Source organism: Trichosurus vulpecula, chromosome 6, assembly GCF_011100635.1.
Source record: "Trichosurus vulpecula isolate mTriVul1 chromosome 6, mTriVul1.pri, whole genome shotgun sequence".
Classification (NCBI taxonomy): domain Eukaryota; kingdom Metazoa; phylum Chordata; class Mammalia; order Diprotodontia; family Phalangeridae; genus Trichosurus; species Trichosurus vulpecula.
This window is the reverse complement of record NC_050578.1, coordinates 268,897,325-268,969,413: the sequence shown is the minus strand read 5'-3', so window position 1 is coordinate 268,969,413 and position 72,089 is coordinate 268,897,325. Positions and strand designations below refer to the sequence as shown.

General features: G+C 38.4%; 3 protein-coding genes and 1 pseudogene across 3 annotated transcripts; 1 reads left to right on the top strand and 3 right to left on the bottom strand.

The window, feature by feature from the left end:
- Window positions 1-17,206: 17,206 nt before the first annotated feature.
- On the top strand, window positions 17,207-18,048 carry LOC118852629 (mitochondrial pyruvate carrier 1-like protein). Its single transcript, XM_036762290.1, has one exon. The coding sequence runs from the start codon at window positions 17,409-17,411 to the stop codon at window positions 17,823-17,825; it is 417 nt and encodes a 138-aa protein (XP_036618185.1). The 5' UTR covers window positions 17,207-17,408; the 3' UTR covers window positions 17,826-18,048.
- Window positions 18,049-23,949: 5,901 nt separating this feature from the next.
- On the bottom strand, window positions 23,950-24,895 carry LOC118854427 (annotated as a pseudogene).
- A 21,933-nt stretch (window positions 24,896-46,828) lies between these two features.
- LOC118855173 (olfactory receptor 5G3-like) lies at window positions 46,829-47,791 on the bottom strand. Its single transcript, XM_036765264.1, has one exon. The coding sequence runs from the start codon at window positions 47,789-47,791 to the stop codon at window positions 46,829-46,831; it is 963 nt and encodes a 320-aa protein (XP_036621159.1).
- Window positions 47,792-70,716: 22,925 nt separating this feature from the next.
- LOC118854561 (olfactory receptor 998-like) lies at window positions 70,717-71,661 on the bottom strand. Its single transcript, XM_036764926.1, has one exon. It carries the CDS (start codon window positions 71,659-71,661, stop codon window positions 70,717-70,719), a length of 945 nt encoding a protein of 314 aa, XP_036620821.1.
- Window positions 71,662-72,089: the final 428 nt, after the last annotated feature.

The following is a 72,089-nucleotide window of genomic DNA, read 5'->3' as shown; positions in this document are numbered from 1 at the left end:
TAAATGTGATGGCTAGTATAATAGCATTCTCAGGGTCTTTTACTGTCACTCTCCTTTATAGACAGTGTTTTCTTGTACACAGGAGAATGGATCAAGAGGAGGAAAGGATCTTGAAGGCCACCTAGTCCAATTCTCTCACTCACAAATGTGGGAATGGAAGCCAAGGAAGGTTGTGATTTCCCTAATGTTCCAAAGTATCAAGAATCAGAGGTAGGATTTGAATCTAAGGCCTCTGGCTCCAGAGCCATTGGCCTTTCCACTCTGCTAACTTCTCTATGTGCATTCCAACATGATGTTAAATCCACCAAGAAACTCCATTAATTCTACCACAAAATTACAGTCTTGCATGGGATGAGCATGAAAGTTCTTTCCAGCTCTGTGCAACAGAAACACATAATTTAATTGGAGGCAGCTTACCCTAGCAGATAGAGTGCTGGACACAGGCCCAGGAAGATCAAGGTTCCAATCCTCTCTCAGACAATTACCAGCTGGATGCCCCTACGTAAGTCCCTCAGTTCTCTAAACTTTGGTTTCCTCGTGTCTACATTGCAGGTAAGAGAATCTATTCACTTACCTCATTGGGTTGTTGGGAGTGCCAAATGAAATAGTATATTTCAAATACTTTGCTAGTCTTAAAGTACTCTACAAATGTCAATTACTATCATTCCAGTCCATTGTTTGGTGTCTTGAAAACACAGACTATTTGGACAGAATTGATCTCTTTAAAAAAAATTTTAGTTTTGTTTTTCCTCAGATTTTAACATCCTTTTTAATGAGCTTTAAGGCAATTTATAAAACACAGTGTCTCACCTAGCAGCACCTCTTTGTATCTCTCCATCATGGCTCAGGAACCTCTTCATCCTGCAAATCCTTATCAGCCCTGGAATTCTTACCTTCTGAGTACCTTCTGCTCCTTGGTGCCCCTCTGATATAGGGCAGAAGGATCGAGCCAGTCCTTTCATATAAGGAGGGCACTTAAGACAGTCATATCCTTATTTCACCCATGGCTACACTCCTCTGGCGTTCATCATTGCTTCACACACTGTTTTATACCCACGTACGTACACACACACACACACACACACACACACACACGCCTTTCAGCTTCCTTTTGTGTGCTGTCCTATTAGATTGAAAGCTAGTTGAAATCTGGGACTATCCTTTCAAATTTGTATCCCCAGCCCTTAGGACAGTGCCTACTAGTAGTAGTAGGCTTAATAAATGTTTACTGATTGATGGGGAAACCACCTCTTAGAGGGAATTCATCACTGACCTATTCCAAGTGAATCACAGAACTTCCAGAGGACTCCAAAAACTGATGAGGGATAGCAGAAGGAGTTAATATGTAAATACATGAGAGGCCCTATTCCTAAAATAACCAGGATCCAATAAAGTCCTCCTTTCCTTGGGGACATAAGATTATCACTCTCAAATACACAATCAGTAGCTGTCCCATCTTGCTGAAGGGAATGAAAAGCAATCAGTCAGGCTGCCTAAAAAAATCAGCATTTTTGCTATAAACAGAAAATTGTTTAGATGATACATGTTGAAAACTCCTAATTTTCTTTTGAAACTCTTTTCAAAGCAGTTTGTCTTTATGGGTTGGAGACTGTGGCGGGTTTTGGAATATGTGGTGGGACACAAATTGTTTCTAGGTTATTCACAAGGTCAGCTTTTCCTCATCACTGACATTTAACCCTATCAAATTAAGAAGATATTTGTAATTAAGGAACAGGGAAATAAATGGGAAATAGCAATAGAAAGAAACAGGGAATATGTTGGAGTCACTCAGAAATAACAGAACAAAGTGAAAGCTCTATAAAGAAGACCCTGAAACACGAGGTAAGACCAGAACATGCCTGAGTAGGGTCCACTGATAGACAAATAAAAGACTTGCCTCTGGAAACTTAGTTCAAAGAGCATTGGATCTGCCAGCAGAGGGCCTAGATTCCAGTCTTGGCTAGATTGTGATTATGTGATGTTGAGAAAGTCACATCATTTCCCTAGACTTGGCCTTTTGAGTTATAGAGGCTAAAAGGAATTAATTGATTGGTTTCTTAAGGTCTTTTCCAATCTTATGTCGGCAATGAAGACTATCAGCTACAATAGCAGTATTTTTGCTTGAAAATCACTGAGGCCATTCCCTAGACCAGGGGTTCTTAAACTTTTTCTTTTAATGTCATGGATCCTTTCAGGTGTCTGCTAAAGCCTATTGACCCCTTCAATGGATTGATATTTTCTAAAAGCATAAAATAAAAAAAAACATAATTAAGGAAATCAGTTAAATAGAACTAGTTATAAGATGTTATTTTTTTATTTAAAAAAAGTTATTGGTCCCCAGGTTAACAATCCCTTTGGTGCTTTTATCTCAATGAAAACATTTATTAAGCTCTAGGCACAAATACAACAAAACAAAAAATGCCTTGCTAAGAGCTGGGGATACAGTAGAAAAATAAGATAGTCCCTACTCTCGAAAGGTTGATACTTTAATGGGGATGGGATGGGCAGAGAAAATACTAGATGCAGAAGGTTATATTTGTGAGTGAGAAGGAAAGGTCCCATGAGCCTTAGAATGCAGGTGCAAAGTTGATGGTGACACATTTTATTTAATATCATTTCCATTAAAAGATCATACCAATTTCTGGTATTGGACCATTTGACATTTCGAAGGACTTGGGGTGCACTAACTTTCTTTGGTAGCTGTGGCTGGAGAAGCCAACAGAAGCAGTTGTCAGGCTATATGGGGTTGCTTCCCTGATGGCAGCTATAAGAACTGACCTGGAAACAGGACTAATGATTTGTGGTCAACTGTCTTCAGGCTAATGTACTCAACAGAGGCATCTGGTGATTGGTTATTTTGGGGGGGCAGGGCTGTGAGAAAGGTGGGCTCCTTTTCCACAATGATTTCCCTACTTAATAATAGCTGTGGGGACTAGGCTAGAAGCTAGACCAGCAGTCTTAGACACCCTGAAACAGAGTTCGGAAGACCTGAGTTCAAATATGACCGCAGACACTCAATAACTATGTGATCCTACGCAATCCAATTAACCTTTTTTGCTTCAGTTTCTTCATTTGGGAATGGGTATAATAATAAGACTCCTATCAAAGATAAAAGAAAATATTTATAAAATCCTTTGCAATTTTTAGAAAAAACCCTCTAAATGCTGGATCTTCTTATTTTCAAGAATTCTCTCCATATTCCCTCACAACATAAAACTGAAATCAGTTCTCTCACAAAATCAGCTCATTACTTTCTTCCTTATGTTTTCTTAGTCTTTCTACAAGCATCTCAGCTCACAGACTCTTCAGAATCTCAGTTAAATTCTCAGTCTCTTCACAGACTCATCAAAGCAAAACAGTTAAGTCAGAATCGCTCCATCCTAAAGCTTCATAAAAGGGCTTTTAGTCTTCCCTAGTTCAGGCACAGCCCTCTATCCACTGTGCCACCTAGCTGCCCACCAGGATGAAGAAGAACATCAGCCCCCAACTCTCCAAACCACCTCCCCTTCCAGATGCCTAAGAATACACATTTTAGAAGGGAAATGTTTCCTTAGGAGGTTCTAGTTTTTTCCTACTCAAGTAAACTGTTAACCTCACCACAACATAAATCTTCCTAATGCACAGCTCTGATCAGGTCACTCCAGTGCTCAAAAAGTATCTCTACAGAATAAAATCAGGACACCTGAGCTTGGCATTCAAGGCCCTTCACAATACAGTCCTGACCTACGTTTTCAGACTGATCTCACATTATTCGGCCACTCTCCATGACATCACTGTCCCAGTACTAATCATAGGATTTCCTTCCTCCACACCTTCATTCATTCATTCACTTCTTCACTCTGCAATACCTTCTCTACCCATTTCCATATACTAGCTGTGGGACCATGGGAAAATCACTGAACACCACAACTGTTTGGAGAGTAGCTGGACAAACCGTGCTGTTTGACTGAAAAAGAATGCAACTGTGGCATAAGAAAAAAAACCATTCTGCGATGCCTTGTATAAACTGAGGTAAGGTAAAGAAAGCAGAATCAGGAAAACAATCATTGCTACAACAAGATACACAAAAACACCAGGAAAATTCCAGAGAACTCAGTGCCCTAATGAGTCTGGGCTCCAGAGAACAGAGCAGTCTGTCGATCAATCAACAAGCCTTTATTAATCACTTATTGTGTGTCAGACACTGTGCTTGACTCTGAGGCTACAAAGACATTAAAAAATAAAACTTCCAGTCCGGCAAGGAATATACATTCCAAAATGGAGTTAATTTGTTAAAAATAATAATAACATTAACATATTTTACATTGTTTATATTTGTTATTTATTTTTATGTATTTTATATATTTATTCTTATTTATTTTATAGGTATGTAATAATAAAATAAAAATACACAAATATAAAATAATTAGGTCAAAGCAATATACATATGTATATGTGTATGTATATGTATATGTATATGTGTATGTATACGTATATACTCTGCTATAGGGATCAGGGAAGCCCTCCTCCTGAGGAGCTGTTGTTGGTGCTAAGCTCAACCCAGATGACAAAACTCCTGGGGGGGGGGGGGCGGCGGGGCTGGGGAGGCACTATACGTAAGACTGTAGGACAGAGTTTTCTGGCAGGATGGGTTGGGGCCGTGTGGAGGAGAGACAGAATAAATGGTTATGGCTTAAAATCAAAAGGCATCAATAAGTTAATTTTTTCAAACCTCATTCAGCCTCAGTTCCCTCATCTATAAAAAGGGGAGGATTTTCTGTCCTGCAGGGTTGTCACAGGAAGGGGTTTTGTAGATGCCATAGCCCTTACAAAGAGGAGGTGTAGCCAACAGAGGGCACCTCAGTGTAAATTGCTTTATTGGCATCTTGTTTTCTGTACTATGGATAGAGTGGAGGTGGGGAGACAAACAAAACAGAAACTGGATCCCTAAAAGCTTCCGTGGCCTTCTTTTCTTTTTTACACATTTTGGCCATGATGGTCACAAATAGATTCTTCATTCAGGAAGGAAATTTAGATAATTGCAATCCTACCTCTTATATACTGATAGCTTATCTCTGAAGAGTGCATTCATCACCTCATGCATGTCTGGCCCCATGACACCTTCCATCCAAGAAAAGAGAACCTCCCCCTGGCCTATCTTTATGGGGAAAATCCATGCTCTTCTTCAAAGCAGGACAAACCCCAGGACAGAGAACTTCAGAGAAGGAAGGGATCTCAGCAGGTCTCTTCTCCAATTCATTCCTGAACAATAATTCCCTCCATCATATGCATGGCATGTGGTCATCTAGCTTTCAACTGAAGTCATCTAATGAAGGGAGACTTGCCACTGCTAGAAACAGTCCATTTTCTTTTGGGATAATTTTGATTCATTAGAAAAACAACTACAATAAAAAGTAGCATTTATACAGCCCTTTAAATTTGGCAAAGCACTTTCTACATACCTCATTTAATTCCCACAACAACCATAGAAGCTATCGTTATTTTCATTATACAGATGAGGAAACTGAGTCATAGAATTTTAGCAACTCGTACAGGGTCACACAGCTAGTGTCTGAGACCACATATGAATTCAGAACTTCCTGATTCTAAAACTCTATCCACTGCACCATTTAGCTGATGATAAGGTTTTTTCTTCCAACAAGAAGGAAGTCTGGCCCTCTGCACTTTCCACCCATTTTTGCTAATTCTCCCCTCTGAGGCCAAACAGAACAAATTTAATTCTTCTCAATATGAGATTCCATGCAGGGGGGAGGAGGGGGGAGGGAGGGGAGAAAATCTGGAACTCAAACTATGTAGAACCGTGTGTGGTAAACTAAAAATAAATAAATTTTAAAAAATAGACTTTACCATAAAAAAAAGAAAATCTCTCTACTCTCAGGTATCAAGACAGTTTCAGAGTGTTTTGTAAGGCACTGAAAATTTAAATGATTTACCTTGGGTTGTACAGCTGGTAGATGTCAGAGGAGGGACTTGAACCTTGTTTTTCTGGCTCAGAGGCCAGGGTTCCCTACTCTGTGCAATGTTACTTCTCTCTTAAGGGTCAGGGTATCATAACTTATTTGTTTATTTTACTCCAGGAATTATCACTCCCGTTCAATGTATCTGAAAATGAAGCTCATGCAAGTTGCCCAATGTCACAAACTAAGTATGGGACAAAACTGGTAAACAAACATAGATCTTATGTCCCTCAGCCTATCATCCTTATATCATTGACACTCACCTGTTTATTGTATTAATTGTTTCTATTTATTGTATTATTACCTTAGGCAAATACATGAAGGATGTGTGATTTCCCCAGCATGGATTACCTTCCAGTATGAGAAGTCTCTGTACCAACAGAGTACAAATTTACAATTATTTAAAGACAGAAAGGGGCGGAGCCAAGATGGTGGCTAGAAAACAGGGACTTGCTTAAGCTCTCCCCCAAATCCCTCCAAAAACCTGTAAAAATGGCTCTGAACAAATTCTAGAGCTGAAGAACCCACGAAATAGGAAAGAGAAGCAGAGCTCCAGCCCAGGAAAGCCTGGATGGTCACAGGGGAGGTGCTATTGCACATAGCTGGGAGTGGAGCACAGTACAGTCCAGTGTGGGCCACGCCAGGACCAAACAGACCAGGAGCTGGGCGGAACAGGTGGTAGGGCCCTGAATCATTGAGCTGTGGCAGTTATCAGACTTCTCAACCCACAAACACCAAAGACAAAAGAGGTTAGTGGGAAAACTGCTAAATTGGAACAAAAGGAGTGGGCTGTTGGCCTTAGCCCCAGGGGCACGGAAGTGGTGCAGCTCTGGGGCTGCTCCCAGAGCTCCAGCTGCAGTTGCTTAAGGGCTCAAGGCCACCCTGTGGGAGGAATTAAGTGGCAGATCAGATCTAGAGTGCAAAACCTGCTTGGATCTGGGTCTTGGTTTGGGTTGGTGGTTCTTGGGGGAGGAGGAGAACTGGAGTGGCAGAGTATGCTGTATAGAAGCAGCTCTGAAAACAACAGCACAGTCCCTAAAGCTTGGGACAAAGTACTCTCTACTCTACAGGCAGTCAGACACTCACAAAAAAGCTCAAGGGACAAGTAGTTGCTTGGGAACATGAACAGGCAGTGAAAATGGACTCAAATTCAGACTCAGACTTTGGAATTTTTTTTGGTGACAAAGCAGATCAAAACATACAGCCAGAAGAAGTCAACAAAGTCAAAGAGCCTACATCAAAAGCCTCCAAGAAAAATATGAATTGGTCTCAGGCCATGGAAAAGCTCAAAAAGGGTTTGGAAAAGCAAGTAAGAGAAGTACAGGAAAAATTGGGAAGAGAAATGAGAGAGATGCAAGAAAATCATGAAAACCAAGTCAATGACTTCCTAAAGGAGACCCAAAAAATACTGAAGAAAATGACACCTTAAAAAACAGACCAACTCAAATGGCAAAAGAGCTCCAAAAAGCCAATGAGGAGAAGAATACCTTGAAAGACAGAATTAGCCAAATGGAAAAGGAGGTCCAAAAGACAACTTAAGAAAATACCACTTTAAAAATTATATTGTAGCAAGTGGAAGCTAGTGACTTGATGAGAAATCAAGATATTCTAAAACAGAACCAAAGGAATGAAAAAGTGGAAGACAATGTGAAATATCTCATTGGAAAAACCACTGTCCTGGAAAAAAGATCCAGGAGAGATAATTTAAAAAGTATTGGACTACCTGAAAACCATAATCAAAAAAAGATCCTAGACATCATCTTACAAGAAATTATCAAGGAAAATTGCCCTGATATTCTAGAGCCTGAGGGTAAAATAGGCATTGAAAGAATCCACAGATTACCCTCTTGAAAAAGACCCCAAAACAGAAAACTCCTAGGAATATTGTTGGCAAATTCCAGCGTTCCCAGACCAAGGAGAAAATACTGCAAGCAGCCAGAAAGAAACAATTTGAGTATTGTGGAAACACAATCAGGATAACACAGTATCTAGCAGCTTCCAAATTAAGGGATAGAAGGGTTTGGAATATGATATTCCAGAGGTCAAAGGAGTTAGGATTAAAACCAAGAATCACCTACCCAGCAAAACCGAGTACCACGCTCTGAGGCAAAATATGAATTTTCAATAAAATAGAAGACTTTCAATGTTTCTCAGTGAAAAGAGCAGAGCTGAATAGAAAATTTGACTTTCAAACACAAGAATCAAGAGAAGGATGAAAAGGTAAACAGGAAAGAGAAATCATAAGGGACTTACTAAAGTGGAACTCTTTTGCTTACATTCCTACATGGAAAGATGATGTGTGTAATTCATGAGATCCTTCTCAGTATTAGGGTGGTTGAAGTGAATATATTTGTATACAGACAGAGGGCATAGGTTGAGTTGAATATGAAGGGATGATATCTAAAAAAAAAATCAAATTAAGGGATGAGAGAGGAATATATTGAGAGAGGGAGAAAGGGAGAGATAGAATGGGGTAAATCATCTCACATAAAAGTAGCAAGAAAAAGCATTTCTGTTGGAAGGGAAGGGGGGCAGCTGAGGGGGGATTAGTGAATCTTTCATTGGATTTGACTTGAGGAGGGAATAACATACACACTCAATTGGGTGTCTTACCCCACATGAAAGAAGGGGGTATGGGGATAAGAAAGGGGGGACGATAGAAGGGAGGGCAGATGGGGGAAGAAGTAATCAAAAGCAAACACTTTTGAAAAGGCACAGGGTCAAGGGAGAAAATTGAATAAAGGGGGACAGGATAGGATGGAGCCAAATATAGTTAGTCTTTCACAACATGACTATTTATGGGAGTGTTTTGCATAACGACACATGTGTGGCCTATGTTGAATTGCTTGCCTTCTTAAGGAGAGTTAGTGGGGAGGGAAGAGGAGACAGAACTTGGAACTCAAAGTTTTAAAAGCAGATGCTCAAAAAAGGGTGGTTTTTTTGCATGCAACTGGGAAATAAGATATACAGGCAACAGGGCATAGAAATCTGTCTTGCCCTACAAGAAAGTAAGGGCAAAAGGGATGGGGGGAAGAGGAGGGGTGTGACAGAATGGAGGGCTGACTGGGGAATGGAGCAATCAGAATATATACCATCTTGGAGTGGGGGAGGGTAGAAATGGGGAGAAAATTTGTAACTCAAAATCTTGTGGAAATCAATGTTGAAAACTAAAAAAAATTAAATAGTAAATTATGGAATTCAAAAAAAATAATCAATTATAAAAAAATTTAAAAAGACAGAAGATATCTTAGAGGCCACCTGGCCAACCCCTTCATTCTGCATTTAAGGAATCTGAAGCTCAGGAATGTGACTTGAAGCAACCAAAGTGACAGAGGCACAATTTTAACCAGGATCCCCTGACTCCAAAGCCAACATCATTTCCGTACTTTATATGTAGCTTTTCTATCTCCCTATCTAGATTTAAAGCTAGAAATGACCTTAGAGACAATCAAATTAAACATCTTAATATTATTCTTTACTATAGGTAAGCTAAATGAGGCCCAGATATGGTTTGCCTAAAATCACACAGATACAAAGTGACAGAACTTTTATTTGAACCCAGCTCATTTTTAATATACCACACTGAATCCTAAGGAGTTGTCTGGGACACATAGAGATGAAATCACTTGTCAAAGGTCTCAGAGCTAGCAAACATTAGAGGAATTTGAAGAAAGGGCTTCCTGAATCCAAACCAGCAACTTGGCCAAACTCGCTTCTCTATGTACCATAGCAAAAAAGTAAAAATTTATATATACATATATATATATTTATATTTATATATATATATATATATATACACATACACATATATATGGGGTTTTCAACAGTCATGTGGCTCAATGTCATTTAGAATAAATATGGTGGCATTATTTTAAAATTTTCTTGGCATCAGTCTACAATACATACAGAGTGTTCCTCCCTACAAGCTAAGACTGAAATTAATGCATTTTCTCTGTAGGGATGCTGACATCTCCATGATACTAAAACCACTCAGCAATTCTGTTTCATCATCTAGAAACAGCAGGCTTGTATCCGATGAGAACTAAGATTCCTTCCAACTCTAAGTATTTGTAAGGAAAGATATAATGACAGGCAGCCTGACATAGTGCATAGAGCCCTAGATGGAGGTCAAGAAAATTATGGTGTTATTTAAGCAAGACACTTAATCTCTCACATTCCTTATCTGTAAAATGGGGATAAATATGCCACTTACCTCAGGAGGTTGCCATCAGGGGAAAAATGTAAGACACTGCACGAAGCCTAAAGCACCATATAATATCAATTATCAGTCATAAAAGGTACAGACTGAATCCCGTTAGTTGGATAGAAACAATTACTTGTAAGAATATTGGACTTTTTCCTCTAGATGTTAGCATCCCATTTAAAAAGCTCCAGAATAATTTGTAAAATGCAGTTTATCAAAAATGTGTGGAACCCGCTTCTTCGAAAGGATTCTTCATTAGTCACCTTTGACTCTTACAAAAGGAATAAAAGAATTTAAGGGTCCCTGCTCAAAATCTAGCAGACAAGAAGGAAGATCATCTTGCTTCCTGGTGGGGACCCTTTCCAAGCATCAGAGCTTCCTACTTATTATATGCAGAAATTGCATTCTGTCTTTTCCTAAGAAAACCTGGGTTGTACAACCCTCTGAAAAAAATCCCTGCATTGACTATAAAGATAAGCACCATAAGAGATATAAACTTCTTAAAGCACTAGAGTTTCCTTGACTGGAAGCCACCTTCCTGGTGAAGGCCTAACTTTAAGAGTTTTATCCAATGGAGAAGTAATTTAAATAATTTTGGCAGAGTTAGAGTCCAAAGTCAACCAACAAAAGGAGAGCTCCCTACAGTGGAAAATCTTGGCTTAGTAACATGAGATTTAGAGCTACAAGGGAACTTAGCCCTCCAGAAAAGGAAAATGAGGTTTACAAAGAGGGAATCATACTCAACAATATTAATGACATTGGAGAAAACAGATTTCAAAAATTAGAATACACAATGATTATAACATGATGTGTAGAGTCAGTCTGAACAACAACAAAATATTTACTAATAAAACTATCTCCTGCCTTTGGATCTTTTCATGGGTGATCCCCCATGGCTACAATGCACCCCTTCCTCTCCAGTGCCTCTTAGAAGCCCTAGCTTCCTTTAAGACAATACTCAGGGGCTGCCTTATATTAGCAAACTTTTTTTGATTTCTTCCATTTACTGATGCTCTATTTATTTTTAAATGATTTTGCAGAACTTTGTTGATACTTCACATTTATTGTCTATGTCATCATCTCCCTTGCCCACACTCCTATTAGAATATAAATTTTTTGAGGGCAGGAATTGTTTCTTTTTTGCCTTTTTGTCTCTTGGCAAAACACTGTGATGTCCACATGGTACACACTTAATAATGCTTGATGACCAATATATGGTACATGAATGTGATGGGATACGATTGTTCTGTAAGAAGTGACGATGGGAATGGTTTCAGACAAACATGGGGAGACTTGTATGAACTGATGCGCAGTGAAGGGAGCAGATCTGAGAGAACAATTGTTATAATAGCAACAATATAGTAAAAACAATTTTGAAAGTAGACCAACTACAATTGCAGAGAGCTTATGGTAAAACTCATGTTAGCCAACTCCAGACAGGGACTCACAGTGTCGAATGAACTTTTTTTCATAAAAGGTTTGAACAAATTTCAGAATCTGTTTTTCTTGAATACATACATATAATATATATATATGTATTATATACATATACATATGTATGTATGTATGTATTTCTAATGGATTTTGTTTTTCTTGTTTTCTCAGCGGTTGGGGAAGTGGAGATATGGGAAGAAAAGAACGCAGACCTGAAAATAAAATAAAATTGAATTAAAAAGGAAAAAAATGAGGGAGCTCTACTAAGGGAGTTTTTAATGTCCCTTTCACAAAGGCAAAGGTGAAACAGCCAGGACAAGTGCCTCAGGGTACTAACATTTTACAAGGTGCCAAAACTTAAAAAGTATACGTGTTCACTAAAGTAGAAGATAGACAGAGTCTACATTTAAGGAGAAGATGCTATCCTGCAGAGGATTTCCCTCTTTCAGGAATTCCTTGCCCTTACCTCACATGCAGGCAGAGAACTGAAAAAGGCAGGTTAAGACTTGGGGAGAGATTTTGGGGGCAAGTGCTTACTTGCCAGTTCAAGACTTCATTCTTTCTCTGTCTCTGTCTCTTAATCTAAATCACCAAGCCTCCTGTGGGGCTACCTCTTTGCCTTTGTCCTTTCCAGATGGGTCAATCTTTCACCCAATTGCCATCAGAAGATAAGGACACTTCCATGAGGGAGGGCAAGGAATCCCAGTGCTTCCTTCACCCTCACCTTCTGGATGGGATGTCTCAGCACTAGTGGAATAAAAATGGCCTAGGATTCCAGATCCAGTGGATTGGTCCACTGAAGCTACTTCATGGCTGATTTTCACACCATGAGTTACAAAGTTGACTTAAGAGAGGGTTTTATTCTGCTTGCTGTGGACATCAAAGACATTCTCCATGGTCCTGCCCTAGAGTGCATAATTCTACTGCCATCTAGGAAGAAGCCGAGATAACGGGCATCACAGGACCTGAAAAACAGAGAGATAAATGTTCCACTGCCCTACTCACCTGTTTATTCCACCACTCTCTGAGTCAGTAATCTTCCTAAAGTCCTCTCTCTGATTGCTCAGATCCCTCTTTTCTGTGTCAAGGGGACTGAACTGTCATATTAAAAGTGGAAAGACTTATAAAGAGGTTAGACTGTGAAGGGTTTTGAATGTCAGAGATTTTTAAATTTAATTCTAAAGGCAATAGGGAACCACTGGAGTTTATTAAACAGGGCTTTTATATTATTGGACCTGTGCTTTAGGAAAATCACTTTGATGGCTGAAGGGAAGATGGATTAGAGTGGATAGAATTTTGAAGCACGCAGACCCACCAGCATGCCATTGCAATAGTCCAGGCATGAAGTGATATCAGGTTGGCAGCAATATCAGAGAAGAGAAGGAGGTACATTCAAGACATATTGCAAGCATGAAATTGACAGACCTTGGCATCAGATAGATTTAGTGGGGGCATTGTACAGAGAGATAGCAAGGAGCGGAGGATGACCTCTAGGTTACAGCCCAAGGGACTGGAAGGATGGTAGTGCCTACAATAGTAATTGGGACATTTCGAAGAAGGGAGAGTTTGAAATGAAAGATAATGAGTTCACTTTGGAATATGTTGACTTTAAAATAGCTACAGGACATCCAGCTCAGGATATCTAAAAGGTAGTTAGAGATAAAAGCCCAAAAGTCAGAAGGGAGGTTAGTTTTGGATAAGTAGAGCTGAGAATCATAGGCATAGAGAGATGATAAATGAGAACTGATAAGTTCGCCAAGTGGAACCGTATATAAGGAGAAGAGGAGAAGGCCCAGGACAGAGCCCTGCTGGACAAATCTGTGCACGTGGATCAAGCAGGATATTACTGAGTCATATAAAATGAACATGAGGAATTCAGACAAGCATGAAGACATTTGTAATGAATGGACACTGAACAAAGGAACTTTAATAATAACTGCAGTAAAATAATGAAAAGAACCCCAAAAGGAGCTTGAATGAAGCTGAAATGCAATGGTGAGTCATGATTCTAGAGAACAATTGATAGTTCCTTGCCCTCAGTAGAGATGGGGGGTGCAGAATATTACCCACACTGTGTCTGTGGGTTCTACTGACCAGTTTTTCTTGGGGCAATGAAGGTTTCAGTGGCAGTGGAGATGGGGGGGCAGATATCTGTAGTATATAAAACCAAGGGCATCAATAAAACTATTTTTAAAACTTAACATCTTTTAAGGTCAGTCTCCTTATCTACAAAAGAAGGATAATAATACATAAGGATATTATTTAGAAAGGGATTTGTAAATATGATGTCCTTATAAAATGAGAGCTGCTTTTGTCAATTCCTAACAAATTGCTTTATTGGCTTCTCTTTTCAGATGCCAGTGGCTGGCGGGGCAGGGAGGCTGGGGATCGTAGGAACACAGAGGGAACAGGGATCAATGAAGACAAAGTTGGTTTATTTCTCAGTTTGGCCCAGGGTCATCTGTGATGGCCACAGGCAGTTTTCCTTTCAGGAAGGAAGTTATAAGAATTCCAAAGCCCCAGTCCATCCCTGCCATAATCTCATGGTGTCTCCCTAAAGTCTCTCTTCTTCATACAACATATCAGTCAATGGATCTATCTGCTATTTTTTTCTCTGGTCCCAAGGACACTACTCACCCATGCAGACAAAACCTCTTACTAAAGTATCTTTACAAGGAAAGTCTAGCTCCGCTTGCAAGAGGCTCACATTTCTACAACAAAAGCTCTTTCTTCACAACAGGGCAATTCTCAGGACAGAATTTTAGAGCCAGAAGGGACTTCAATGATCATTTAATATAATAGTGTCAAACTCAAATAGAAACAGGGTCACTATACCATACGTAAGGATTCCCATGGACCACACATTGACTTAGATAACCATATATTAAAACGTCACCTATGATTTATTGAATTTTTATTTTGTTAAATATTTCCCAATTACATTTTAATCTGCTTTGCATTTAGGGTTGTTGAGATCATCATGCTAGCTATGGGATGTGTTTTTGACACCATGTATCCCTGAACAAAATCTTATCAATCACAAAACAGATAACTTGGCATCTGGTGTTCACCTAAGACATCCAGTGAGGCAGACCTTGCCACCCCTGGAAGCAACTCATTCCTCTTTGGGACAGTTTTGAATTTTGCATTTAATAAATGCTAGTAAATATTTTAACTTTTAAAACCCTAGTGTTTAATGCTTTTTAAAATTCATTCATTCAAATTAAAAATTGTTATCGATATATTCAAAGAACTACGTACGAACAAGCCACATAAAAATTAAATTGGAGAAAATTAATATATGGCAGGCATTGGTATAATGAGGGATTGGGAAAGGATTATTGCAGAAGGTGGAACTTCAGCTGTGACTTGAAGGAAACTATGGAAGGCAGGATTTCAAGATGAGGAGGGAGAGAATTCCAGAAAGGGGTTCTGCAAATGAAATTCCACCAAGTTAGGAAATGGTATGGGAAACTAGATGACACAGTGAATAGGGTGGTAGGCATGGAGTCAAGAAGAATCATCTTCCTGAGTTCAAATGTGGCCTCAGACAATAGATGTGTAACCCTGGGCAAGTCACTTAACCCCATTTGCCCCAGTTTCCTCATCTGGAAAATGAGCTGGAGAAGGAAATGGCAAACCACTGCAGTATCTTTGCCAAGAAAACCTCAAATGGAGTCACCAAAAGTCAGACATGACTAAAATGACTGTACAACAACAACTAGGAGATGGAGTATCTAGAGTAAGGAAACGTGAGTAGACCAGTGTCACAGAATCCAAGAGTGTAGGTGAGGTGAAAAGTGTAAGAAGACTAGAAAGTTAGAAAATGGTTAGGTTCTGGATGGCTTTAAAAGCTAAACAGAGGATTTTATATTTGATCTCAGAGGGTACAAGGATTTATGCATCTTTCTATATCCTCAAGCATTAAACAAAGGGATCTGCAAGAACTTTAAAGTAGATTGTTGAACCCATGTAATAATTCACTAGAGACCAACTATTCAAAAAAGAGCTGTTGATTTTTTCTCCTTATAAGAAATCACCTAGACACCAATAGTCACTAGGGTACAACTATATGCAAAGACAGTCTGTTAGGCATTAAGGGCATAATACACTGAGATATTCCCTGTTCTCCAAGAACTTCTCTTATCCTAGAGGAATACAACATGTAAACACAGAAGTGTTATACACAATGATTGCAAGAGAGCACTCAAAACTAGGAGGATCAGGAAAGCTTTCCTATAGCAGGCAGCATCTCAACAAAGTCTTGAAAGAAATGGGAGGTTCTAAGAGGCAGAAACCTGGAGACAGCTTGTACACAAGTAGGAAGTAGCCAGATGGAATTCTAAGTTCAGCAAGAATCAAGTGTTCACTATGAGTGAGGTCTAGATTGTGGGAAGGAGCATAATGAGATTTAAATTGGTAAATGTAAGATGGAAGCAGATTGTAGAAGACTTTGAATGTCAAGCTAAGGATTTTGCATTTAATATTACAATCAGAAGAAGCCCTTGACAACTCTTGAACTGGGGTGGTATGACCAGAATTATACTTTAGAGGAAGACTGTTTTAGCAGCTCTACGGATTATGTATTTGAGAGAGATGAGCATGAAAATATGAAGTCCAAATAGGAGGATGTTTCAATAGTCTAGGTGAAAGATAATGAAGATCTGAATTGTGGTGATGGCTTGAGAAGACAAGAGTTAATGGACAAGAAAGAGATTTTGGAGATATAATCGATAAGACTTAATTAATGATTGAATATGTGAGGTCAAGGATGAGTCCCAGATTGGGCTATTGAAAGAAATATGGTAGACACAAAACAGAAGTAGGGAAGTTTAGAGGAGGGGTCAGGTTGAAGTGGGGAAGTCATGAACTTTATCTCATATATGTTGAATCTGAGATAGAATCCCCAGATGAAGATGAATTATGATGAAAGACTGGAGTTCAGGAGGGTTTAATACATAAAATTAGGAGTTATCCTTATAAAGATGGTAATTGAACCCATGAGAGTCAGTGCTTACTGAGAACGTGTTACACACAATAATTGAGAGTTGAGAGGAAAAAGGAGAGATCCTAAGATAATGTCTTGAGGGGCCCCTATAGAAGATTCATCAGTGTATTTGGAAAATGGCCATACTCCTCAAGGGAGGAAGGAAGCTTTCAACCCTTTCACACAGCACTAGAGGAGCATCACCAACATCATCAGCCACCCAGCCTCCATCGAAAGGCAAGTAAGCCTAAGCATTGCAGAAACAACAGCCATTTGAGGGAAGAGCAGTCCTGTTTCCAGCCTGGCTTTCAAAGTCAGAGTCCAAGGAAGCAGCCCTTGTGGAGATGCAACCTGGCAACTCCCTCCACTTACTGAAGACCTGGAAGACAATGTTCTCACAAGCACAGGTCTTAGCATTATGAAGCTGCTCAATGTCAGGAATTTACAAGGTTTTATCGATGAAAATGAGTCAAGAAAATGCATTTACCGACCGCGCCTCCCGCACGTGGGAAGAGGGAAAGCTCGGGGGCCTCGAGGCACTCGCCGCACTTCACACTCCAGCGCTCCCCTTCCTTCGCCGGGCGCGAGCCAGGGAGCAGCGGTTCTCTCGGTCGTTGTAGGGCTCCGACCGCTAACGGCCCAGCCGCGGAGGCGGCACCAGCAGCCGCGGGGGAGGGTACCCGTTGTGAAGCCTCGAAGCAACGCAGGCGGCGCCAGCCGCCCTCGGCCTCTCCCTCCCCGCTCCCTTCCCGCAGACTTGGGCCCCGGTCCCCGCCCCCGGGTGGGGGAGAAGAAGGCCTAGTAGGAGGGAAAGGGGGAAAAAAAGATGCTGCAGGTGAGTATCGGGGTGCTCTTTGAGAAGACGAAGGCGTACTTGCGCACCAAAGGGTTCCAGGAGTACGTGAAGAGCCCGCACTTCTGGGGCCCCGTGGCTAACTGGGGCCTGCCGCTGGCCGCCTTCGAGGACATGAGGGCGTCCCCCGTCATCCTCAGCTGCCGCATGACGCCGGCGCTCATCTTGTACTCGCTGGCCTTCATGTTCTTCGCCTACCGCGTTCAGCCCTGCAACCGGCTGCTGATGTCGTGCCACGGCACCAACGTGGTGGCGCAGAGCCTGCGGGCGAGGCCCTATGTGCAGTACCGGCGAGGCTTGTACCCGCAGCCGCCCCCGTGCACCTGCCCGCCCGCGCCCGTACCGGGGGCCGCACCGCTCCCGCCCGGGCTGGGGTCGTGGGCCCGTTAGGAAAAGGGGGCCTTGAACCTCCTCGCGTCTGGCTGTATTACAACACCAACCCCCCTCTTATTTTTAAAAAGAAATTTGTGTAGGACTGACTTTAAAAAACAACCCTTCTTTTAAAAAAAAAAAAAATAGTCCTTCCTGAGAACCTCTTGGGTTTTCCCAGGAGGCTTTTTCTTCCATCTTCAATCTGTAACATATTATTAGTTAATTAAAAAGGAAAAAATGCATTACCATTTGCTTTGCTGCTGTTCCCTTAAGACCGCATGGCTGTCTTACACCTGAAACTTCATCTGTGTATACTTCTGTCAGAAGTGAGTTTCTCAAGAGCAGGTTGTATTTTCCTTTTCTACTGTATCATCAGCTCCTAGTGCAGTGCTTTGCACATAGTTATTGCTCAATAAGATACTTTTTCATTAATTCATTCTTAGTGGTGCATGCTTCTAATGCTAATGTTCATCTCATGTTCTATGACTGGGAGTCACAGAACACTAACTGTAAGAAATTAAAATTGAGAATCACCCAGAGGGCAGTGGAGAAGCAGGCATGTGTTGGGTTGACAAGCTGCAGTAGCTCACAAACCTGCTCTTATGAAGAAGTGATCTAAAGGATGCCATCAATGAAACATATGATCCAAAAAATAGAATGGGCTGGTTATGTAGTAAGGAGAGAAATAATGGATGGACTGCCTGTACGCACCATTGTTATCCTTGGAATGTCAAAAGAACTTGAGGAAGCCTGCCGACATGTTGGGTGGACCCCCTGCAGTGAACCCCTGGGAAAACATGGACAAAAATTAAGCAGGATGGAGAGACACACATAGGCTAGAGGAAATCACATTGAGATCCCAGACTGACTTGAATACTCATGTATTGAGCAAGAGAGCAGGTGTTCTAAGGCAGATGTGTCAAAGTATGAGGGCCCAGGTCCATATGGATCAGATTAAAATATAATTGGGAAATATTTAACAAAGTAAATGAAAATATAATACAACATTTAAAAAAGAAATGCTCTCTCTACTCCATACACCATCTCTACTTCCTCCCCACCGTAACACTGACCATGATCCTAAGCTCTTTAAAGTTTATAAAGTATATAAAGGCAGTTTACATGGTGCAGTAGTTAGAGTACTGGACCTGGAACTGGGAAGAACTGAGTTCAAATCTAGCCTCAGGCACTTACCAGCTGTGATACTAGGCAAGTCTCTTAGCTCCTGTCTGCCTCAGTTTCCTCAGCTGTAAAATGGGGATAAAAATAGCATCTACCTCCCAAAATTATTGTGAGGATCCAATGAGATAATATTGGCAAACCATTTAGCAAAGAACTTGGCACACAGTAATAAATGTTGTTTCTTTCCCTCTGTATTTTATGCAGAACTTTTCTCACGACAAGCCCATGATAGGAATAATAATGTACTAGCAATAGCCTCTGTTAGAACCAGAACAGAGACTTCCGTCTTCTGTTGGGTGATTATGGGGATCATCTCATCATGCTACCCCTCAATGACACATGAGAAGGCTACAAATCTCTTCGCTAATATGAAAAACAAATTATTCTTCTTGTCATTTAAAGCCTTTTACAACTTGGCTCCCTCCTACTTTTCCAAACTGGTTGCATGAAAGTGTCTTATATGTACTCTATTGCCAAGCCAAATTGGTTTCCTTGCTATTGCTGTCACAGGACATTCTATCTCCCACTGCCATGCTTTTGCATTGGCTGTTTCCCATTTCTGGAACACAGTCCTTCACCATCATCCCTTACATTCTCTAGCTTCCTTCAAAGCTCAGCTCAACAACTACCTCATTTATACATGAGGCTTTCCCAGCCCTTTCCCAGTCCTGCTTTATCTTAGTGCCCTGCCTCTGAGATTCTTCGCAATTTATCCTGTACACATCTTTCTTGTATGTTATTTGCATGTTGTCTCTCTAATAAGACCGTAAGTTCCTGGAGATGAGGAGCTGTTTTTTGTCTTTCTTTGTATCCCTAGTAATTAGAACAATGCCTGATGCATAGGAGGCACTACCTCCTAATTCACTTGATTCAGATCTCCCATCCCTGCAGTACCTGTGTCCATTATCTCATGTTTAGTGTGCACATATATTCATTTATACCAATATGTGTACTTGGTGATTTCCCTGAGACAATATAAGATTCTTGAACATTATGTTTTTGTCTTTATGCTCCATTTCTACCTCCTGGCAAAGTGCTTAGTAGCTGCCTAATGAGGAGTTGCCATTTAATTGATCTCTTAGGGAGGCAGAGTACTGTAGTGTAGTAAACACTTTCTCAAATGTGGTGTCCCAAGGTTTGGGTTTCTAATGCTGCCTCTGCTCCTCCCTACATGTGTGACTTGAGCAAGTCACTTTTATTTGAGGCCTCAGATTCCCCAGATGTCAAATAAGGGTAGGGAGCTAGCTGATCCCTAAAATATGCCCAGCTTCGAAATCCTCTCATCTAAATAAGTCAGTCATCCAGAGGCAGGACTAATGAGGAAACACACCAAGCCCTTTGCTCACCCAGATGCATCAGTTACAATGGGATAAGCTCTTGTTTGCCTGCATACTAACAGCAAAGAGATAATGCCTAAATGATGAATCACATTTGTGCCAAACTAAAGTTAATGGCATGTGGTCAAGGTCTTTTATGATCCTGAAGATGTATATGCCACAGAGAATATGGGCATCAAGTCTACAGCTCAGGATACAGGGGTAAAGGAGGATGATTACCAGGGCCTACCTATATATCAGGAGCATGCAGAAGAAACATTCCATCTTCACCAACATAACAAAGAATGATGCATGGGGAGCATGGGGTAGAGGTGGGTGGGGGAGCAGAGTGTTGGTGTCTTTTTTTATTAAAGAAGCCAGTTGACATCTTCATACTCAGAAGAAAAGGGAAACATCATAAAATGCTAGTCCCAAGCGTTACTGAAATAGCTAACCACGTGGTCAAGTTTACAAGCAAAAAGAAAAAAGAAAGTGAATCCAGAAGGAGGGAAATGGGACAATCTAGGAGAAAGGGCTCTTGGGACTAGAAGGCATGATGAGGGCAAAGAATAGCGTTAGGAGGAGAGACAGAGAATGAGAAATGGATGAAAGATAAGGAGATTGTGGTCTCAAAGAGGAACTTCCAAGTTCAAGATACTGAAAAAGGAGCAAGTCTAAGGAATGACAAGGAACCTTGATATAATGGGGAGCTGAAGTGGAGAGAGATGAAAATAACTGGAATTGAGGTAATCAAGGACCTGTGAAGACAATGGATCTTGATGGAATTGTTAAAGCAGATTTTATCATCTTCGGGTATGATAGCAAAGAAAAGAATGGAGAACGCAAGATTAGCAAGTATGCTACAAATAGGTCTGTGGTAAAGAAAAGGGTGTAGAAGGGGTGGAGACTCTAGGTGAATGGCAGAGATTTCAGAGATAGATGAATGACATTAGGAACAAAACAGTTTCCTGATTTCACCTCTTCACTCTAAAGAGTAGGAGGAGAGACTCCCCTAGGGAAGATTACCAGATGGTGGTGGGATCAGGATTAGGGGAAGTTTCTAATAAGACAAGCAGAAAAAGTACTTACAGAAAAGATGGCAGATGTTGCAAAGTGTTTTCATAGTAGCCAACTTGTATATATTGCTGCCAGTTTTGAAATGCATTGTATTTCATCTCATTTGGTGCTTACATATCCCCTATAACATAGGTATTAGTGTTACGCCCCATTTAATAGATGAGGAAATGGGTTTTTGGAAACACTGATCAAGACCGCCCATAAACAAGAGAAAACTTTCCAACTCTCTCATCTTTGTATTCCCTCTGTTGAGGGAAACTTGACCAGGGATCGCCCATTCTGACTTCCTTTGGACAGGGAATCTGAAAGAAGAACCATAATGATTGACTGTCTGCACAACTCTGTCTTCTCTGATAAAGATAAGATCTTCCCCTTCCTCTGGGCTGTGCAGGAGAGAATGTCAGTGAGCAGCACACCCTCTCATCAGTACAGCCTATTGTGGAGCATTAAGCCAAGATCCAAGTTGTCAGTCATCTGGTGAAACTCAATACAACAGGCCTACTCAGATTACTTAAACACCTCTCCTATTATTTCCACACATTATTGCATTTTCTGGCTATCCTTGAGTTGGATCAATTAACCAAATACAGCTGTGCAGCCACATTGACCTTGTTTCAATTCAAAGTACCACTGTTTATGGACAGTATCAATCAGTGTTTCCAAGTCTTTTCTAGCTAACAAATAACTGTGTCTATCTCAGAGCACCACAGATATTGTGAGGGACAAACTCATTACTTAAAAACCCAACCCCCAACATCACCTGGTTCTAGCAATTGTCTTCCCTTCCTTAGGAACCTAAGGCTAACCTCATCAATCTTGTATCTTCACCCTGTCCTGTCTTGATGAAGAAGGGAATGAAAACCAGTCATTCACACGGCCTGAAAAACTTTAGCGCCTTTGCCATAAACAGCCACTGATTTATCAGTGGTATATTGAAATTCTGTTTTCAAAGCAGTTTATCTTTGTAGGTTGGGGACTGTGGCTCATTTGGGAATTCTTGGTGGGACACAAAATGATTCTGGATTATTCAAATGACCACCTTCTCCTTATTACTGACCTCTGACACCACCAAATTAAAACACTGTTTTCAATGAAAGAAAAAGGGGAATAAATGGAAAAGAAAGCAACAGAAGAAAACAGGATATGTTGGAAATACTCAAAAGTAATGGAACAAAGTCAAAGCCCTAAAAAGAAGGCCTTAAAACATTAGGCAGGGCCAGTTGTGACTGAGTATGGGCCCCTGACTGCCAGTTAAAATGCTCATCTCCTGAAATAGTGCAAAGAACACTGGAACTGAAGATAGAGGACTTTGGTTCCAATGCTGTTTGAATCATGACTACAGGATGTTGAGTAAGTCACTTACTTTCCCTGTTGTAGGCCTTGACTTTTTTACATATAAAACAAGGGCTAGGGGTGGGGCAGGGGAAGGGTGGGGGTGGGAGAGAGTGTTGGAGAGAGGGCAAACACTTTTTTTCTCCTTGAATCTAAAATGAACAATAACAATTCCATTCTCAATTGGTGTTTGAAAATTATTAAATCGGCTTCGTAGACCAAGGCTTTTTCTTTTAATCTTGTGGAACTTTTGGCAGTCTGATGAAACCTGTAGACTCCTTTGCAGAATGCTTTTAAAAGAATAAAATAAAAAAAAATAGAATCACAAAAGAAACCAATTATATTGAAATGATTCTCAAAATCTATTTTCAAAAGAAAAACACGAGTTCATGGACCATGGTTACGAATGCTTTAATGTTTTATCTGAATGAAAAACACATTGATTAAGCACGTGTCCAAAATATCTTGCTAAGGAGCTGGGGATACAAATAAAAAGTAAGATATCTCTGCTCTCAAAGAGCTCACGTTCTAATGGCAGAGAGGGGAGAGAGACAACAAATACAGAAGGTTTCATCTGAAGTCAAAGGGAAAAGTCCCATAGTCCATAGCATAAGCAGCAAAATAGATGGCAATACAACTTCTTTTATGTCTTTTCTATTAACAAGACCATATAAGTTCTATTGTTGAACTGTCTGATATTTCTAAAGAATTTTGTGGCAAGTATAGGTTTTTCTGTGTCTTTGGCTATTTCTAGAGGACCCATGGTAGCAGTGGAAAGGCCACATCTTTTGGGGGGTTGCTTCCCAGGATGAAGGCTGTACCAGCTGGCCCGGAAGATGAGCTGATGACCTGGGGTAAACTGGGCTCTTGGGTTTATCTAACCATGAGATGCAAATGATTATCAGCTGATATTATTGTTGATAGGGAATAGTGTCTTCTTCTCCACATTAATTTTTGTTCTCAATGATGGTTCCAGAACCTGGGATGAAAGGATGACCTACAAGCTTAAAGGTACTTAAAGGTGTGTGTATGTGTACAAATATATACAAGTCTGTATGTATATGTGTATATATGTCTATGTGTGTGTGTTTGTGTATACTCACCAGAACAAGAGATTCCAGCTGAGACACTGCAGGGCATGCCTTCTCCATTCTAATCACCACTTGATAAAGTCGTTCATTACCTAGTCACAGAATGCATCTTCATCCACAGAATGTCACAAGAGGACCTCATTCTTATTTGCCCATAGGAAATTTTTTCCTTTCTAAATTCCTTGTGAATGCATTTTTCACGTCTTTGTTCCTCAGGCTATAAATAAGTGGATTCAACATGGGGATCACTGCTGTGTAGAACACAGACACCACCTTGTTGAGGTCCAGGGAGAAGCTTGCACTGGGCCTCACATAGATGAAGAAGAGGGTCCCATACATAATGCTGACAGTAGTCAGGTGTGAGGAGCAGGTGGAGAAGGCCTTGGACCTCCCACCAGCAGAGCGGATCCTCAGAATGGCCATGAAGATGTAGATGTAGGAAATAAGAATGATCAGAGCACTGAAGTCTCCCACAGCTCCAGCTATGATGGAAAGGATCAACTTAATAATGTGAGTGTCAGCACACGCAAGAGAGAGCAAGGGTGAGACATCACAGAAGAAATGATTGATGACATTCTGGCCACAGAAGGGTAAGTGGAAAGTTGAGACTGTGTGTGTCATACAGCTTAGAATGCCCATAGCATAAGGCCCAAACACAAGCTGTACACAGACACTCTGGGATATGACAAGTGTATAAAGTAACGGGTTGCAGATTGCCACATACCGATCATATGCCATTGCAGCTAAAAGGAAACACTCAGTGGCCACAAAGAATCCAAAGAACCACATCTGGGCTGCACAGCCCAAAAAAGAGATGGTTTTGCTCTCTACAAAGAAGTCAGCCAACATCTTTGGGGCAATGGTAGAAGAAGAACAGAAATCCAGAAAGGACAAGTGACTGAGAAAAAAAGTACATGGGAGTGTGAAGCTGGGAGTCTATCCAAATTAGGATGATCATGCCCATGTTCCCAAAGACAGTGATGAGATAGAAAAATAGAAACATGAGAAAGAGGAGAACCTGTTGCTGGAGAGGCTCTGTAAATCCCACAAAAAGAAATTCAGTCACCATGGTTTGATTCCTAGTTTCCATTATGTGCTACTTTTATTATGCAATTTTCTAGAATGTTCTATTTCCTCTGTTACAATCCTAGAACCCCTAGCTTCCTTCAAATAACAACTATTAGTGCTTTCACCCTCATGAAATCATCTTTATAAAGATTTTTTTTCCTGTTTTTGATGGGAGACAGTAGGACAGAGAAGTAATAGTGTTGATGCCTAAAAAAACGAAGAAAAGAAAAAGAAAGGAACAATAATGAACTATTTTTAAAGTACATGAGGGCATATGAAAGGGAATTCAGGTGGAAGCACAGATGAAGAGGACAGTTATGAAATAATAGTTTGGATTTGTTATTATAAGGTGTATGCACTTTAAGAAAGCAGGATGGGATAGACATTCACAGTTTCATAAATAACCTCCTTTTATCTATTACTTTGTATCTATAGAATGCTCATTTTTGTGTCGGGCTGAGAATTTTTAAATAGCTTAAAAAATAAAAGAAATATCCTTGCTGTATGCAATATTCTTTCTTTATTTTGTAGGGCCCATTTGTAGTCTATGTGGAAAAGCAGCCTCCTGTCACTGTAACTAGCTCTCTTTCCTTATTCATTCTTGTCCCAGGGTGCAAAGCAATCCATGAGTATGTTCAGATATTTCCTCATGAATTCTTAAAATTGAAGCTTCTCTCATTAATCAATGAATTCTATTTAAGTAAGCCCAATTTATTAAATAGAGTTTCTGAAATAGACTGGATAAGTCTCTTTACTCATAAGTTTCTCTCTCTCCCTCTCTCTCTGTCCTTCTCTCTATATACATATATTATACAAATAATATATATGTATGCACAGAGATAATATAGGTGTATATGTACATATGTGTATATATATATATGTATGTGAACACACTAATTTTCATGACTTAAGCCCAAATCATAATCCATATAATTTATGTAGAAGGTATCAGATAATAAAACAATGATATAAATAATTACTTATAATGAATCTGCTTTGAGAAAGATCATAGCCAAAGTCTTACTATTGCTTACTTCTTAATGAGAAATGTACAGCTCCTACCACTCAATTCTCTCAGGAGACCAATGAAATCTCTTTTGGCCTCTAGGTGGCCTTGTCAATAGTTTAAATTTGAATTTGAAATTCACTTCAGTCATTCACTAGCTAGGTGTCCTTGGACAAGTCATTTAACCTCAATCTGCACCAATTTCCTCATCCATAAAAGTTTGTAATGAGGATAAAAAACCAAGATAGTATTTATGAAGCACTTTGCACACTTTAGGGCATTACATAAATGCTACTTCTTCTTAGGAGTAAGAGCATCAAGAATTTTCTTTATGTTCCTTAATGAGAGACAAGTTAAAATCGGGTTTCTCAGGAAATGATCTATTGACCCTTGTGCTCTGTCCTCTTACCATCTCTCTGCAGCCATTATAAGGAAATACTCTTCAGAATCATGGTTAAGCCCTCAGTCTCCTCACAGACTCCTAAAGAAGGAAAGTTAAACCAGCATTGTTCACTAGGAACAAATTAACTTCCTAAAGATAGCTAACAGGAGTTTTATCCCCCGTTCGAACAGCTATTAGAAAAGTGGATTCCCATTATTCCAGGCCAACTCCTCTGGTAGACTGAGAGATTTTGAGAATACCTATTCATTTTTCCTTGGTATACACAGGACCAAGCAGAACATTTTATACATTCTGGCACTTTGGTATTGAATACTCACTGAATAAATCAGTTACTAATACAAGTTTTCTTTGGTCATAAAATGACCTTAAGTGCTTTGGTTTTTGCTCTTTTTTCCCGTTTCTTGCTTAATTGTTGATAGATATTTCAGGTGAAGATGGAAAAAATGTATGTTTTTGCCAAGTGAACTAGGAAGGGGCATACCAGTATCTCTGTGTATCTGCAGAGTGGTGCTCTCTTTTTCTCATCCATGTTACTACTTCTTTCCAATAGGGTGGCTGGAGGTGCCCAGTAAAGGAAAACATCCTACATCTCTAAGTTTATCTGAAACTAAGAGCAAGATCTTCCTAGAATGCCAAAGAAATGGGGTGAGCAATGGGCAGTGTGGGGCAGTGGAAAAGGCGCGGATTCTAAAATGAACTGGGAGTCTCAGAATCCTACATCGCTGTTTATTACTCTTTTGATTTTGTTATTTTTTACAGAAGTCCCTTCTATGATATTGTTCCATTTTCCCTTCTTCCCTTAAATCTCCAAATGGATAGAAATTTGCTGTCAATATTAAGCCTGTCCTCAGTTCTAAGACTGACTGCATCATTAGGAAGGAAAAGACCTAAACTCAATGGTGTGGATTGAGGAGTAGCATAAACTCCCACTGCTCCAAACAATCTCTCCCATTCAGGTGCCTGGGACATAATTATTAGAAGTGAAAAGACTCCTTAGGGTATTCCAGTCTTTCTTTCAGTTAATTGTAAACACAACTGCCATATAAATCTTCCTAAGACACAGCTTTAATCCAGTTACTCCATTGCTCAAAATCATTCAAGGAAATCTCTTTTGGCCTCGAGTTGTCCCCATGTACCTTCATGGCCTTCAAGTCCCTCCACAGAATGGCTCTCACCTACCTCTTCAGCTTGATCTCACATTACTTCCTCCCATGCATCTATGTGCCAGCCAAATTGGACTACTTTCCATCTATTGTATGACAGGCTTTCCTTCTTCCACACTTATTAATTCACTTTTCAATTCTAGGGTGCCTTCTCTACCCATCTCTACCTGTTGAATTCTCTATCTTCAATCATCAGTTTAAATAACATCCTGTCCATGAAAACTTCCCCAATTCCTCCTGCCAGAAGTGACACTTCCATCATTTGAGCTCCTGACAATAGGGCCCTTTTTATTCTATGATAGTATTTTATCATCTTCTTCTGTGTGAACCTGTCTTATCACTCCTAACAGACTGAACATTCTTGTAGGGCGAGGACGTTAGTCATAATTCTTTATCTTTTTGCCTAGAACAATGGTTTCATCATTTCAAGCCCTCAATAGTTATTTCATTGAGTAAATATTCTGGGAATCTTGACTGAATGGAGCTCTCAGTTCTTCTCATTTTATAAAAACATTCCTTAGACATCTAGTGTGCTCAGAAGTGGCATTAAAATGTTACGGAACCATCCTCAGTTTTAGAGTCAGAAGATCTGGGTTTGAGTCCCAGGACTTGTACTTAATAGGTTAGTGGGCCATGGGAAAATCACTTACAATCCAATTGTTTGGGGATTGGCTGAACAAACTATACTGTATGAATGAAAAGGAATGGCATACAATAACATAGATGAAAACTTCACTGAAAGGCCAGAGAAATCAGTGAGATGCCAAATTCATCTTTTAGAGGACAAATCAATCAATCAAGAAACCTTTATTAAGAGCTGATATTGTACTCAATCCTGGGGCTAAAAAGCCATCAAAGAAATAGAAACAGGCCTGGCCCTCAAAGATTTTTTGTTCCAAACGGGAAGATATTCTGGACATATAAAAGTATGAACAAAATTAATTCAAAGTCAATGGTGGCAGCAATTGCTGTAGGGATCAGGAAATGCTTCTTCCTGTAGGAGGCAGTGTTTGAGCTGAGACCAAGATAGATGATGAAACTCATTACAAGTCGGGGACTATAGGTGAGATCTATAGCATAGAGCCTCCTGGCATAATGTGATGGGGGAGAAGGGAAAGGAACAATATAAGGAAATGTCTGTGCATTTACAAACAAAAGGCATCAATAAGTTGTTCATAGAACTTCATTCAGCCTCAGTACCCTTATCTACAGAAAAGAAACAAAAATATTTCTGTTATCTGACCTATAGGGTTGTTGTGAAGAGGGGATTTGTAAACATTTTAGCAGTATATAAAGAGGAGATACAGGGGCAGCTAGGAGGCACAGTGAGTAGAGCACTGGCCCTGAAGTCAGGAGGACCTGAGTTCAAATCCAGACTCAGACACGTGACACATTTACTAGCTGTGTGACCTTGGGCAAGTCACTTAACCGCAATTGCCCTGCCTTCCCCCCTGCAAAAAAAAGAGGAGATACAAAGATCAACCAGTAGCATTTCAGTGTAAATTGCATTATGCGCTTATGCTATTCCATTATAGGAAAGACACAGGAAGGAGGATGGGAGCCCTCAAGACCTGAATAGATTATTTTCCATTTTGGCCAGATTTCAGCCCTGAAACAGCCATGGCAGTTTCTTCTTTCAGGAAGGAAATTGACAATTGACAACTTTTCCCCAACCATGACAGATATACTTCATCTCTGAAGAGTCTTTACTCTTCAGAAGAAAGCAATTAATATGGTCATGTCTGTCTGGACCAATGGTACCACCTTCAACAAGGAAAAAGAGCCTTCCTCTGAATTACATTTACTAGGAAAATCTAGTCCTGCTCTTTGGAAGAAGAAGGCTCACATTTCTATAGCAAAATACCTTTCTTCATAGTAGAGTGAATCTCTGGACACAGAACTTCAGAATTTTACAAATGAGGAAACTGAGTTAGAGAGGTTAATGATTTGTCCAGAGTTATACAGATAGTATATGAAACGACATTTGATCTCTGAACTTCCTCACTCCCTAGTCCAAGACTTTATCTATTGTACCATCCAGCTGTCTATAAGACAAATTGATATCTGGCCTTCTGTATCTTCTACCCATTTTTCTAGTTCTCCCTTCCAGGACCAAACAGAACAGATATAATTCCCCTCCTAGATGGTAGCCTTTCAAACACATGAAGAGGATCATCACACCCACCCAACTCCAAATCTCTTCTCCAGATTGGATATCTCCAATTCCTTCAACTTGCCAGCATATGTCATGGTCTCATGTAACTCTCACTATCCTGATCACTCTCTATTCGGATGTTTACCAAATTATCAACAACCTCCCTAAAATGTGTTGCCCTGAATTAAACAAAAACACTGCAATTTTCATTTTATAGATGAGGAACCTGGGGGGTCAGTGAAGTGAAGAAATCAAGTGACTTGCCAAGGTTGCAATGATAATATCCCAGCCCAGAAAACTCTGGACCTCTGAGGCCCTTCAAGGGCTCTTTCCACTACTCCACACTATGTTACACACAGACACAAAATCATACTCACACACACAAACACATATACACACATGCACAGAGTCACAGTTTTTCCTATGGAAAAGGACCTTCAAATATTTAACCAAAGTAATAAATATTTAATGGTAGAAATCCAGAGATAAGTTTCTCATAGACATTCAGAGATAGGAAGAAACATTTTCTGCAGATGTCTGAGATAGAGATTGTTCATTTGTTTGAGCCAGGGGTGGGGAACCTGTGGCCTGGAGGTCACATGTCACCCTCTAGGTCCTCAAGTGTGGCCCTTTGACTGAATCCAAACCTCAAAGAACAAATTTCCGTAATAAAATTGTTCTATAAAACTTGGATTCAGTCAAAAGGCCACATGTGGCTTCTATGTTGCAAGATCCCTACCTCTGGTTTGACCTCTGATTTCACAGAAACTGGGGCTTTTATTGGGGAAAGTTGCTTTATCAACAGATATCAGGCAATTTTAGTTTTACTTGGGGCACTGAATGGTGTAATGACCTGCCCAGTGTCATACAGATTACAGGTATGAGAGTTGGGACTTGGAACCTCTCTGGCTGTTTTTGCTCAAAGCCAGGTCTCTCTTCTCTTTGTAATATTAATTCCTCCTCATGAGTCAGAATATCATAATTATTTTGTAGATTTCACTTTGTATTCTTCAAACTAAACTCAAGGTTAAAATAAAAACCTAGAATTCAGTCAAGGGAGAAATTTAAGTAAGAAAACGCCAAATTGATTCATTTTCTCCATAGAAGTTCTAACATCACCATGGTAGTAAACCAATTCAGCAATTCTGTTTTCTTGTCTGGAAAACAACAGACTCATGTAATTTGAAAGCAAAGGTTCCTTCCAACTATAAATATCTATAAGAAAGAATAAAGTCAGAAATGGTTTGAAATATCACATAGAGTTCTGATTTAGGGTCAGGAAAAATTTAAATTCTACCTCAGACAAGTATGGTGTGACTCTGAACAAATAAATTAACCTCTCTCTGTGTCACTTTCCTCATCTGTAAAGTGGGGATGAATATGCTTGTGGCACTTACCTTCCAGGGTTGACATGAGGAAAAGCACTTAATAAAGCTTAAAGCACTGTTTGAAAGGTAATTATTAATCTTATCAGTCAAGTCTATTTTTGGTGTCATGAAGCACATTCTATTTCAATAGCTGGATAGAGGTAGTTACTTTTTAAAAATATGGGATATTAGACTGAAGCATTCTATTTTATCACTTTCTTTTTTGTTGTTCAAATCTTTTTGCATAAAATGAATAAAATGGAAATGTTTCACATGATTGCACATGTAAAACCTATATCAGATTGCTTGCTATGGGGAGTGGGGGAGGAGAGAGGGATAGATTTTGGAACTCAAAACTTTAAAAAATGTTTAAAATTGTTTTAACGTGGAATTGGGGGAAATAGAATATTATTTTAAAAAAGAATAGTGGGTATTGTTTTTGCCCAGATTTTAGCATTTATTTTAATGAGCTCTAGAATAATTTGCAAAATGTTTATCCAAATTATGTGGAACCCACCTCTTTAAAGATCTTCATTACTCACCTTTAACTCTTGCAAAGGGAATAAGAGAATTCAAGGTGCGTATTCAAAACCTAGAAGACAAGAAAGAAGATCATCTCCCTTCCTGGTGGGTATCCTCTGCAAGCATCAGAGCTTCCTATTATTACATGGATAAATTGGACTCTGTCTTTTCCTAAGAAAACCTGGGGTTCTGCAATCTCTCTGAAAAAGAGAATTGGCATCCCTGCATTGATCTTAAAGATGGACAGTATAAGAGAGATTAACTTCTTAACTTTCCTTGGTTGGAAGTCTGATCCCTGGTGAATTCCTAACCTCAGGAGCTTTATACAATGGAGAAGGAATTAAAATAATCTTGGCAGAGTTTGAGTCGAAAATCAACACACAAAGGGGTATCCCCTGCAGTAGAAAACCTTGGCTTGGTAACATGGGATTTAGAGCTGTGAAGGAACTTAGAGGATGTTTACATTTCCAGAAGAGGGAAATGAATCCCAAAGGGGGAAACCACACTCAACAATATTAATTGGCATTGGAGAAAGCAGATTTCAAAAGCTTACATACACAATGATTATGACAGAATATGGATAGTCAGCATGGAAACTCATCTCAGAGCAGTCACTGCTAATACTGTTCTACCAGCCTCCAAAGACACATCTCTCCTTTCTGTTCACCACTGAACAACTTTTGGGGGAGGGAATGATAGAACCCTAGATTTAGAGCTAGAAGAAGATTGAGTCCATCTTCTCTAACACTTTCAGAGCTTAAGAGATTTTGGTAAGTCCATTAAGTAGTCACAAGGTCAGAGAGTGATGCCAAGTCATTTGACTTCAAAGCCAGGGTTCTTATCAATGTACCACACTGCTGTCTAGTCCAAATATCAGATGGCACATTACTCATCCAAATTCCTTCTCATTTTATTGTGATTGGCAAGATTGGGGTTGGAGGTAGGTAAAGCAGGGTCATAAATGGCACTTGACAGAGCAAGGATGAATAACGCATTTTCCCAAGCAATTGTCTTCAAATTAGACTCACAGAAAATATACCTCAATAATATATACAATAGACAGGGCAAATAAAAAGACACCAATCAAGTTGCTTAAGGGAATGTAAGCTTAAATGACTTGCCAGTTATAATACATGTCTATACCACGTAGTGCATTCATATCTATATATCAAAAGCAAATACATGTAACAACAAAAGTATGCATGGTTAACTGACAAATGCAGCAATAGTAAAGACATAACAATGCTAAGAAGATAATCATAACAAGAAAATAATGAGCACAGAAGAGAACAAAAGAAAACTTAAAAGGAAACAAAGATGGACAGCTGTCAACACAACGTGTAGTATTTATCACACAAGCTTTCTTGAAATGAAAATTTATTGCTATATGTCTTAATCATCTCTTATGTTTTACTTTTTATTTGTTTCAATATTTAAGTTTATGATCTGTTTCTTTTTCTTTTCTCTATTCTGTCTTTGAATTCTGGTGTTTGAGTCTAAAATAATTTTTAAAAATTAAAAATTATAAAAAAAGAAAATGATGAGAAACAGAAGCAAAATTAATCATGCAAATATTTCCATGTGTAAAAACCAAAGGAAAACCCCAGCCTTAAGAATGCCATTTGACTTGTTATTTTATAAATTTTATGCTACAGTCAAGGACAATCAAGAAGTATGGGATTATACTTCTTTTAAATTAATAGAAATATACAAGCTACCTCATAAATCCATCGATTAATTCAGAGTATCCATTCCAGTTTATTAGCCAAACTGAAAGAAAAACCCTTTTCCCATAACTTTAACCCATAACTCTCAGTGTATCAAACTCACTTGTCTCATAGGCTTAGCATCAGTGAAACAAAACTATTTAAATGGTTTGACAGTCAAAAAAGCTTTACTTTGACCATTTAATTCAGAAAAAAAGATCAGAGCTGGAGTTGCCCATATCCATGAATAGCAACTCTTGCTGGAAACACAGCTCCAATGTTCAACTCTCTTAAGATATTGGTTTAAAGTTCTTCTCAATAATTTTCTTCATAATGTTACTTCACATAAAAAAAGATAACTTAGTTTATTAAGAAAGTTTGGTCCTTTATTCTATACACCATGTAGTTTCTCTGAGGAAATTTATTAGTCTGTTTCTGCAGTCTTTGTAATTAAACAGTCCCTCTCCAGCCATGACAGTTAATCTTCCCAGAATAACTGTTAAGCTGCTGATCTTCTTATGGACTCATCACAGATAGCAATTAAATAATCACTCTTTTTTCCTCAGAAAAAAGGACAGGCAAAAACTTAGTTTTCTCATGGTAGCTGACACAGCCTCGTTTTTTGCATCCTCTAGAACGAGAGTTAAATTTTAATTCTCTCCATGAAGTTATATCCTTTTTCAAGTTGTTGTAACAATATCCATAATTTATATAATGGGGACTATTAAAGCTGGCATTGCATTTGTTTCCAGGGTTGCCATGTGCAAAGAATTAGTCATGTGGTGGCCAAGCCAAAGGTCAAGAGACTCAACAAAGTTAATAATAATGACTCTTTTATTAGATCATCTAGAAAAAGCTCTCTATTCTATGCTCCTGACAGATGTCTAGTTTTCTTAGGTTGGGAAGTTGAGGGATCACATAGAACTACTGCTAGGGATAGGTTCTGGGTCAAAGTATCTCCTTGCTTTATACCATCTTGCCTCCTCCAATCCTAGTACCCTCTCTGGAGCTGACACCTGTGGTATGGACTCACCTTTAGTACACCACACTCACCCTGATAGGCCTGAATTTCTTATTCCTTTGAGATCCTTTAAATGATATAATCTTAGAACTAGAAGAGACCTCAGATCATTGCTTTAGCCGCTTTATCACATGTAAAAAGAAACAATCAACAAACAAAAAAGTCCTTGTAATGCATGGATCTGTAGAATCATAAAATTTATTATAAGGAGTTTCCATATTGTAGAGAGCATTCCTATTCCATCATGACTAGGTTTAAATGACCACTGAGGTTCTTTCCCACTTTGAATTTTTGTGACTCTTTGTTGTCTCTCTCTCTGTCTCTCTCTCTCTGTCTCTCTCTCTCTCTCTCTTTGCCTTTCTGTCTCTCTGTGTCTCTCTGTCTCTCTCTGTCTTTCTGTCTCTCTCTGTGTGTCTCTCTCTCTGTCTCACCCAACACAGGACTTGACAAACAATAATGTTTATGTGCCCGACATACAACCGAGCCAGAGGCATTTCACATGTTGCTGGTTTGAAGGAGAAATGATATGGATATGATGCTGCACACCTGCATGGTTAACTGGCAAATGTAGCTACAGTAAAGACATAACAGTGCAAAGAAGATAATCATAACAAGAAAATGATGAGCACAGAAGAGAACAAAAGAAAACTTAGAAGGAAGCAAAGATGGACGGCTGTCAACACAATGTGTAGTATTTATCATACAAGCTTTCTTGAAATGAAAATTTATTGCAATATATTTTGAATGTATAAAAGAACCTACAGAGTTGGCATCAGAGCATTTTCACAGAAAGAGATGCATAGAGAAAGAAGAGAAAAAGACAGAGATAATTCTCTCCCTCAAGAAGCTGATATTCAGATGGGAGTCATAATATTTAACCTGGAAAGGACCTCAGTGGAGACCGAGGTGTGAATGTAGAAGCCAACAATTCCGTATGTCTTCCATCTCCAGGTTGCCGCCCCAGAGAATGTTAGGGTGGACTTTGGGGGTGAGATTGGGCCTTCTCCCTTTGGTTTGAGCTGCGATCTCCCTCACTTCATTCCCCCCCTAAAGTCTTTATCCACCCTTGCAAGTTCTTTGGTATCTTCTGATCTCTATGCCTTCTTTGGTGTTTGTTTGGTATTTAGCTTGGATAAATATATTTGCTATTGGTGATGCCCCTTTTTGTAAGGAGTTTTTGATGGGAAGGAGCTAAACTGACTAAAGGCTGCCCTTTCTAAACTATGGTTATTTTCTATACTTAACTTCCCTTGAGTGCCCAGGGAAAGTGCCATGTGAAACAGAATGATATCCCTAGACCAAGCCAGCAATATTTGGAGGGACAGATAGAAAAAAGTCTAGCCCACTGTCCATTTTGAGATAGGTGAGGGAATGAGCAAGCATCCAAATATCACCCTTCTCCTGCTCTCCTCAGGGTGAAAATTGAAGTTTCTCTTCCCAGGGAGGTATGGCCAGTTGCCAGAGACATTTATCTATGCACCCTATGAGCTGTGATAATACACTGAGACAACCTTAGGGACAAAACATAATGATATTTTACATGGGCACATACATATCTTACACTTAATTCATATTTTTTTGAGTTGAGTTCACTTTGACCTTAATTGGACCCTGAATTTAACTGATAGCAGAACAGAAATTCAAACCTCGGTCGAGTTCCTCTTGAATCATTTGCCATCCTTCCACCTGCTCTATAAGCACATAAAAAGCAGTCCTTTTCTCTGGTGTGTGTGTGCATGTGTACGTGTGTGTGTGTGTGTGTGTTGTGTGTGTTTGTGTGTGTGTGAAGGAGGAACAAAAGCGTTTTATTACCTTAAGTAAAATATAATTAATAATAGTGCACATCAATGTAGTGTGTTAAAGTTTGTAAAGTGTATATGTGTGTACATGTGCGTAGGTATATTGTGTGTATATATGTGTCCATGTATGCATATATGTGTGTATACACGTATGTATGTATAGGTGTATATATATATGTATATATATGTGTGTGTGTGTGTGTGTGTGTGTATGACTTTATTAGATCCTCAAAACAACTCTGTGAGGTAGTAACTATCTTTATTCCCATTTTTTACATGAAGAAACTAAGTCTTACGTTAAACAACCTGTGCAGGTATTAAGTTTCTGAGGAAGAATTAGAACCCACAGGTTCCTGACTCCCTCCAATAATGCTCAGACACAGAAACGCAATCACACAATTCTTTCCCCAAAGCCCAATGGAAAGTACTTGCAATTGTCAGAGCCTCTGCCTTCTTCCCAAGCAGCATAGTCAATCAACTGAATTCTACCAAAAAGTCTATTACTCATTGGTGCCGTAAGATGGCAGACAAGATCAGTTTTAGGAAATCCATAGAAAGGTAAACAAATTTCCCAAAATTGACTAGAATCCTTCAATAATTCCATTCGCCAGATAATAATTGGGATTTGTGAGGCGTTTGTGAGTCATAGAGGTCCCTTGTTTAATCTTGTGTAATGTCCATGGTGGCACAGTAAATAGAGTACTGGGACTAAAGTCAGGAAGACTCATGTTCATGAGTTAGAAGGTGGCCTCAAACACATATTAGCTATAACCCTGGGTAAGTCACTGAATCCTGTTTGCTTCCATGTCCTCATCTGTAAAATAAGCTGGAGAAGGAAATGGCAAACGCCTCCAGTATCTGCACCAAGAAAACCCTAGATGGGGTCACAAAGAGTAGGACATGACTGAAAAATGACTCACCAACGTCCACTTAGTTATCCATGTATATAGGCTAGTGTCGTACGTAGGCTAACTAAAGCTACCTATTCTGTAAGATTTCATGATTACCAGGAAGGCCCTGAGGTCCCTGATATATCTTCCCTACTGACTGATGTCTATAATTCTTAAAATAAGATGTGGCTCACCTAAAAGAATGCAAACAGAACTTTAGTTTCCAGGGTCTTAGTTTTGTTTTATTTTTCTGTCACAAAAAGAACCGCTAAGAATAGTTTTATACATATAGGACATTTTCTTCTTTCTTTAATTTGTTTGGTATATAGTCCAGTAGTGGTATCACTGGGTCGAAGGGAATTCATAGTCTAGTAACTCTTGGAACTTTTATAATTGCATTTTTGTTTTAAAATGTCCCAATGAATTCACAGTTCCAATGAAAATGTGTCAATGTGCCTGCTTTCCCTCAGGCCCTCCAACATTTGTTATTTGGATCATTTATTAATATGTCTACAAAAAACTTGGATTTCTTCCTTTGAAAACTGTGTGTTCATATCTTTGACTATCTACTGAGGAGTGGTTGAAGAAATTATAGTATATTAATGTAGTAGAATACTATATTGCTGTAAGAAATTATGAAAGACAATTTCAAAGTATCTGGGAAGATTTGTACAAATTGCTGCAGAATGAAAGGAATACACCAGAGGAAATCAATTATTCTATAAGAAACCATTATACAAATGAACAATTTTGAAATACAGAAGACTTCTGATCACTTCAATGATTATCCATGACTCCAGAGGACAAATAATGAAAGATATTATCCCCTCTCTAAAAACAGGGGTTGGATTAAATATTTGGGATGAGACACACATTTTTGGATGTGGCCAATGTGGGAATTTGTTTTACTTGACTATTGATATATGTTATAAATATTTTATAGTTCTTTTGGAGGATAGGGGTGGAGAAGTACAAAGGAGAAAAGTGAAAAAAAATCAATAATCGAAAAATGTTTGTTCATTTTTTTAACGCAAAATATGCTCAGAGTGTGCAAGTAGGGCAGGGAACATGAAGCTGCTTTTTTTTCTCATGAGAGTAGATTTTGATGTCTGGAAGAAAGACTTAGAGGGTGCTTGTGAACCAAGAACATCAAGGAAAAGCTAGAGTAGAGGGAAGAAAGGGAGCATGGGGACAGTCATGGCTTACTTTGCCAATTTCCCATCTTACATAAGGGTATTTTTACTGGAAAGAATATTAGTTCTAATGAGAAGGTCTGCTTTCTGCATAGACAGTTCTCATCTCCTGAACCCTAGTCCCTCGTCACCACCTGTCTCCTGTACATCTCCATCTGGATGGCCCATAAACACCTCAAACTCAAAACCTCCCAAAGAAAACTCAATGTTTTCCTCTCAAAAGCCACTATACCTCTTAACATCCATGGTTTGTCCCAGAAAATCACTACCCACTGAGTCCTCCACATCCATGTCCTAGGAGTAATCCTCAGTTCTGCACTCAACTTTACCCATCCTGCCTGATTAGGTACCAAGTCCAACTGATTCTACCTACACAATGGCTCTCACGTCCATTTGCTTTTCTCCACTAGCATCACAGTCACAATCCTAGATCAAGTCCTCGTGATTTTTTGTCTAGATTATTGCAACAGTTTCCTAATAAATTGCTGGTATTTCTCTTCCACAAGCCATCCTTTACACAGCTGCCAAAGAAAAATTGTTCAACTGTGTCACTGCTCAGCTCAGAAACTTCAGCAGCTTCCTCTTGTCGCTGGGGTAAAATATCAATTCCTCCGGAATTTAAAGCCTGCCTAGAACTGGTTCCAATGTAAAAATGAAAAGAGTGCTAGATGTGGAGTCTAGAAGACTTGAGGTCAAATCTACTTCAGACACTTAAAAGCTGAGTGATCTTGGCCAATTCATTTAACAATTCACTTAACCCTATTTGCCTCAGTTTCCTCATCTGTACAATGAGCTGGAAAAGCAAATGGCAAACCACTTCAATATCTTTTTTTTCAAGAAAACCCCAAATAGGGTCACAAGGAGTTGGACCTGACTAAAATGACAGAACAATCTTAGTTTTCTCATCTGTAAAAATAGGGATAATAATAGCACCCACTTCCTAAAGTGAATATATCAAATGTGATATTTATAAGCACTTTGTTAACCTTCAAGTGCCATATTATTACTTTGATTCATTTACTCTACAGTCAGTCACCAAGCATTGATTAAACTCTTACAATGTACCAGCACTGTGCTAAGCATTGGAGATACAAAAAAAGGTAAAAATATCATCCCCGACCTCAAGAAGCTCAGTTTTGAATGGAAGAGACAAAGAGAAAATAACTGTATGATACAATACACAGTGTAAATGGAAGATTATTTCTGCAGGAAGAGACTAACAGGGATAGAAGGGTAGGGGGTTGGCAGAGAAAGGCATCCTGCAGAAGGTGAGATTTGAGCTATGTCTTCAAGGAAGTCAGGGGAGGTAGGAATCAGGGCTGATGAAGGGGAGCATTCTAGCTCCCATGCGAGACAATCGGAAAATACAGATAGAGTGGTGTGTATGAGAAAGAGAAAATGGATAACATGGCTAGATCATAGAGTGTGGAGGGAAGTCAAGTATAGAAAGTATAGACTAGAAAAAAAGGCCAGACTGTGAGAGACCTTAAATGCCAAAGGATTTTATGTTTAACCTTGGATGTTACAGGGACACAGGGGGATTTCTTTGGAAATGGGTGTGTGGTACACATGGTCAGTAGAGCACTTCAGGAAAATCACTTTGGAAGCTGAAGACAGATTGGAGTGGGAAGAGATGGAAGGCAGGTAGACTTTGAATCTGCCATGACTTTGCACAAGCAAATTCCTGTGTTGGGAATTCCCCTCCTCCTCTGCTTTTTGGAGTCCCTAACTCCCTTCACGGTTCAACTCAAGTGAGGGGCATAGCCAAAATGGTGAAGTAAAAGCATGGACTTGCTTCAGTTCTCCCCCAAACCCCTACATATACCTGTAAAAATGATTCTAAACAAATTCTAGAGCAACAGAACCCACAAAATGACAGAGTGAAACAAATTTCCAGCCCAAGACAACCTGGGAGGTCAACAGGAAAGTCCTATTGCATTGGGGTGGGAGAGCAGCACAGTCCAACATGGGCCATGCTAGCACAGATGAGGCTGGACCACACTTCAGAGGACTGAATCACTGGCAGCTGAGGTGGTTTCTACACTTCCCAACCCACAAACACCAAAAACAACATAGAAGGTCTGTGGGAAAACTCTTTTGGATCTGGTAGAGAGAGGAGCATGGTCTGGCCCCAGCAAAAGGCAATGGAGGTGGCTGTGGTGGCAGCAGCAGTGGCTGCTTCCAGAGTTCTTAGTCCACAGACGGTGGAGGTATCAAGAGGCTGAGAGGAAGGGGAATGCAGGGATCTCTTTGCTGGCACTGAGACAGGATTCTCTTGCTTTCCCCTGCTTGAATCTGGGCCTCAGTCCTGGGTGGTCATCCTGGGATGAAGAGAAGTGCTGGTGTGGCAGAGCTTGTGGTTGTGGTGGAGAGGGAATCACCTCACAGTTCCAAGGTAGAGAAGAGTGCTTCTGGTCACTCACAGACCATAACACAGGCAAGGAAAGGAGCAAACACTTCTACTTTTATCATACCACCTTAGAAGAACTGAAAATTTACAGGCCCCTGGAAGTATCTCTGAAAATTGCTGCACAAAACCCCTGAAGTTTAGGACATGACACTCTACTGAAAGCAGAGTCCTACCTTAACAAAGAGTTAGAAAGTCAAGTATTTGGCTGGGAAGTGAGCAAACAGCATAAAAAACTCAGATTATAGAATCTTACATTGGTGGCAAAGAAGACCAAAATATACAATCAGAAGAAGACAACAAAGGCAAAGCTCCTACATCAAAAGCCTCCAAGAAAACTATGAATTGGTCTCAGGCCATAGAAGACTTCAAAAAGGATTTTGAAAATCAAGTAAGAAAGTAAAGGAAAAATTGGGAAGAGAAATGAGAGTGATGCAGGAAAACTATGAAAAACGAGTCAACAGCTTGCTAAAGGAAACCCACCCAAAAATACTGAAGAAAATAGCACCTTAAAAAGAGACTAACCCAAATGGCAAAAGAGATCCAAAAAACTAACGAGGAGAAGAATGCCTTAAAAAGTAGAATTGGCCAAATGTAAAGGAGGTCCAAAAGTTCACTGAAGAAAATAATACCTTAAAAATTAGATTGGAGCAAACGAACGCTACTGACTTCATGAGAAATCAAGAAATTATAGAACAGAATGAAAAGAATGAAACAATAAAAGACAATGTGAAATATCTCATTGGAAAAACAACTGATATGGAAAATAGATCTAGGAGACATAATTTTAAAAATTATTGGACTACCTTAAAGCCACGATCAAAAAAAGAACCTAGACATCATCTTTCAAGAAATTATCTAGAAAATCTGCCCTGATAGTCTAGAACCAGAGGATAAAATAGAAATTGAAAGAATCCACCAATGACCTCTTGAAAGAAATCCCAAAAGGAAAACTCCTGGGAATGTTGTAGTCAATTTCCAGAGTTCCCAGGTCAAGAAGAAAATATTCTAAGCAGCCAGAAAGAAACAATTTGAGTAATGTGGAAACACAATCAGGATAATATGAGACCTAGCAGCTTCTACACTAAGGGATCAGATGGGCTTGGAATATGATATTCTGGAGGTCAAAGGAGCTAGGATTAAAACTGAGAAGCAAAATTGAGTATAATACTTCATGGTAAAAAAAAAATCGGCCTTCAATGAAATAGACGGCATTAAAGTATTCTTGATGAAAAGACCAGAGCTGAATAGAAAATTTGACTATCAAGTAGAAGAATCAAAAGAAGCATGAAAAGGTAAACAGGAATCAGAAATCATAAGGGAGTTATTAAAGTTGAACTGTTTACATTCCTACATGGAAAGATGATATTTGTAACTCATGCCACCTTTCTCATTATTAGGGTAGGTGAAGGAATACGTATATATATACATATACATATATATATATACACATATATGCACATATACAGAGGGCACAAAGTGAGTTGAATATGAAGGGATGATATGTAAAAAGTAAAATTTAGGGGTAAGAAGGGAATATGTTGGAAGAAAGAGAAAGTGAGAGATAGAATGGGGTAAATTATCTCACATAAAAGAGGCAAGAAAAACCTTTTACAGTGGTGAGGAAGAGGGTGGAGGTGAAAGGGAATAAGTGAACCTTACTGTCATCAGATTTGTGTTAAGGATGGAATATCATACACATTCAACTGGGTATCTTACTTTACAGGAAAGTAGGGGAGAAGGGGGGATGATGGAAAGGAGGGCAAATCAGGGGAGAGGGTAGTCAAAGAAACACTTGTGAAAAAGGACAGGGTCAAAGGAGAAAATATAATAAATGGGTGCTGGGCAGGATGGAAGGAAATAGTCTTTCACAACATGACTGTTATGGAAGTGTTTTGTGTAACTACACATGTATAACCTATATTGAATTACTTCCTTTCTCAATGAGAGTGGGTGGGGAGGGAAGAAGGGGGAGAATGTGGAATTCAGTGTTTTAAAAAAAAGTTAAAGATTGTTTTTTTAATTTTATTTTTTTAGTAATAAACTTATTTTTTATTTTTATTTTCTAACACTTAGTTTCGCAAGTTTTAGGCTTCCAAATTTTCTCTCCCTCCTTCTCCTCCCCCCGCCTATTCCCCAAGTTGGCATGTAATACAACGTAGGTTCTACACATACCTTCACACTGAACTGATTTATGTAATAGTCCAGTTGTAAGGAATGAATCATGAGAAAGGGTAAACAAAAACAAAAAAGGAAAAAAAGAGAGCAAATACTTTGCCTCAATCTGCATTCAGACTCCACAATTTTTTTCTCTGGAGGTGCATAGATTTTTCCATCATGAGTCTTTTGGAGCTTTGAACCTTGAATTGATGAGAGAAATCAAATCTATTAAAGTTAGTCCTTACAGATACTGTGTCTGTAATCATGTATAATGATCTCCAGGATCTACTTCCATCACTCAACATCAATTCATATAAGTCATTCCAGGTTGTAATGAAGTCTGTCTGCTCCTCATTTATTATAGCACAATAATATTCCATTACATTCATTTACCACAATTTGTTTAGCCATTCCCCATTTTATGGATATGCCCTTGATTTTCAGTTCTTTAGCACCACAAAAAGAGGTGCTATAAATATGTTTGTACATATGGGTCCCTTTCACACTTGTATGATTACTTTGGGATATAGCCCTGGAAGTGGTATTTCTGGGTCAAAGGGTATGCACATTTTTATAACCCTTTGGGCATAGTTCCAGACTGCTCTCCAGAATGGCTGGATCAGTTCACAACTCCACCAACAATGTAACAATGTTCCAATTTCCCCACATCCTCTCCAGCATTTATTATCTTTCTATTTTGTCATGTTGGCCAGTCTGACAGGAGAGATGTGGTACCTAAGAGTCATTTTGATTTGCATTTCTCCAATCAATAGTGATGTAGAGCAGTTTTTCATATGACTATAGAAATCTTTGATTTCTTCCTTGGTAAACTGCCTGTTATTTTACAGAACTGGATAAAATAAAAACAAAATTCATCTGGAAGAACAAAAGGTCCAGAATATCAAAAGAATTAGTGAAAAGAAATGTTAAGGAAGGTGGCCTAGCCATAGCAAATATTAAACTGTATTATAAAGTAGCAGTCATCAAAACTACTTGGTACTAGTTAAGACACAGAGTAGTGGATCAATGGAATACGTTAGGTACACAAGACGCAGTAGTCAAGGACTATAGCAATCTAGTTTTTGATAAACCCAAAGAATCTAGCTGTTGGGTTAAGAATTCACTATTTCACAAAAACTACTGGGAAAATTGGAAAATAGTATGGCAGAAACTGAGCTTAGATGAATATCTTACACTGTATACCAAAATAAAGTCAAAATGCGTTCACGATTTAGGAATGAAGACTGATATTATAAGCAATTTCGGAGAGCTAGGAATAGTTTATGTCAGATTTATGGGAAAGGAAAGAATTCATGATTCAACAAGAGACAAAGAGTGTTACAAAATGAAAAATGGATAATTTTTTATTATGTTGAATCAAAAAGTTTTTGTATAAATAAAAACAATACAACAAAGACTAGGAGAGAAGCAGAAAATAGGGAGAAAATCTTTTCAACCAGTGTCTCTGATAAAGGCCTCATATCTAAAACATACAGGGAACTGAGCCAAATTTATAGGAATAAAAATTGTTTTTACAAGCAACTGGAAAATAAGATATACAGACAATGGGATATAGAAATCTATCTTGCCCCACAAGAAAAAGGGGGGAAGAGGAAAAGGGGTAGGGTGGGATGATAGAAGGGATGGCAAACAGGAAGGGGTAATCTGAATGTACACCATCTTGGGGTGGGGGGAGGGGAAGAAGGGGAGAAAATTTGGAACTCAAGATCTTGTGGAAATGAATGTTTAAAACTAAAAATTAATAAAAAAGAAATGTAGGAGAAATTTTTTTTAAAAAGTAGAACATTTCTCACTCTAAAAAAAATTCAACTGAAGTACAATCTCCAATTGTTCTCCCACTGCTAGTAGTTATGACTTTCCATGGCTCCTCCTGCCCCACAGATTTCTTTGTTTTTATTTAATATATATTTGGAATTTACTTAGATACTACACATTGACCTTCCCAACCCCCAGTAGAATGTCAGCGTATTGAAGACATGTTGTATTTAGATTCTTAGTGCCTCTCACAGGGGCTAGAACATATGCTTGATGAAGACTTGTGTAATCCAAGGCCCAACCCCCATTTCACAAAAACTCTATTCAGTCTTGAAGTTATACCCAGGTAGAGTTATAGTTTCTCTTTGACTCACTATAACCCCACAAAAGTTTAATCCAGGACCATTTCCAAATATAACTAAGATATAACTTTTCTATAAACATACACAAAATGTTCCTCATTGCCGATGTCACATTGGAGACAATGAATATAAAATGAATATGGGACAATTGTCATTTTATGCTGAAGAAAATGCAGAAGACACAAAAGAGCCACTAAAGGTCATAAACATTAACTACTACACCATACCATGGAAGGAAAGAAGGAAGGAAGGAAGGAAGAAAGGAAGGAAGGAAGGAAGGAAGGAAGGAAGGAAGGAAGGAAGGAAGGAAGGAAGGAGGGAAGGAAGGAAGGAAAAGAAAGGAAAAAAGAAAAAGAAAATGACGTCCCCATAGAACATTATCAAAAGATCACCTAAACAGAATCACAAGATCACGGTGTCTATGAGTTGGAAGAAACCTCATTCAAGACCACCAAGGAGGGGGAGCTTTCCTTTCTAGAAGCATTCTATTATACTTTGAGGCTGTTTAATTTTTAGGGAGTTTTTCTTGACCCCAAGGCCAAGGTTGCCCCTTTGCAACATCCATCAGTTGCTCATCACTCTGTGCTCTGGCAAACGGAACTGTTCAGATACCTTCTCCACGTGATAGTATTTAATTATTGGAATACAAAAATGATGGCCTCCCCAAGTCTTTACTTCTCTAAGATAAACATGTCTATCTTCTTAGATGAAATTCATTGACATAGACTCAAGTCAATTATGCTGTTTGCCTTCTGGAAAATCCCAATCCTGGTTCAATCATGACTACACACTGTTGAGTAAGTCACTTAATTTCTGTTTTCTAGGCCTTGACTTTTTCACTCATAAAAAAGAGGCTGGGGTGGGGGCTGATGGCTTTTTTTTCTCAATGAGTTAAAAATGAGCAATATCAGTTCTAATACCAACCTGAAAATTATTAAGTCCCCTTCTTAGAACAAGGGTTCCTCTTCTTTTAACCTTGTGGAACTTTTGGCAGCCTGAAAAAACCTATGGACTCCTTTGTAGAATGGTATTAAAACAATAAAATAAAATACATAGAATAACAAAAGAAACCAATTATATTCAAATGGTTCTCAAAAAAACTATTTTTAAAAGAAAAACACAAGTTGGTGGACCCCAGGATACAAACGTTTTAATGTTTTATTTTCTGAATGAGAAAAAAAAAACATTTATTAAGCAAATGTGCAAAATATCTTGCTAAGGAGCTGGGAATACAAATAAAAAAATAAAATATGTCTTCTTTCTAAAGAATTCACATTCTAATTTCAGAGTGGGAAGAGACACAACAAATACAGAACGTTTCATTTGAAATCAAAGGGAAAAAACTCCCATAGTCCTTAGCATAAACAGCAAAATAGATGACAATACAACTTCTTTTATGTCATTTCCATTAATAAAATCATATAAGTTTCTAGTGTTAAACTATTTGATATTTCTGAGGAACTTTGTAGCAACTACAGGTTTTTCTAGGTCTTTGGCTATTTCTGGAGGACCCATAGAAGCAGTAGAAAGGCTGCATCATTTGGGGATTGCTTCTGAGGATGAAGGCTGTACCAGGTGGCCAGGAAGATGAGCTGACGACCTGGGGTAAACTGGGCTCTTGGTTTGATCTAACCATCAGAGGCAAATGATTATCAGCTGATATTGTTGGCGATAGGGAATATTGGCTTATTCTCTGCATTAATTTTTGTTCTCAATGATGGTTCCAGAACCTGAGATGAAAGGATGACCTACAATCTCAAAGGTACTTAAAGGGGTGTGTGTGCATGTGTGTGTGCGCACAAATATATACATATATACAAGTGTGTATGTCTACGTATATGTAAATACATATATATATATATACAAATATATATATATATATGGCAATATGTGTGTGTTTGTGTATACCCACAAGAATCAGAGATTCCAGGTGAGACAATGCAAGGCATGCCTTCTCCATTCTAATCACCACTTAATAAGGTCCTTCATTACCCAGTCACAGAATGGATCTTCATCCACAGAATGTCACAAAAGGACCTCATTCTTATTTGCACAAAGGAATTTTTTCCTTTCTAAGTTCCTTCTAAATGCATTTTTCACCTCCTTGTTCCTCAGGCTATAGATAAGTGGATTCAACATGGGGGTCAGTGCTGTATAGAATACAGACAATATCTTGTTGAGGTCCAGGGAGAAGTTTGCACTAGGCCTCACATAGATGAAGAAGAGGGTCCCATACATAATGCTGACAGTAGTCAGGTGTGAAGAGCAGGTGGAGAAGGCCTTGGACCTCCCACTAGCAGAGCGGATCCTCAGAATGGCCATGAAGATGTAGATGTAGGAAATAAGAATGGTCAGACCACTGAAGACTCCCACAGCTCCAGCTATGATGGAAAGGATCAACTTAATAATGTGAGTGTCAGCACATGCAAGAGAGAGCAAGGGTGAGACATCGCAGAAGAAATGATTGATGACATTCTGGTCACAGAAGGGTAAGTGGAAAATTAGGATTGTGTGTGTCATACAGCTTAGAAGACCCATGGCATAAGGCCCAATCACAAGCTGTACACAGACACTCTGGGACATGACAAGTGTATAGAGTAACGGGTTGCAGATTGCCACATAACGATCATATGCCATTGCGGTTAAAAGGAAACTTTCACTGACCAAAAAGAGTCCAAAGAACCACATCTGGGCTGCACAGCCCAGAAAAGAGATGGTTTTCTTCTCCACAAAGAAGTCAGCCAACATCTTTGGGGCAATAGTAGAAGAAGAACAGAAATCCACAAAGGACAAGTGACTGAGAAAAAAGTACATGGGGGTGTGAAGTTGGGAGTCTTTCCAAATTAGAATGATCATGCCCAGGTTCCCAAAGACAGTGATGAGATAGACAAACATAAACATGAGAAAGAGGAGAACCTGTTGCTGGAGATACTCTGTAAATCCCACAAAAAGAAATTCAGTCACCATGGTTTGATTCCTAGCTTCCATTATCAGCTACAATCTGATAAAAGAAAGAGAAAGACTGTTTTTGTTGTGAAATTTTCTAGAATGTTCTATTTCCTCCGTTAGAATCTTAGAACTCATAGCTTCCTGCAAATAATATCTGTTAGTGCTTTCTCCCTCATGAAATCATCTTTATAAAGAATTTTTTTCCTGTTTTTGATGGGGGACAGTAAGAGAGAGAAGTAATACTGTTGATGCCCAAAAAAAATAAGAAAAGAAAAAAGAGGAACAATAATGAACTATTTTTAAAATGCATGGGGCAGTATGGAAGGAAATTCAGGTGGAAGCACAGATGAACTCGACAGTTATGAAATAATAATTTGGTTTTTTTTACCATAAGGTGTATGTGCGTTAAGAAAACAGGATGGCAGAGAGATTCACAGTTTCATAAATAACCTCCTTTTTATCTCTACCTTTGTATGTATACAATGCTCATTTTTGCATCAGGATGATAATTTTTTAAATAGCTTAAGACAATAAAAGAAATTTCCTTGCAATATACAATATTCCTTCCTTATTTTTTAGTGGTCATTTGTAGCCTATGTGGAAAAGCAGCCTTCTGTCAGTGTAACTACCTCTCTTTCCTTATTCATTTTTGACCCATGGTGCAGGCCAATCTATGAGTATGTTCAGATATTTCCCCATTAATTATTAAAATTGAAGCCTGTATCATTAATCAATGAATTCTACTTAAGTAAGCCCAGTTTATTAAATAGTATTTCTGAAATAGGCTAGATAAGTCTCTTTTCAATAACTTTTGCTTCTCTCTCTTATACATATAATATATAGGCACAGGGATAATATATGTGTGGATATGTACATAAATGTGTATGTCTAAATATGTGTGTGAACACCCCAATTTTCACGACTTAAGCCCAAATCATAATCCATATAATTTATGTATAAGTTATGAGATAATAAAACAATGATATAAATAATTATTTTTTAATGAATCTGCAATGACAAAGATCACAGCCAAATTCATGCTATTGCTGACTTCTCCTTAATTTCCGAAATGGACAGCTTCTACTGTTCGATTCTCTCAGGATACCAATGAAATCTCTTTTGGCCTCTAGGTGGCTTTGTCATTAGTTTGAACTTGAAACTCATTTCAGACATTCACTAGCTAGGTGTCCTTGGAAAAGTCATTTAACCTCAATCTGCATCAATTTTCTCATCTATAAAATGGAGGTGATAGTACCTTCCTTGAAAATTTGTAGTGAGGATAAAAAAAACAGAAGATAATATTTATGAAGCACTTTGCACATGTTAGGGCATTAGATAAATGCTACCTCTTCTTAGTAGTAAGAGCATCAGTAATTTTCTTTATGTTCCTTGACAAGAGACAAGTTAAAAGCAGGTCTCTCAGGAAATGTTCTATCGACCTTCTGCTCTGTCCTCTTACCATCTCTTTGTAGCGATTACAGTGAAATACTCTTCAGAATCATGGTTAAATCTAAGCACAAAATAAACAACAAAGAAGTTAAGGAGGTGAGTAGAATTTTAGAAAAGTTATATATGGTGGACCTCTGGAGAAAACTGAACGGGCATAGAAAGGAATATACCCTTTTTTCTTGGCAGTACATGGCATCTACACAAAAACTGACCACGTACGAGGGTATAAAAACCTCACAATACAATGCAGAAAGGCAGAAATATTAAATGTATCCTTTTCATATCATGGTGTAATAAAAATTATATGTAATGAAGGGCCATGGAAAGATAGACTAAAAATCAATTGGAAACTAAAAAATCCAATCTTAAAGAATGAGTGGGTTAAACAACAAATCATGGAAAAAATCAATAACTTCACCAAAGAGAATGACAATAATGAGAAAACATGCCAAAACTTATGAGATGCAGCAAAAGTAGTTCTTAGGTCAAGTTTTATATCTCTAAATGCTTAGATGAATAAAAGAGAGAAAGAGGAGATCAAGGAAGTGATCATGCAACTTAAAAAGTTGGAAAAATGACAAATTAAAAATCCTTGACTAAATCCAAATTATAAGGGTAGCTGGGTAGTGTGGTGAGTAGAGCACCACTCTGGGAGTCAGGAGTACCTGAGTTCAAATCCAGCCTTAAACACTTGACATACATACTAGCTGTGTGACCTTGAGCAAGTCACTTAACTCCAATTGCCCTGCCTTCAGCCCTCAAAAAAAATTTTAAAAAAATCCAAATTAGAAGGAGAGATTAACAAAATTGAAATTAAGAAAACTATTGAATTAATAAGGAAAACTAAGAGCTGGTTTCATGAAAAAACCAATAAAATCACTAAACTTTTGGTTAATTTGATTTAAAAAAAGAAAGAAGAAAACCAAATTATCAGTATCAAAAATGAAAAGGCTGAATTCACCACTAATGAAGAGGAAATTAAAACAATAACTAGGAACTATTTTGCCCAATTGTATACACATGAATTTGACAATTTTAGCAAGATGGACAAAAATTTTTAAAAATATAAATTGCCTAGTTTAACAGAAGAGGAAAAAAAACTTAACAACATCTCAGAAAAAGAAATTGTACAAGCCAACAGTTAACTCCTGAGGGAAAAAATCTCCAGGGCCAGATGGATTTAAAACGAATTCTATCAAACATTTAAAGAACAATTAATCCCAATAGAATATAGACTGGGGAAAATGGTGAAAAAGGAGACCTACCAAATTCTTTTTAAGACACAAAGATGGTAATGATACCTAAACCAGGAGGAGGCAAAACAGGGAAAGAAAATTATAGACCAATTTCCCTAATGAATATAGATTTAAAAATTTTAAATAAAATATTAGCAAAAACATTACAGCAATTTATCACAAGAATAACACACCATGAGCAGGTAGGATTTATTTCAGCACTGCAGATCTCGTTCAATATTGGTAAAACTGTCAGCATAATTGATCATATCAACAATGAAACTAGCAGAAACGATATGATCATCTCAATGGATGCAGAAAAAACCTTCGACAAAATACAGCATCCATTCCTATCAAAACACTAGAGAGCATAGGAATAAGTGGAGTCTTCCTTAAAATGATAAGTAGCTTCTACTTAAAATCATCAGCAAGTATTATGTCTAATGGAGATAAGCTAGAAGCATTTCCAATAAGATTGGGGGAGAAACAAGAATGTCCATTATCAGCCCTGTTATTCAATTGGTACTGGAAACATTATTGGCTTTAACAATAAGAGAAGAAAACTAAATTGAAAGAATTAGAGTAGACAAGGAAGAAACTAAGTTATCACTCTTTGCAGATGATATGATGATATATTTACAGAATCAAGTAAAAAAAACTACTTGAAATAATAAATAACTTTAGCAGAGTTGCAGCATATAAAATAAACCCACATAAATGCTCAGCATTCCTATATATTACTAACAAAGCCCAACAGCAAGAGACAGAAGGAGAAATTCCATTTAAAGTTGCTGTAAACATTACAAAATATTTGGGAGTTTACCTTCCAAAACAAACACAGGAATTATATGAAGAAAATTACAAAATACTTTTCACACAAATAAAGTCAGATCTAAATAATTGGAAAAACATCAGTTGCTCATGGGAAGGCTGAGCTAATGTAATAAAACTGACAATTTTATATAAATTAATTTATTTATTTAGTGCCATACCAATAAAACTACCAAAAGTTATTTTATAGACCTGGAAAAAATATCAAAATTCATCTGGAAGAACAAAGGGTCAAAAAGCAAGGGAATTGATGAAAGGAAATGCTAGAGGAGGTGGCCTAATCATACAAGATGTTAAATTGTATTATAAAGCAGCTACCATCAAAACTACTTAGTACTGGCTAAGAAATAGAGTGGTGGATGAGTGGAATAGGTTAGGTACACAAGACACAGTACTAGTCAATGATTATAGCACTCTACTGTTTGATAAACCCAAAGACCCCAGCTTCTGCAATAGAAAGTCACTGTTTGACAAAAACTTCCCAGAAAACTAGAAAATAGTATGGAAGAAACTGGGCATAGACCAATATCTTACACCATATACTGAAGTAAAGTCAAAATGGGTTCATGATTTAAATATAAAGGATGCTACTATAAACAATCTGAGAGAGAAAGGAATAGTTTATCTGTCAGATTTATGGAGAACAGAAAAATTTATGACAAAACAAGAGATAGAGAACATCACATAATGTAAAATGGATAATTTTGATTACATTAAATTTAAAAGTTTTTATACAAACTAAGCCAATGCAATCAAGATTAGGAGGGAAGGAAAAAACTGGAAAAGAAATTTTACAACCAGTGTCTCTGATAAAGGCTTCATCGCTAAAACATATACAGAAGTGAGTCAAATTTACAAGAATGCAAGTCACTCCCCAAATGACAAATTGTCAAAGGATATGATTAGGCAGTTTTCAGAGGAAAAAATTAAAGATATCTATAGTGATATGAAAAAATTATCTAAATCACTATTGATTACAGAAATGTAAATCAAAATAACTCTTAGGTACCACATCACACCTATCAGATTGGCTAACATGACCAAACAAGAAAATGATAAATGTTGGAGAAGACATGAGAAAGTTGGAAAACAAATTCATTGTTGGTGGAGCTGTGAGCTGATCCAGCCATTCTAGAGAGTAATTTGGAGCTATGTCCAAACGACTATAAAAATGTGCATACTCTTTGACCCAGAAATACTGCTTCAAGGCTGTATTCCAAAGAGATCACACAACTGGGAAATGGAGCCACATGTACAAAAATATTTATAGCAGTTCTTTTTGTGGTAACCAAGAATTGGATGTTGAGGGGATTCCCATCAACTGGGGAATGGCTGGACAAGTTGTGGTATATGAATGTAATGGAATACTATGGTGCTTTAAGAAATGATGAACAGGCAGAATTTAGAAAAAACCTGGAAAAACTTATATGAACTGATGCTGAGTGAAATGAGCAGAACCAGGAGAAAATTGTATCCAATAACAGCCAATGTGTGCAGGGACTGATTTTGATAGACTTAGCCCTTTCCGTTTTGTTTTGTTTTGTTTCCTTTCTCATGGTTTCTCTCACTGGTTATAATTTTTCTATGCCACGTGACTAATGTGAAAATGTATTTAATATAAATGTATATATAGAGCCCATATTAGATTCATGCCATCTTGGGGACAGAGGGGGAAGGGAAGGAGAGAAAATTAAAAACTTATGAAAGTGAATGTTGATAACTGAAAATTAATTAATTAATTGAAAAAAATTAAGACAGTTAACAGGAGTTTCATTCCCTGTTCCAACAGCTATGGGAAAAGTGACTCCCATTATACCAGGCCATCTCCTCAAGTATATTGAGAACCTTTGAGAACCCTAATTCATATTTCCTTTGTACACTCAAGACCAAGCAGAATGTTTTATATGTTCCGTCACTTATATATTGAACACTGATTGAACAAGTCAGTTACCAGTGTAAGTTGCTTTCCTCATAAAGTGACCTTAAGTGCCTTGATTTTTGCTCTTTTTTCCCATTTCTCACCTAACTTTTCTGATAGATATTTCAGGTGAAGAGGCATGTTTTGGTCAGCTTTTGGAAAGGGGCATACCAGTACCTCTGTGTATCTGTGGAGTGCTGCTCCCTTTTTCTCAATCATCCATGTTACTATTTCCCTCCACTATGGTGGCTAGAGGTGCCCAGTAATGGAAGCATCCTAGATCCCAAACTAAGAGTAAGACCTTCCTAGAATGAAAAAGGAATGGGATGAGCAATGGGCAGTGTGAGATAGTGTAAAGAACACAGATTCTAAAATGAGCTGGGAATCCCAGAAACCTATGTCCCTCTTTAGTACTCTCTATTGAGATACAGGTATTTTTTACAGAAGTTCCTTCTATGATCTCTTTCCATTTTCCTTTCTTCACGTAAACCTCCAAACAGCTGGAAATTCGGTGTTAATGTTAAGCCTGTCCTCACTTATAGGACTGACTGCCTCATTAGGATGGGAAAGACATCAACTTAATGGTGTGGGTTGAGGAGTAGCAAAAGCTCCCACTGCCCCAAACCATCTCTCCCATTCAGATGCCTGGAATAGAACTATTAGAAGTGAAAAGACTCCTTAGGGGATTGTAGTCTCTCTTTCAATTCAGTGTAAACACAACTGCCACATAAATCTTTCTAATACACAGCTCTAATCTAGGTACTTCAGAGCTCAAAACCTTTTAATGATTCCCCAAGTGCCTGCATGGCATTCAAGTCCCTCTCCAGAATGGCTCCCACCTTCCTCCACACTTATTAAGTCACTTTTCAATTCTGGGGTGCCTTCTCTACCCATGTCTATCAGCTGAATCCTCTATCTTCAATTATCAATTTAAGTAGCATCCTGTCCATGAAAACCTCAATGATTCCCCTGACCAGAAGGGACACTTCCCTCATCTGAGCTGCTAACAATAGGGAACTTTTTAGATAATTTTTATTATCTGCTTCTGTGCCAATCTGTTTTATCAGTCCTAATAGACTGTACATTCTTGTAGGGTGAGGACATTAGTCAAGACTATTTATCCTGTTGTCTAGAACAACACTCTCATTATTTCAACCTCTCAATAAATATTTCATTGAGTAAATACTATGATAATCTTGCCTGAACAGAGCTCTCATTTTGTAGAAAACATTCCTTAGATGTTTAGTGTGCTCAGAACAGGCATTAAAATATTGCAGAAAGATCCCCAGTTTTAGAGTCAGAGAATCTGCTACTTACTGGCTACTGGGCCATGGGAAAGGCACTTACAGTCCAGTTCTTTGGAGACTGGTTGGACAAACCACACGGTGTGAATGAAAAGGAATGGCATAAGAAACAACGATCACCTGGGAAGCCTTATATGAACCGAGGCAAAGTAAAGAAAGTATAATCAGGAAAAAGATGGGTACAATGTCTACAATAACATAGAAGAACACTTCACTGCAAGGCCAGAGAACTCAGTGAAATATTGAATCTAGGATTTGAATCAATCAATCAAGAAACCTCTATTAAGAGATGATATTGTACTCTATCCTTGGCCTAAAAAGTCATCAAAGAAATAAAAACAGGCCTGGTCCTCAGAGAATTTCTATTCCAAATGAGAAGATATTCTGTATACGTAAAAGTGTGAACAAAATTAATTCAAAGTCATTAGGTCAATGGTGGTACTAACAGCTGTAGGGCTCAGGAAATGCTTCTTCCTGTAGGAGGCAGTGTTTGAGCTGAGATTAAGATAGACGATAAAACTGATTACAGATGGGGGACTACAGTTGAGTCCTGTAGCATAGAACCTTCTGGCACAGTATGATGGAGGAGAGGGTAAAGGAACAGTATAAGGAAATGTCTGTGCCTTTAAAAACAAAATGCATCAGTAAGTTGTTTTTGGAACTTCATTAAGCCTCAGTTCCCTTATCTATAGAAAATAAACAAAGATATTTCTATTATCTGTCCTATAGGATTGTTGTGAGGAGGGGATCCGGAAACATTTTAGCACTATATAAAGAGGAGATAGAAACATCAATTGGTAGCAATTTGGTGTAAATTGCTTTATCAGCTTATGCTCTTCTATTACAGGAAATGGTGTGTGGGTGGAAAGTCACAGAAAAGAGGATGGGAGCCCTCAAGACCTGCATAGACTATTTTACCTTTTGGCGAGATTTCAGCCCTTATAGTCACAGGCAGCTTCTTCTTTCAGGAAGGAAATCCACAATTGACAACTTCTCCTCAACCCTGACATACATATAAGCCATCTCTGAAGAGTCTCTACACTTCAGAAGAAAGGAATTAATATGTTCATGTCTGGACCAATTGTACCACCTTCAATGAAGGAAAAAAGTCTTCCCCTGATTTACCTTCACTAGGAAAATCTAGTCTTGTTCTCTGGAAGAAGGTCCACATTTATATAACAACATACCTTTCTTCATAGCAGAAATAATCTCTGGACACAGAACTTCAGAACTTTACAGATGAGGAAACTGAGTCATAAAGGTTAATGATTTGTCCAGGGTCATACAACTGGTATCTGAAACCCCATTTGATCTCTGACCTTCCTTACTCCCAAGTCCAACAATCTATCTATTGTACCATCTAGCTGTCTATAAGGTAAATTGATATCTGGTCCTCTGTACCTTCTACCCATTTTTGCTAGTTCTACCCTCCACGACCAAACAGAACAGATATAATTCCTCTCCTACATGATAGCCTTTTGAACACATGAAGACAATCATCCCTCTCCAAATCTTCTCTTCTCCAGATTGGACATTTCCAATTCCTTCAATTTACTAGCGAATATCATGGTCTCAAGTACTCTCACTATCCTGATTACTCTCTATTCAGATATTCTCCAAATTTTCAAAACCTCCCTAAAATGTGTTGCCCTGAATTAAACACTAACACTGCAATTTTCATTTTATAGATGAGGAACCTGGGGGTCAGTGAAGGGAAAAATCAATTGACTTGCCAAGGTTACAATGGTAATATCCCAGCCCAGAAAACTCTGGGCCTCTGAGGCCCTTCCAGGGCTCTTTCCACTACTCCACACTATGGTTCATACAGACACACAATCACACACACACACACACACACACACACACACACAAGCACATATATATATGTGTGTGTGTATGTACATATATATATATATATGTACATGCATACATACTTGCACAGAGTCACAGTTTTTCCTGTGGAAAGAGCCTTCAAATATTTAACCAAAGCAACAAATATTTAATGATAGAAATCCAGAGATAAATTTCTGATAGACATACAGGGCTAGGAAGAAACATTATTCGCAAATGTCTGAGATAGGGATGGTTCATTTCTTTTAGCCAGGGGTGGGGAACCTGTGAGCTCGAGGCCACATGTGGCCCTCTAGGTCCTCAATTGTGGCCCTTTGACTAAATCCAAACCTCAAAGAACAAATTCCCTTAATAAAAGGATTTGTTGTATAAAACTTAGACTGAATTAAAAGGCCACACTCAAGGACCTAGAAGACTACCTGTGGCCTCTAAATCGCAGGGTCCCTACCTCTGGTTTCACCTCTAATTCAATAGAAATTGGGGGTTTTATTGGGGAAAGTTGTTTATCAACAGGTATCAAGCAATTATAATTTTACCCAGGTCACTGAATGTTGTAATGACCTACCCAGTGTCATACAGCTTACAGGTATGAGAGTTGGGCCTTGGAGCCTCTCTGGCTGTTTTGACTCAAGGTCAAGTCTCTCTCCTCTATGTAATGTTAATTTCCCCTTATGAGTCAGAGTATCATAATTATTTTGTAGATTTCACTCTATATTCTTCAAAATAAACACAAGACGAAAATAAAAGACTAGAATTCAGTCAAGTAAAAACTTAAGTAAGAAAATGTGAAATTCATGAATTTTCTCCATAGAAGTTCTAACATCATCATGATAGTAAACCAATTCAGCAATTCTGTTTTCTTGTCTGGAAAATAGCAGACTCAGATTAGTTGAAAGCTAAGGTTCCTTCCAACTCTAAATATCTATAGGAAACAATAAAGTTAAAAGCAGCTTGAAATATCCCATAGGGTCCTGATTTGAGGTCAGGAAAAATTTAAATTCTGCCCCAGACAAGTATGGTGTGACCCTGAACAAATCAATTAACCTCTCTCAGCCTCATTTCCCTCATCTGTAAAGTGGGGATAAGTATGACTGTAGCACTTACCTTCCAGGGCTGACATCATGGAAAAAAATGTGAAGCGTTTAACATAACTTAATGCACCATTTAAATATCAATTATTAATCTTATAAGTCAATTCTATTTTTTGGTGTCATGAAGCACATTCTATTTAAATAGCTGGTAGTAGCAGTTACTTTTAAAATCACAGGGTATTAGACTCAGGCATACTCTTTTTTCACTTTTTTGTTTCTGTTTTCTTATATGAAATGAATAACATGAAAATATTTCACATGATTACACATATATAACCTGTATCAGATTGCTTGATATTTGAAGAGGGGGAGAGAGGGGAAGGAGAGAGGAAGGGATAGAATGTGGAACTCAAAATTTAAAAAAAAATGTTTAAAATTGTTTTAACGTGGAATTTGTGGAAAATTAGATTAGTATTTTAAAAAAAGAATAGTGATTATAGTTTTTGCCCGGATTTTAGCATCTATTTTTAATTTATTTTTTATTTCTAGTTTACAACACTCATTTCCACAAGTTTTTGAGTTCCAAATTTTCTCCTTCTCCCTCTCCTCCTCCCTCCTCCCCAAGACTGCATGTAATCTGATATAGGTTCTACATATACATTCACATTAAACTTATTTACACAATAGTCATGTTGTAAAGAAGAATTATAACCAATGGAATGAACGATGAGGAAGAAGAAACAAAACCAAAAAAGAAGAAAAAGAGAGAGCAAATAGTTGGCCTCAATTTGCATTCAGACCCTATAATTCTTTCTCTGGTTATGGGTTGCTTTTTCCGTCATGAGTCTTTTGGAGATATCTTAGAACTTGTATTGCTCAGAAGAGCCAAGCCTATCAAAGTTAGTCATCACAGATACCATGTGTCTATAATGGGGTATAATGTTCTCCTGGTTTTGCTGCCCTCACTCAGCATCAGAGCACATAAGTCTTTCCAGGTTATTTATTATGAAGACTGCTCCTCATATTGTATAGCAGTTATTTTAATGAGTTCTAGAATAATTTGTAAAATGCCATTTATCCAAAATATGTGGAATCCACCTCTTTGAAGGAATTCTTCATTACTCACCATTAACTCTTGCAAAGGAAATAAGAATTCAAGGTGCCTATTCAAAACCTAGAAGACAAGAAGGAAGATCATCTCTCTTCCTGGTGGGTATCCTCTGTAAGCAACAGAGCTTCCTATTATTACAAGGAGAAATTGGACTCTGTCTTTTCCTAAGAAAACCTGGGGTTCTGCAATCTCTCTGAAAAAGAGAATTGGTATCCCTGCATTGATGTTAAAGATAGGGAGCATAAGAAAGATTAACTTCTTAACTTTCCTTTATTGGAAACCCACTCCCTGATGAACTCCAAACCTCAAGAGCTTTATCCAATGCAGAAGGAATTAAAATAATCTCAGCAGAGTTTGAGTCCAAAATCAATACACCAAGGGGTACCCCCTACAGTAGAAAACTTTGGCTTAGTAATATGGGATTTAGAGCTGCGGAGGAATTTAAAAGTTCTTTACATTTCCAGAAGAGGAAAATGAAGCCTAAAGAGGGAAAACCACACTCAACAATATTAACTGACATTGGAGAAAGCAGATTTCAAAAACTTACATACACAATGATTTTGACATAATATGTATAGTCAGCACAGAGATTCATCTCAGAGAAGTCACTGCTAATACTGTACTGCCAGCATTCAAAGACACATCTCTCCCTTCTGTTAACCACTGAAAAACTAACTTGTGAGGGAGGGAAGGATAGATCCTGAGATTTAGAGTTAGAAGAAGAGCACTTTCAGAGCTTAAGGGATTTTGACAAGTCCCCTAGGTGATCCCAAGGGCAGAGCTTGTTGACAAGTCATCTGACATCAAAGCTAGAGTTCTTGTCAGTGTACCACACTGCCGTCTAGTCCAAATATCAGATGGCACATTACTCATCCAAATTCCTTCTCATTTTATTGTGATTTGCAAGGTTGAGGTTGAAGGTGGATGAAGCAGTGCCATAAGTGGCACTTGACAAGTAAGGATGAATAACGCATTTTCCCAGGTAATTGCTTGAAATTAGATTCAAAGAAAATATACCACAGTAATATGAACAAAAGAGAGGGCAAATAAAAAACAGGATACCAATCAAGTTTCTTAAGTGAATGCAGGCCTAAGTGACTTGCAAATTATAATACATGTCAATACCTGATAGTGCATTCATATCCATATAACAAAAGCAAATATGCATAACAACAAAAGTATGCATATTTACCTGACAAATAAATGCAGCTATAGTAAAGACATAACAATGCAAAAAAGATAAGCATAACAAGAAAATGATGAGCACAGAAGAGAACAACAGAAAACTTAGAAAGAAGCAAAGATGGACAGCTGTCAACACAATGTGTAATATTTATCATGCAAGCTTTCTTGAAATGAAAATTTATTGCTATATATTTTAAATCCTCTCCTATGTTCTGCTATGCACAAGACATACTTTTATCTTTTCTTACTTTTTATTTAAGTTTCAATATTTAAGTTTATGATATATTTCTTATTTTTTTTCTCTATTCTGTCTTTGAGTACTGGTGTTTGAGATTAAAATAAATTTTGAAAAATTCCAAATTAAAAGAAAAAAATGATGAGAAAGAGAAGCAAAATAAATCATGCAAAAATTTCCATTTGCAACGACCACATGAAAACCCCAGCCTTCATCATGCCACTTGACTCATTATTTTTTTAATTCTTACTCTAGATTCAAGGACAATCAAGGAACATGGGCTTATATTTCTTTTAAATTAATAGAAATATACAAGTCATCTCATAAATTTATCAATTTATTCTGATTATCTATTCCAGTTTATTAACTAAACTAGAAAAGAACCCATTTTACCATAACTTTAATCCATAACTCTCATAAGTTTAGTGTAGGTGAAAGAAAACTATTTTAATTGTTTCACAGTGAAACAAGCATTGATTTAATCATTTAATTCAGAAGGAAAGATCACAGCTGGAGTCACCTGTATGCATCAATAGCAACTGTTCCCTTGTCCTAACTCTGGAAACACAGCTCCGTCAGTCCACTTTCTTAGGATGTTGGTTTAAAGTTCTTCTCAATATTTTTCTTCATAATGTTAGTTCACCTAAAAAAAAAGATGAATCAGTTTCTTAAGAAAGTTTGGTCCTTTATTCTATACACCACGTAGTTTCTCTGAGGAAATTTGTTAGTCTGTTTCAACAGTCTTTGTGGTTAAACAGTGTCTCTTCAGCCATGACAGTTAACAGTCTTCCCAGGATAACAGTTAAGTTGCTGATCTTCTCAAGGACTCATAATAGATAGCAATTAAATGATCACTCTTATTTCCTAAGAAAAAGGACAGGCAGAAACTTATTTTTCTCATGGTAGCTCACACAACCTCCTTTTTTGCATCCCCTAGAACAAGAGTTAAATTTCAATTCTCTCCACGAAGTTATATCCCTTCTCAAGTTATAGTAACACTATCCATAATACCTCTAATGGGGACTATTAAAGCTGGTATTGCCTATGTTGCCAGGGTTGCCACGGGCAAAGAATTAGTCATGCAGTAGCCAAGCTAAAGGTCATGAGGCTCAACAAAGTTAACAATAATGCCTCTTTTTGGAGATCATCTAGAAAAAGCTTTCTATTCTATCCTCCTAACTGATGTCCCCTTTTCTCAGATTGGGAAGATGAGGGATCAACCAGAATGATTGCTAAGGATAAGTTCTAGCCCAAAGTATCCCCTTGCTTTATATCTTCTTACTTCCTCCAAACCTAGAACCCTCTCTGCAGCAGACACCTCTGGTCCATACTCACCTTTTTCACATTGAACTCACCCTGAAAGGCCTGAAGTTCTTATTCCTCTGAGATCCTTAAAATGATAGAATCTTAGAGCTAGAAGACACCTCAGAACATTTGCTTCAGCCCCTTTATCTTACATGAAAGAAAGAATCGACAAACAAAAAAAAAGTCCTTTAAATGTCTCGATGTGTAGAATTATAAAATTTATCATACAGAGTTTCCATATTGTAGAGAATATTCCTATTCCATCGTGACTAGGTTTAAATGACCTCTGAGGTTCTTTCTCACTCTGAATTTCTGCGACTCTGTTCTCTCTCTCTCTCTCTCTCTCTCTCTCTCTCTCTCTCTCTCTCTTTATCTCTCTCTCTATCCCTCCCTCCCTTGCTCTTTCTCTGTCTCTCTCCCAACACAAGACCTGACACACAATAATGTACCCAACTTTCAACTGAGCCCAAGATATTTCACATGTTGCTGCTTTGAAGAAGGAGAAACGACTTCAAATTGATAGAGAGACCACAAAGCAGTATGAGATACTGCACACTCGCATGGTTAACTCGCAAATGCAGCTACAGTGAGACATAACAATGCAAAGAAGATAATCATAACAAGAAAATGATGAGCACAGAAGAGAACAAAAGAAAAGTTAGAAGGAAGCAAAGATGGACAGCTGTCAACACAATGTGTAGTGTTTATCATACAAGCTTTCTTGAATTGAAAATTTATTGCTAAATATTCTGAATATATAAAAGAACTTACGGAGTTCTCATCGGAGCCTCTTCACAGACAGATAGAGAGAAAGAAGAGATCTATAGAAATGTTCATACCCTTTGACCCAGCAATACCACTTCTAGGGTTGTATCCCAAAGAAATCACACAAGCGGGAAAAGGACCCATATGTACAAAAATATTTATAGCAGCTCTCTTTGTGGTAGCCAAGAATTGGAAATCAAAGGGATGCCCATCAATTGGGGAATGGCTGAACAAGCTGTGGTATATGAAGGTGATGGAATATTATTGTGCCATAAGAAATGGGGATGATGCAGACTACATAACAACCTGGAAAAACCTACATGACATAATGCTGAGTGAGCGGAGCAGAGCCAGGAGAACATTATACAGAACCACAGATATATGTATTCTGTGAGGACCAACACTGACAGACTTCACTCTTCTCAGCAACACGAGGTACAAAGACAACTCCAAAGGACTCACAATGGAGAATGCTATCTACATTCAGAGAAAGAACTATGAAGTATGAATGCAGATTGAGGTACACTTCATGCTAGCCTTCCCCCCTCTTTTTTTTCCCTTTTCTCTCCTTTGTTTTTGTTTTTGTGTTGGTTTCTTTTTTGTTTTTTGTTTTTGTTTTTTTGGTCCTGTTTCTTCTCTTGCATGATTCATTTCATTGATCACAGTTCTTCTCCATAACTTGACTAGTGTGTAAATTAATTCAATGCGAAGTTATACGTGGAAGTTATATGGGATTCCATGCCGTCTTGGGGAGGGAGGGAATAAAATCTGGATCTCAAAATTATATAGAACCGAATGTTGTAAACTAAAAATAAAAATTGATAGGAAAAAGCTGATATTCAAATGGGAATTGCAATATGTAACCTGGAAAGGACCTCAGTGGAGAAAGAAGTCTGAGAGTAGAAACCACCTATTCCAGATGTCCTTAATCTCCAACCTGCCTCCCCAGAGAATGTTAGGGTGGACTTTCGGATGAGATTGGGTCTTTTTCCTTTGGGTTGAGTTGCAATCTCCCTCATTTCACTCCCCGCTAAAGTCTTTATCTACTCTCGCCAGTTCTTTGGTATCTTCTGATCTGTATATCTTCTCTGGTGTCTGTTTGGTATTTTGCTTGGACAAATATATTAGCTACTGGCGATGTCCTCTTTTTTGTAATGAGTTTTTGATGGGAATGATCTAAACTGACTAAAGGCTGCCCTTTCTAAACAGTTTATTTTCTATTCTTAAGTGCCCTTGAGTGCCCAGGGAAAGAGTTCCTTCTGAACCAGAATGATATCCCTAGACCAAACCAGCAATATTCAAAGGGCCAGATAGAAAATATTCTAGTTTGATACCCATCTTGACATGGTTGAGGGAGTGAGCAAGCACCCAAATATTACCCTTCTCCTGCTCTCCTCAAGGTGAAAATCTAAGTTTCTCTTTCCAGGGAGGTGTGGCTAATTTCCAGAGACATCTATCCATGAAACCTATGAGCAGTGACCATCCATTTAGATAACCTTGTGGATAAAACATTGTTATCTTATGTATGCACATATATATCTGACATTTAATTCATATTTTTTTGAGTTGAGTTAATTGTGAACATGATTGGACCTACCACGACCTTAGTTGGAAACAGAACAGCAATTAAACCTCAGTCAATGTAACAACAATGTTGCTAGCAGCTGCTGTGGCTGCGTGAGGCCAATAACACCAGCACACAGAAAGGCTGCCAGCACAAGTTCTTTCATCGGCCTTCCTAAGGACAGCAACTTTGAGGGATTGACAATCTTACTTTAATTAAAAATACATGTACTAGTCACTTAGTTCGGGAGGCAAAGTCAGCACCCTGAACTTCAGAGAGAACAGAAACAGAAATTGCAGACTGAAACAATATAAACAGATCAATGTTTCTGTCTAATCAAATCACAATATACATAGTTACCAGAGAAGCACCAACATCTGGGTTTTTGAAAGCTGGGGAGCTCTTAACAACAGCTACCCAGAGTCTTGTCTAGTCAAATCACACAACACTCTTCCAATGAGTGAGAGCCTCAAACAAAACACTAACCTCTGAATTTTTATACCCTGTTCAGGGACAAAGGGCACCACAACTATGCAACTCAAAACCATGTGAAGCTCCGTTAGGCATCACAAACATGTGACTCAAACCTATGTGAATTAGGCCTTCTTGTTCCTTAAGCAGGTCATCAAAGACTCCCAGATTTAATCAAAGAAACAAAGGTAATTGATAACTTCAGTGGTACAAAAGGGTAAAGAGGGGAAAAAAGTATTGCCTTAATTGCGAATACAGTGGAGTTCCTCTTGAATCCTTTGCTCCCATTCCACCTGCTCTACAACCACAGGAAAAGCACTTCCTTTATCTGGTGTGTATGTGTGTGTGTGTGTGTGTGTGCATGTGTGTGTGTGTGTGTGTGTGTGTGTGTGTGTGTGTGTGTGTGTGTGTGTGAAGGAGTAAAAATATTTTATTATCTTAAGGAAACTTTAAGTAATAATAATAATGCACATCTATATGGTGTGTTAAGGTTTGTAAAGTGTATATGTGTGTGTAGGTATACTGTGTGTATATGTGAGTGCATGCATATATGTGTGCATAAGTGTGTATATATAGGTGTGTGTGTATGACTTTATTAGATCCTCACAACAACTTTGTGCAGTAGTAACTGTCATTATTCTTGTTTTGTTGATGAACAAGCTAAGACTTAGGTTAAACAACTTGTCTAGGTGATAAGGTTTTGAGGAAGGATTAGAGCCCATAGGTTCCAACTCCCTCCAATGCTCTCACACACAGAAACACAATCACATAACTCTTTCCCCAAAGCCCAGTGAAACATATCTTCTATTTGTCAGAGCCTTTCCTTCTTCCCAAGGAACAAACGCCATTAACCAAATTGTATCAAAAACTCTATTACTCGTTGGTGCCACAAGATGGCAGACAAGATCAGCTTCAGGAAGCCCATAGAAAGGTAAACCAATTTCTCAGAATTGACTGGAATCCTTCAATAATTCCATTCTCCAGATCACATTTGGGATTTGTGAGGTGTTTGTGAGTCATAGAGGTCCCTAATTTAATCTTGGCTAATGCTCATGGTAGCACAGTAAATACAGTACTGGGCCTAGAGTCAGGAAGACTCATGTTCATAAGTTAGAAGGTGGCTTTAAACATGCATTAGCTATAACCCTGGTTAAGTCACTGAATCCTGTTTGCTTCAGTGTCCTCATCTCTAGAATGAACTGGAGAAGGAAATGGCAAACCACTCCAGTATCTCTGCCAAGAAAACTCTAGATGGGGAGAAAGAGTAGGAGATGACTGAAAAATGATTGACCAATTCCCACTGAGGGATCCAGGTGTATAGGCTAGTGTTGTATGTAGACAGACTAAACAAGCTACCAACTCTGTAACATTTCAAGATTACCAGAAAGGCCCTGAGACCCTTGACATATCTTCCCCATTGAATGATATCTATAATTCTTAGGATAAGATTTGGCTCACCTATAAGAATTCAAACAATACTTTAGTTTCCAGGATTTTTTATTGTTTTGTTTTATTTTGTTTTTTTCTGTGACAAAAAAAATTGCTAAGATAGTTTTATACGTAGAAAACATTTCCTTCTTTCTTTAATTTCTTTGGTATATAGGCCTGGTAGTGGTTTCACTGGGTCAAAAGGAATTCATAGTCTAGTAACTCTGGGAACTTATATAACTACATTTTTTTTTCCAAAATGGCCCAACTAATTCACAGTTCCAACAAAAATGCATCAATGTGGCTGCTTTCTCTCAGTCCCTCCAACATTTGTTATTTTCCTTTTTTGATCAAATATTCCAGTCCAATGAGTCTGTAGTAGAACTTCAGAGTTGCTTTAATTGCATTTCTTTAATCATCAGTGATTTGGATCATTTTTAATATGCCAACAGATAACTTGGATTTCTTCCTGGGAAAACTTTCTGTTAATACCTTTGACTATTTATCTATTGGGGATTGGGTGAAGAAATTATAACATATTAATGTACTGGAATACTATATTGCTGAAAAAAAATTATGAAAGAAATTTTCAGAATATCTGGGAAGATTTGTACAAAGTGATGCAGAATGAAAGGAATAGATCAGACGAAATCACTTATTCTATAACAAAACCATTGTTAAAATGATCAATTTTGAGAGAGTGAAGAACTCTGATCTCTTTAATGATTACCCATGATTCCAGAAGACAAATAATGAAAGATACTATCCACTCTTTACAAAGAGGTGATGAATTAAATGTGAAGGGTGGGATGCACATTTTTTTTTAATGTGGCCAATATGGGAATTTGTTTTACTTGACTATGCATATATGTCATAAGGATTTTTTTATTGTTCTTTTGGAGGATAGGGGTGGAGAAGTACAAGGGAGAAAAATGAAAAAGCTCAATAATTGAAAAATGTGGGGGTTTTTTAAAGTAAAATCTGTTCAAATTGTAGAGGTGGGGTGGGGAACATGAAGTTGCTTTTTTTCTCCTGAGAGTAGATTTCGATATCTGAAAGAGAGACTTGGAGGGTGCTTGTGAACCAAGAAGATCAAGGAAAAGGGAGGAGGGAGAGTAGAGGGAGGAAAGGGAACATGGCTACATTTGGATTAATTTGCCAATTGCCCATTTTACATTAGGCTGTTTTTATGGGAAATAGCATGAGTTGTCATCAGAAGGTCTGCTTTCTGCATAGATAGTTCTTATCCCCTGAACCGTACTCTCTTGTCACCAGATGTCTACTGGACACATCCATCCGCATGGCCCATAAACATCTCAAACTCAAAAACTCCTAAACAATTCAATGTCTTTCTTTACCTCTTATCCTCCTTGGTTAACCTCCACTTTACATCTTAACATCCCTGGTTTGTCCCAGAAAACAGCTATCTGCCATTCATCCAGATACATGACTTAGGAGGCATCCTCAATTCCATATTCAACATTACCCATCCTGTCTAATTAGGTGCCAAGTTCTGCTGATTCTACCTACACAACATCTCATGTCCATTTGGTTTTCTCCACTAGCATCACAGCCACTCTTAATTAGCTCAGCCACAATCCTAGATCGAGTCCTCATGACTTCTTTCCTAGATTATTGCAACAGTTTCCTAATCAATTGCCAGTATTTATCTTCCACAAGCCATGCTTTACACAGCTGACAAAGAAAATTTGCCCAATCATGTCATGGCTCAGCTCAAAACTTCAGTGGCTGCCTATTGTCCCTGGGGTAAAATATCAGTTCCTCTGAAATTTAAAGCCTGGCTTGATCTGCTTCCCACAAAATAGTGAACTGAGTGTTAATGACCCGACCTCAAATCTACCTCAAACACTTAAAAGCTGTGTGATCCTGTGCAATTCATTAAACAACTCACTTAACCCTATTTGCCTCTGTTTCCTCATCTGTACAATAAGCTGGAAAAGGAAATGGCAAACCACTTCGATATCTTTTCCAAGAAAGCTTCAAATAAGGTCAAAAGGAATTGGGCACGACTAAAATGACTAAACAATCTTAGTTTGCTCATCTGTAAAAACAGGGATAATAATAGCACCCACTTAGTAAAGTTATTATATCAAATGGAATATTTTTTAAAGCTCTTTGGTAACCTTAAAGTGCTATATAAATGCTCTTCTATTATTATTATTATTGGTGGTGGTCGTGGTGGTGGTGGTGGTGTTCCTTTGATTCATATACTTTACAGTCAGTCATCAAGCATTGATTAAACTCTTGCAATGTGCCAGTCACTGTGCTAAGCATTTGGAGATACAAAAAAAGGTAAAAATATCATCCCTGACCTCAAGAAGCTCAGTTGTGTATGGAAGAGACAACCAGAAAATAACTATGCAGTACAATAATCAGTGTAAATAGAAGATTATTTCTTCAGAAAGAGACTAAAAAGGATGGAATGGTAGGGAGTTGGCAGAGAAAGGCATCCTGTAGAAGGTAAGATTTGAGCTGAGTATTCAAGGAAACAAGGGGAGCTAAGAATCAGGGCTGATGAAGGGGAGCATTCCAGCTCCCATGGGAGAAAGTCAGGGAAAATACAAATAGAGTATTGTGTGCGAGGAAGAGAAAATAGCATAAGCCACATAAGTGGCTAGATCACAGAGTGTGGAGAGAAGTAAAGTATAGAAAGGGTAGACTGGAAAAGCAGAGGCTGGCTTCTGAGAGACCTTAAATGCCAAAGGATTTATATTTGATCTTGGACATAGCAGGGAATCAATGGGATTTATTAGGGGGCAGGGGTGGTGTAGACATGGTCAGAAGAGCACTTTGAGAAAATCACTTTGGAAGTTGATGATAGATTTTAGTGGGGAGAGATGTAAGACAGGGAGACTCTGCATCTCCCATTTCTTTGCACAAGCTATTCCTCATATTGGGAATTCCTCTCCTCCTGTACTTTTTGGAGTCCCTAACTCCCTTCAAGGAGTACAACTCAAGTACAGTCTACAATTGTTCTCCCACTCCTGGTGGTTATGGCTCTTCATGGCTTCTTCTGCCCCACAGATTTCTTTGTTTTTACTGAGTATATATTTTGAATTTACTTAGGGACTACACATTGTCCTTCCCAGCCCCCAGTAGAATGTGAGCTTATTGAAGACATTTTGTATTTAGATCCTCAGTGCCTCTCACAGGGGGCTAGAACATGTGCTTGATGATTGTGTGTGTAATCCAAGGCCCAGCTCCCATTTCCAAACTCTTGGCTCACACAAATTCTATTCACCCTTGAAGTTATACCCAGGAAGGATTACAATTTCTCTTTGACTCACTATGATGCTTCAAGAGTTTAGTCCAGGACAATTTCCAAATATAACAAAGACATAGCTTGTCCATAAAGAGATGTAAAATGTTCCCCAATGCCCATATCACATACAACGTAATGAATATAAAGCAAATATGGGACAACTTTCCTTTTATCCTCAACAAAATGCAGAAGACTGAAAAGAGTCACAAAAGGTCATAAACATTAACTACTACACCATCCCATGGGAGGAAGGAAGGAAGGAAGGAAGGAAGAAGGGAAGAAGGGAAGAAGGAAGAGAAAGAAAAAAAAGAAAGAAGGGAGGAGGAAAGAAAAAGAAAGGAAAAAAGAAAAGTGAAATCCCAGTATAAGGTTATTAAAGTATTCAAAGGTTCACCTAAATGGAATCAAAAAATCACTGTATTTGTGAGTTGGAAGGAACCTCATTCAAGAGCACCAAAGAGGAGGAGCTATCCTTTCTTGAAGCACTCTATTAAACTTTGGGACAGCTTAATTTTTAGGGACTTTTTCTTGACACAAAGACCTAGTTTCCTCTTTGCAACATCCATTAGGTGGTCATCAGTCTGTCCTCTGTCCAACAGAACAATCCAGATACCTTCTTCACATGGTAATCTTTAATTGGTGGAATACAAAGACAATGGCTTCCCCAAGTCTTTACTTCTCTATGCTAACCATGTTTAACTTCTTAAACAGAAATCCATTGACATAGATACAAGTGTTTGTCCTCTTATGGATACTTCTAATCCTGGTTCAGTCATGACTACATGCTGTTGAGTAAGTCACTTAATTTCTGTTTTCTAGGCCTTGATTTTTCACATATAAAAGGGGGCCTGGGTGAGGAGCACACCTATTTTTTTCTCACTGAGTCCAAAATGAACAATAGCAATTCCAATACCAACTAGTGCCTGAAAATTATTGGGTCCCCTTCTTATACCAATGGTTCTTTTTCTTTTAACCTTGTGGAACTTTTGGCAGTCTGATGGAAACTATGGACTCCTTTTTAGAATGATTTTAAAAAGATAAAATAAAATGCATAGAATAACAAAAGAAGCCAATTATATTCAAATGGTTCTCAAAATCTATTTTAAAGAAAAACACAATTTCATGGATTCCAAATTGCAAACACTTTAATGTTTTATCTGAATGAAAAACACATTTATCAAGCACATGTGCAAAATATCTTTGTAAGAACTGGGTAACAAATTTAAAAGTAAGATATCTCTGCTCTTAAAGAGCTCACATTCTAATGGCCGAGGGGGAAGAGAGACAACAAATATAGAAGGTTTCATATGAAGTCAAAGGGAAAAGTCCAATAGTCCTTAGCATAAGCAGTAAAATAGGTAGCAATAAAACATTTTTGTCATTTCCACTAATGAGATGATATAAGTTTCTATTGTTGAACTATTTGATATTTCTAAGGAATTTTGTGATAAGTATAGGTTTTTCTAGGCCTTGGCTATTTTTGGAGGAACAATGGAAGCATTGGAGAAGGTGAAACTTTGGGGGGCAGGGTGTTTCCCAGGATGAAAGCTACAACAACTGGCCAGGAAGATGAGCTGATGACCTGGGACAAACCTGGGCTCTTGAGTTTATCTCACCATGAGAGGCAAATGATTATCAGCTGATATTGTTGATGATAGGGAACACTGGCTTCTTCTCCACATTAATTATTGTTCTCAATGATGGTTCCAGAACCTGAGATGAAAGGCCAACCTACAAGCATAAAGGTACTTAGAAGTGTTCTGTGAGTGTGTTTATGTGTGTATAAACATATATACATATATGCAAGTGTGTATCTATGTGTATATATGTCTATGTGTATATATGTGTATATATGTGTACATCCACAAAAACTAGAGATTCCAAAAGTAATACTGCATGGTATACCTTCTCCATTCTAATCACCACTTAATAAGTTCCTTCACTCACTAGTCATAGAATGGATCTTCATCCAGAGAACATCACAAGAAGACCTCATTCTTATTTGCCCAAAGGAATTTTTTTCCTTTCTAAATTCCTTCTGAATGCATTTTTCACGTCCTTGTTCCTCAGGCTATAAATAAGTGGATTCAACATGGGGATCACTTCTGTACAGAACACAGATACCACCTTGTTGAGATGCAGGGAGAAGCTTGCACTGGGCCTCACATAGATGAAGAATAGGGTCCCATACATGATACTGACAGTAGTCAGGTGTGAGGAGCAGGTGGAGAAGACCTTGGACCTCCCACCAGCAGAGGGGATCCTCATGATGGTCATGAAGATATAGACGTAGGAAATAAGAATGGTCAGACCACTGAAGACTCCCACAGCTCCAGCAATGATGAAAAGTATTAACTTATTGAGATGGGTGTCAGCACATGCAAGAGAGAGCAAAGGTGAGATATCACAGAAGAAATGATTGAGTACATTCTGGCCACAGAAGGGGAGGTGGAAAGTTAAGACTGTATGGGTCATAGCAATTACAAGGCCAATGGCATAAGGCCCAACCACCAGATGTACACAGACACTCTGGGACATGACAAGTGTATAGAGTAATGGGTTGCAGATTGCCACATATCGATCATATGCCATTGCAGCTAAAAGGAAACACTCAGTGGCCAAAAAGAGGGCAAAGGTCCACATCTGGGCTGCACAGCCCAGAAAAGAGATGGTTTTCTTCTCTACAAAGAAGTCAGCCAACATCTTTGGGGCAATTGTAGAAGAAGAACAGAAATCCACAAAGGACAAGTGACTGAGAAAAAAGTACATGGGGGTGTGAAGCTGGGAGTCTATCCATATCAGGACGATCATGCTCAGGTTCCCAAAGACAGTGATAAGATAGAAAAATAGAAACATGAGAAAAAGTAGAACCTGTTGCTGGAGATGCTCTGTAAATCCCACGAAAAGAAATTCAGTCACCATGGTTTGATTCCTAGTTTCCATTGTCTGCTACAATCTGATAAAAGAATGAGAAAGACTATTTTTGTTCTGAAATTTTCTAGAATGTTCTATTTCCTCTGTTAGTATCTTAGAACTCCTAGCTTTCTTCAAAGAACAACTGTCAATGCTTTCTCCCTCACGAAATCATCTTAATAATGATTTTTTCATGTTTTTGATAGGGGACAGTAAGCATGAGTAGTGAAGAAGAAAAAGAAGAAGAAGAAGAGGAGGAGGAGGAGGAAGAAGAGGAAGAAGAAGAAAAAGAGGAAGAAGAAGAAGAAGAGAAAGAGGAAGAAGAAGAGGAGGAGGAGGAAGAAGAAGAGGAAGAAGAAGAAGATGAAGAAGAGGAGGAGGAAGAGGAAGAAGAAGAAGAAAAAGAGGAAGAAGAAGAAGAGGAAGAAGAAGAAGATGAAGAAGAGGAGGAGGAGGAG

Coding starts and splice junctions, on each gene's coding strand:
- LOC118852629 (XM_036762290.1), top strand. CDS start 17,409: ATGCTGCAGGTGAGTATCGGGGTGCTCTTTGAGAAGACGAAGGCGTAC.
- LOC118854561 (XM_036764926.1), bottom strand. CDS start 71,661: ATGGAAACTAGGAATCAAACCATGGTGACTGAATTTCTTTTCGTGGGA.
- LOC118855173 (XM_036765264.1), bottom strand. CDS start 47,791: ATGGAAGCTAGGAATCAAACCATGGTGACTGAATTTCTTTTTGTGGGA.